The 72,089-nt window shown below is 34.5% G+C and overlaps 4 protein-coding genes and 2 pseudogenes across 5 annotated transcripts; 3 read left to right on the top strand and 3 right to left on the bottom strand.

The window, feature by feature from the left end:
* Positions 1-14,964: 14,964 nt before the first annotated feature.
* Positions 14,965-18,025, bottom strand: LOC143586811 (pectin acetylesterase 8-like). Its single transcript, XM_077068277.1, has 11 exons — positions 17,940-18,025; positions 17,684-17,813; positions 17,518-17,597; positions 17,346-17,432; positions 17,115-17,239; positions 16,973-17,033; positions 16,822-16,875; positions 16,670-16,747; positions 16,446-16,551; positions 16,062-16,210; positions 14,965-15,154 (listed from the first exon to the last, which is right to left on the bottom strand). The coding sequence occupies exons 1-11, from the start codon at positions 17,982-17,984 to the stop codon at positions 15,047-15,049; spliced, it is 1,023 nt and encodes a 340-aa protein (XP_076924392.1). The 5' UTR covers positions 17,985-18,025; the 3' UTR covers positions 14,965-15,046.
* Positions 18,026-30,021: 11,996 nt separating this feature from the next.
* LOC143586810 (growth-regulating factor 3-like) lies at positions 30,022-33,703 on the bottom strand (annotated as a pseudogene). The gene is made up of 4 exons (XR_013144759.1): positions 33,598-33,703; positions 33,269-33,457; positions 32,671-32,982; positions 30,022-30,712 (listed from the first exon to the last, which is right to left on the bottom strand). The product of XR_013144759.1 is annotated as a growth-regulating factor 3-like (transcript).
* Positions 33,704-42,204: 8,501 nt separating this feature from the next.
* LOC143586809 (uncharacterized) lies at positions 42,205-44,732 on the bottom strand. The gene has a single exon (XM_077068276.1). The coding sequence runs from the start codon at positions 44,730-44,732 to the stop codon at positions 42,294-42,296; it is 2,439 nt and encodes an 812-aa protein (XP_076924391.1). The 3' UTR covers positions 42,205-42,293.
* An 11,801-nt stretch (positions 44,733-56,533) lies between these two features.
* On the top strand, positions 56,534-57,447 carry LOC143586801 (AAA-ATPase ASD, mitochondrial pseudogene; annotated as a pseudogene).
* Positions 57,448-63,393: 5,946 nt separating this feature from the next.
* Positions 63,394-65,454, top strand: LOC143586807 (putative serine/threonine-protein kinase PBL15). The gene is made up of 5 exons (XM_077068274.1): positions 63,394-63,964; positions 64,042-64,177; positions 64,258-64,394; positions 64,622-64,745; positions 64,863-65,454. Exons 1-5 carry the CDS (start codon positions 63,467-63,469, stop codon positions 65,318-65,320), a joined length of 1,353 nt encoding a protein of 450 aa, XP_076924389.1. The 5' UTR covers positions 63,394-63,466; the 3' UTR covers positions 65,321-65,454.
* A 1,952-nt stretch (positions 65,455-67,406) lies between these two features.
* On the top strand, positions 67,407-69,848 carry LOC143586800 (uncharacterized). Its single transcript, XM_077068270.1, has one exon. The coding sequence runs from the start codon at positions 67,407-67,409 to the stop codon at positions 69,846-69,848; it is 2,442 nt and encodes an 813-aa protein (XP_076924385.1).
* Positions 69,849-72,089: the final 2,241 nt, after the last annotated feature.

Below are 72,089 nucleotides of genomic sequence, written 5' to 3'. Positions count from 1 at the left end.
TGGCATTCTTTTCTCTGAGCATAATGTTCTCAAACTCCAGTTGAGCATTTTCACAAATAGTGTCATAGAGGTTTGGACTGGATATAGGAGTTTCAACATATGGTTTTGGAGCTGGTTCAGAGAATGGTTCAGATTCTGCGGTTTCAGGGGATTGAACTTTGTATGGTTCTGAGGATGGAGGTGGTTCATGAGGAGTGGAGTCTTTCAGTGGTGAAGTAGGTGGTGTAGGAACATGAATATCATTAGTAACAGGTTCAGGAAACACATCTTCATCCATCGGCTCATTTATCTCCTCCTGTTCTTCGACTGGTGCAATAACCTCCTCATCTGCAGCTTGTTCAATCAAAGGCACATCAGCACAACCAACCAACATGTCAGTATCACCGTCATCACCATCATCATCTTCATTATCATCACCATCATCATCTTCCTCATCACTTTTGCCAAGGGTCCTTGGTACATCAATAGCACCTAGTGCAGGTACGAGTAACCATGGGAGTACATCCCAGTCATCATTCTCAATGAACTTACTCTGAGCATCTTTCATACGTTTGCATATATTTGGGTCTTGCAACCTCAAAATCTGCCTTCTCCTTTGAATGTCTGGTAAGGATCTGTTTAACAAAATCTGTAGAAAACGTGGATACATTATGAATCTTTGATGGATTGGCCTCTATGCATTTGAAATCAACCCTTGAAAGATGAGTCTTGAAATGTTGAAGGGTTGCTGGTAAAGAATGGCGACAGTGAGAGACCCAAGCTCTCGACTTAGCAACGTCCAAGTCCCTCGTCGTGGAGATAAGGACTGGATCACGTGATGAATCAGGAACCTGTAGAGTAAAGGAAAACTTCCCTTTTAAAACTGTCCCTTCTTAACTCCTCCCTGATAGCCCATAATCTCTTGAAAGACTCTTAGTAACCTTGGGACTGAGTAGGACGGCTGAGCCTCAAAATTGTCATTAAGGTCCAGTGCAGCTCTGATTGAGGCTTCTGTTATCTCAATGTCATGATTTAGAATGGACGCCTCAATTCTTTCCCCATTGACGTCGTTGACATATGTTGCAGACCCCCAAAAATTCGAAATATGATTTCTGTATATTGTGGGGTCGTTAGTTAAAGCCACCCTCAGATTGGAGTTTCTCAAAAAGTTTATCATTGGCTCCAACTCACGGTTGTCATCGTCTATCTCCAACCTTGCACACATATTATGCCGCTTTTCGAATTTGAAAGCCATCAGTTCTGTTCCGTAGTAATATACGTACCTGCAAAACAAGTAAACAGTTAGTCAATTTGTTCAATTGGAACCCTAATTTCAAAATCGGTGCAACGATTATCGAACAGCGATGTCTTACCGAAGTCGAAACAGAGCTAATGGCTATTATCGAAGTGAAATTAAGAAATAATAGACCAGCGAGCAAGAGGGAGAGAGCACGAGCAAGAGGGCTTTCGTTTAGGTTTAATTAGAGAAAAATGTGTGAGAAACTTTCTAAGTCCCCTTTTTATACCTAACGATTTGGTGGTACAGTACCTTGGTTTGTCGTCTAGCACACGACAGTTGTCATTTAATTTCAAATTCATATTTACCACCCTTGCTCGAGATACAGCCAAAATAAAAACTGGCTCCCCCTGTACACAAGTACATGATACAATCCTTGCTCGAGTATACTTAGAAATATATCATGCCAATTCCCTATGCTCAAGATGCTTACCTGTGGGAATCATGCTCAAAGATACATCACTCTAATTTCCTAAGACACTTGGCACAGACCTTGCTCGAAAAACTTAGATGTTTCCTATCATTCAGTTCTCGTGCTCGTAGACTTGAAATCATACTTACACATGCAATCATGCTCGAAGATACTTAGTAAAATAACAAAGTATATCTTCGTGCTCGTAGATCAAAGATTAACAAAAACATATCAAAAGCAAGCTCGAAGTACAGTCTAATTCCTAGATCATACTCCAAAATACTTAGAACAAACACAGATAACATTGGTTAAATCAATATCATTTGCCTAGAAGTTAAGACAAAGATCACACTCAAACTTTGCAATAATTAAGATTCCAAGTTAATGAAATCATTCCGTTTGCTCAAGCTTGGGTTTGAGGTGAACAAGAGATCAAAATCCAGTTCAAAAAGTTGTTTCAATTCATTGGAAAGATCTCAACATGGGATAAGATTGTCCAATAACTATCACACCACTTCATTTTCAGCCGTATAATGACTTAAGTCAGGCTGACATTAGGCTTTAGTTGCTTGAGTTAGAATGGTCACATTTTAGACTTTAGTTGTTCCTTATCTCTTCTCAAAGCTTATTTAGATACTAAATAGCTATATATATATATATTTGAAATTTTATAAACAGAAAATGAAGCAAATAAAAAAGCGTAAAAAAGAAAATGAAATATGCTTCACAATCATTAATGATAAATAAATAAATCATGACCTTAAGGGGCACTAACAGAACTACACGAGTGGGGCATTCAAATAAGTCCTAAACACTCTGAATGAAAGGCATGTAAGTCCGGATGGCTTGTAAGTCTAACGTTCAACCTTATGGTCTGATATCTATGTATCTTATTATAAATTAAACTGTTCGGACAAATAAAAAAAAATTTTGACCAACGCATCATGGGGTTGAAGTCAATTCGGGATGATTTGGAGAAAGCTAAATAAGCTTTGAGAAGAGATAAGGAACAACTAAAGTCTAAAATGTGACCATTCTTACTCAAGCAACTAATTGAACCTTAAGAATATCACAAAAATTCTTAAGGTTCAATTAGTTGCTTGAGTAAGAATGGTCACATTTTAGACTTTAGTTGTTCCTTCTCTCTTCTCAAAGCTTATTTAGCTTTCTCCAAATCACCCCGAATTGACTTCAACCCCCTGATGCGTTGGTCAAAAAATTTTTTTTATTTGTCCGAACAGTTTAATTTATAATAAGATACATAGATATCAGACCATAAGGTTGAACGTTGGACTCACAAGTCATCCGGACTTACATACCTTTCATTCAGAGTGTTTAGGACTTATTTGAATGCCCCACTCTTGTAGTTCTGTTAGTGCCCTTAAGGTCATGATTTATTTATTTATCATTAATGATTGTGAAGCATATTTCATTTTCTTTTTCACGCTTTTTCATTTGCTTCATTTTCTGTTTATAAACTTTCAAATATATATATATAGCTATTTAGTAGCTGCTCATTATTTGATAAATTGTTTTTGGTAGACCAAAACATCAACAGGCTCGTGTATGATTGGATAATTGCCTTTCTGCCTATCATTCGGAGAGATGTGTAAGGAAACATACCTTAGTTTTCAAATGAATCACCACATCAAACTTAGCATGATTATAGTATTTGTATCACATAGGTCACTGCACTCATGAGAAGAAGTCACACAAATTGTCAGTTTACTGAGCTTAAATCTTTTAAGCCTATAATCCATGAGTTAAGGAGATTAGACAATATACTATCATTTCCCATATTAGTTGGATTCAATCTCTACTTGAAAAACAATTTTCAGTCCTGATTAGGAACTTGGATAATGTTATCATCTCTCTTATATGATCACCAAAACCGTGTTGCTTAATCAAAAACTCTTTACCATTTTAAAATTCATTTGCCTTTGAAAATTCAATTTAAGAACAATGACTTTAAAGATGGTGTTGTCATTTAAGCATTGGAAACCAAGCACACACTTTCACAGTATCACAACACAAACTTTCAGATAGCATAAAAACATCAAATTATCAGTTAAGTCTGTCGAGCATGCCCAGAACTCCATCGAGCATGCTCGAAAATGTATCAAGCAACAAAGTAAATCAATTCAATGATTTTTCTCGAGAGACAATCAATTCAACTGGTAACAACATTCATGCTTGAGTTACTTGAGAAAAACTTCCAAGTATGGATTGTTTGTGCTCGAAGAGCATTAAACACCTATCTTCCACTGAAGCATGCTCGAAACACTTGCAAAAGTTTTCAAGACTGCATTCTATGCTCGAGCAGTTGAGCAATGACATCTGTGCTCGAGTGACTTAGAATAGTCTTACAGAAGCCTATGCTTGTGCTCGAAGAGCAATAAGCACATCATCAAGCACAGATTCATGCTCGAAGTACTTAGAATCATAAAAATTCATCATGCAAGCACAGATCAAAGTACTAACAGCTATAATTCTCAAGGTTAACAGAAATTCCACACAAGAACAGTCACAAACATGATTCATGCAATTTGAATAATCATTCAAGCATAGCAATGTTATCATGCAAACATTCAAAGTGAGTAACATAGATCATCAGTAAGCATCTCACTTAAGCACACATCCTAAATTAATCCTCATCAGCATTAATCATTCCTAGGCATTTTAACAGAAAGTGAAACCTGGTTTTATCTAATAGTTTGGTGAACAAATCAGCCAAATTATCAGATGTTTCTACCCTTTTCATTTCTATATGCCCTTTTTCCTGACAATCCCTAATGAAATGATGTCTAATTTCAATGTGCTTAGTCTTAGAATGTTGGACTGGATTCTTAACAATGAACATAGCAGCAGTATTATCAATTAAAATAGGTGTGAGTAAGAAATTCAGACCATAATCCAGCAGTTGGTTTTGAATCCACAGAACCTGTGCACAGCAAGCAGATGCAGCAATGTACTCCGCTTCAGCAGTAGAGATTGACACTGTGGTTTGTTTCTTGAATTGCCATGACACGAGTTTGTTCCCAAGAAACTGACATCCTCCTGAAGTTGATTTTAGACTCATGTTGCACCCATCATAGTCACTGTCAGTATAAGCCATCAAATCAAAGGAAGAGTTCTTTGGATACCAAATTCCCAAGTCTGGTTTTCCTTTCAAGTATCTGAATATTCTTTTTACTGCTAGCATATGAGACACCTTGGGGTTAGCTTGAAATCTTGCACAGACACACACAGCAAACATAATATCTGGCCTAGATGCTGTGAGATACATTAATGATCCTATCTTGGCCCTATATTCATGCTGGTCTACTGGCTCCCCCTTTTCATCAGGTACCATTTTCTCATGTGTGTCCATTGGTGTTGACACTGTCTTGAAGTCTTGGCACTTGAACTTGGTGAGAATCTCTTGAACATATTTTGATTGGTTGATGAAAATTCCATCTGGCTTCTGTTGCACTTGCAGTCCAAGGAAGAAATTCATTTCTCCCATTGAGCTCATTTGGTATTTGGACTTCATCACTTGCTCAAATTCCTTGCACATTTGTTCATTTGTTGAGCCAAAAATGATGTCATCCACATACACTTGCAGCAGTAGCAAATCTTTTCCTTTTCTTTTGTAAAACAAAGTCTTGTCAATGGCCCCTCTGCAGAAACCATGTTCTAACAGATGGTTAGACAGCTCATCATACCAGGCTCTTGGTGCCTGATGTAGTCCATAAAGTGCCTTGCTGAGCTTGTAGACTTTGTTTGGATGAATTGGATCTTCAAATCTAGGAGGTTGAGTGACATAAACTTCTTCATCTATCTTTCCATTCAGAAATGCAGATTTTACATCAAGCTGATAGACTTTAATGTTCATTGATGCTGCATATGCTAGAAAAATCCTGATAGCCTCTAGTCTTGCAACATGAGCAAATACCTCTTCAAAATCTACTCCTTCTTCTTGTAGACACCCTAGAGCCACCAATCTAGCTTTGTTCTTAATCACTATCCCCCTTTCATCCTTCTTGTTTCTAAAGACCCATTTTGTACCAATTGCATACTTGCCTCTGGGCTTGTCCACCAAGTCCCACACATGTAAGTCTCTGAACTGAGCCAATTCCTCCTGCATAGCTTCCACCCAGCTGTTGTCCTTTAAAGCTTGATTGATATTCTTTGGTTCAACTTGGGATAGAAAACAGGCATACAGACAGATATTTGCTCTTTCAGATGCACTTCTGGTAACTCTTTCATGTAGGTCTCCAATGATGTTCTCTACAGGGTGATTTCTTTCAACAGAGGTAGTTTGAACAACTGGTGGTACAAACACTTTTGCTTCTAGATTTGTCATATTCATCTCAGCAGATTCATCACCAGATCTGTCTTGATTTTCAGTAGAGTTTTGAACATCATTGAGTTTTGATGTAGATGCCTCATTTCCTCCTAGCTGCAATGAGTCAAACAGGGTCTGCAACTGAGACATTTCTTTAGTCTGAGAGGGTTGTGGACTTTGGATGGGCTCACTTTCAATAACACTTGGACCGTCATTTAAGATTTCAACTGCAGCCTCTTGTCCAACTCTCTCTACTTCATCATCTTCTTGGATGTTTCTACCAAAGTCAAAACCATTTGCTTCAGGAGCAACTGAGGTCCATAGTTTGTTCAGATCAACTTGTTTTGCTTTTTCTTTTTCTTCAAAGCTGGTTCTGTACATACTATCATCCATGTCTTCACTATAGATTTTAAATGATTTGATCATTTTCTCAAGATCAAATAGCCATTTTGGACCATCAGTATTGTTGAACTGGTTTTCATTGAAGATTATGTCAGATGATTCAATGACCACCATGTGCTCTTTCACATACACTCTATAAGCTTTTGAATGAGATGAATAGCCCACAAAGAGACATTCCAGTGATTTGGACTGGAATTTGTTCAAGTGGTCCTTTGTGTTCAATAGTGAGCATTTACATTCAAAAGGCTTCAAGAACTTCACATAAGGCTTTCTTTGGTAGAGAATTTCATATGGAGTCTTGTTTTGAGCCTTGTTAAGTAGAACCCTGTTCTGCACATAACATGCAGTATTTATTGCTTCTGCCCAGAAGGTAACAGGAAGGTTGGCATCAGCAATCATGGTTCTTGCAGCCTCAATTAAAGTTCTATTTCTCCTTTCTGCAACACCATTTTGTTCAGGGGTTCTAGGAGCACTGTACTGCTGGAAAATACCCTTAGAAGTGCATAATTCACTCATCGTGTCATTCTTGAATTCTGACTCATTGTCACTTCTAATTACCTTCACCTTCCTGTCAAGTTGATTTTCCATCTTGAGTACACAGGATTTGATCAGGTTTGGGGTTTCATCCTTGTTGCTCATGAAATATACCCAAGTGAATCTTGAAAAATCATCAGTTATCACTAGGCAGTATCTCTTCTTTCCAACACTTGGAACACTCACTGGACCAAACAAGTCCATGTGAAGTAATTCCAAGACCTCATCTATTGTGTTTATCAGTTTGCTCTTGTGTGAGGATTTGTGTTGTTTTCCTTTTAGGCAAGATGTGCATTTTTCTTCTAGCTTGAACTATCTTGTGGGAAGGCCAACAACATGTTCACCTTTCACTAGTTTGTTCATGTTCTTCAAATTTACATGACACATCTTCCTATGCCATAGCACAGTTTCATTCTCATTTGCCTTTGATACAAAGCATGAACCACCTCTTGAAGTTGCAGTATTCATTCTCAGTTCATAGAGGTAGCCGTTTCTTGGAGCCATCATCATAATCATTTTGGTTGGAATCACAAACTCTGGCTTCAAAATCAGGCAATGTTCATCATTGAAGGCAACCTTGTATCCCTTGTCACATACTTGAAAAATGCTCAGCAAATTGTACTGTAGTCCTTCAACATGTAGAACATTCTCAAAGGATACTTTGCCATTTGTGAGTGTTCCCTTTCCTACAATTTTTCCTCCATTTTCATCACTCTCAAATGCAACTGGTCCCTTATATTTCTTCACATAATTAATCAATGCAATCTTGTCACATGTCATGTGCCTTGAACATCCACTGTCCATAAACCATAGATCATTGCTACTCATGGACTGTTCCTGCACACACACAAAAGGAATCAGTTTGATTCTGAGTTACAAACACCATCAGTTTGTAATTCAAAGATAGTGGAGGATGCATCAGAAGTTGGGATTTGAGCAGGTGGAGGATCTTCATATACGACTTCACAATCCTCTTCAGTGTCGGACTCTGATCCAGAGTACACAGCAGACACTTTAATGCTACTATCAACTTCCTCAATCACCATTTCCTTCCCTTCTTCTACTTCCTTCTTTGTCTTCCACTTGAATCCTCTTGGTTCAAATCCTTGCTTTAACAGAAACTTCTCATCACCATTCAGAACACCTGGTCTTCTCTTAGATTTCTCTTTATTTGGTGACCTTCTGTTCTTTTCTGTTGTTGTCAGGATTTGATCATTTTCTTTGATCTTCAAAAGTGTTTTGAGCCTTTGTTCCAACATAGGCTGATGATTCTTATCTTCAGATGGGTTTCTATTTCCATTCAAGTATCTCTCATACATTTCTTTGTAGCTTTTCATGTCATAGCCACTAACCACATCTGGAATTTCAAAGATATCCTCAAGAATCCAGCAAGAGTCAGTGTGATGCCCATATGCATCACATTTCTTGCAGAATACTTTAGCAAAGCTTCCCAAATCTTCAAGAAGTTTCTTGTCCTTGATCTTGTCACTTGGTTTAGGGAAGTCAAATCCTAAAGATGTCTTTGGATTCAAAGTGTTGGAAAAATCCATCTTGATTGGCTTGCTGAGATCAATTGCTTGTGGATATTTTTCTTTGACAAAAACAATTTTCTTCAGCTTGGATGGCATTCTTGAAGAACTTCCCTCTTGTTCTTTTGAATATATTTTGTTCTTGGAGCATACTCCACATCACCAACATCAAATAATTCATGATTAGAAAAGACTGGGTAGATTGGTGGATGACTCTGATCATAAGAAGATTTAATTGGTTGTTCTGTTTTCTTCTTGATGACGGGCTGTGGTTCTGTTCTCTTCTTGATAACTGGCTGTGATCTAGCACATATATCAAATGGAACATGCTCTCTTTTCATTCTCTCGTGGTGCTTTCTTACCTGTGATGTCATAGGTGGCAGAAGAGGAATTTTGTCACTTTTCTTCTTATTTGTTCTTTTCTTCTTCTTCCCCTTTGATGACTTAGAGCTTCCACAGCTACAATTGCTTTCTTCACTGGAGTATTCACTCCACTTCTTTTTCACTCCTTGAAGCTGTTCATCAACCACAGTTTCTTGCTTATCAGTCTATTTCATCACAAATTCTCCATCCTGATCTACAATCACATCATCATACTGCTTGATAAATTCAGGCTTATCATCAAACACATTTTTGAACTGTTTGAGATAATCACTTATGCTCTCTTTATCAACTTTCAATGGGTAACTGTCACAGAATGGTGGTGGTACCTTCTTGTACTTCTCTTCCTCTGTCATTTTCTCAACATGACCAATAATGTTTCTTGTAGAGACAAGATTTTTCAAAAACTCCATATCAATCAACAACTCTGCATTCTTGAGTTTTTCTTCAGCAAACATTTTCTTTAGTCCTTCTATCTCAATTCTCATTCTGGATTGAGCTTGATATGATACCATACAATCATCCTCTAATCCCTTGATTTGACTTTCATATGTAGCCTCAGTAGCCTCATACACATTCAGAAAAACATCCTTCCTTCCACATTCAGTTTTCCATTTTCCAACCTCCTGATTTAATTCATCAATTGTAGCAAGAAGATCAGAAATAGAAGTATCAGAATGTACCTGAGTGTTAGAAGATTCAGCCTTATCATGAATTTTGGCCATGAATGCAACATTTGCCCTTTCCATCTCAGCTTCATGATTACTCCAGTCAAATTCTCCATCCTGAGCCACCCTTGTAACAGCTACATTCCCTTGATCCCTTTGCTGGTTCACACCATTTTGAGATGGTCTGTTTTGATTTGTGTGAACCTGCATCTAATTATTTCTCTGAGGTTGAAATGTTTGTTGCTGGGTTCTATTCTGATTTTGATAGGGATTTTGGTTGGCAATTTGATTCCTTTGCTGCTGAAAGTTTTGGTTCTGATTCTGATAGAACTGATTCTGGTTAATTTGATTGCCAGGCTGCCTTGGCATGTTGCATTCCCTTGCAAAGTGTCCCGGTTGTTGACAATTATAACAGATGGCTTTGGATTTGTCAAATCCAATCCTTTCATTGGGTCCATTGAAACTGGTTCTGCCAGTTCTGTTATAGAACCTTTTGCTTCTTACTGCCAACATTGCCGCTTGCCATTTGATGTCCATATCTTCTAAATCATCAGCATCTATCTGTTCTAAGTCTTCTTGCACGATGCTTGTGTTTATTAGATTCTTGGCCACAAAGGCATGGTAAGACTCGGTGAACATTGAGAATAATGCATGGTAATTTGTTCCTTGAGTTGGATTGTGTTGTGCGAAAGTAGACTGCCCATTTCCAGTAGATTGATTTTCATCTTCAATCAGCTGCACCTTGAATCTTGACTGACTGTTACAAGATGAGTTTGCTTCTGATGGTTCCTCAATGATAGGCTGTTGATTCTTGACCGAGAGATTGCCCATGGGTGCCACAAGAGTATTGTTCATTTGAAAGATTGGCTTGTCCTCTCGAATCATATGGTTTTCAATCATTTCATGTTCAGCAGCCTTGAGGAAGGCTATCATATCATCTAACTTGAAGTTAGGAAAGTTGGTCTTCTCTTTGATGAACTTGCTGGCAGTATACCATTCGCCAGATAAAGATGACAGAAGCTTCTTGTTAAGCTCAAAGTCGGAAATCTGCAAATTAATGGTCCTAATTTCATTTACAATGGTCATGAACCTTTGTAACACTGACTTCAACCTTTCTCCTTCTTTAAACTTAAATCTATCCAACTGCTGCTTCAGTCGGTCTTTCTTAATGTCTCTCAATTCAATGTTTCTTTCAAACATTTCAATCACTGCATCATACATATCCTTTGCGGTTTTATGATGATTTACAGTGGTTAAAATTTCCCATGAAAGCCCCAACTTCAGCATTGATAGAGCTTTATCATCCCTCTTTTTCATTCTCAAATCGATCGCAGCGTTGTTGTCTGGAGCTGCTGAAGGAACATAGTTCCCTTCAGTGATAGCCATCCAAAGTTCCGGGTCGTTATAGTTCACTACAGCTTCAAATAGCACCTTCCATTTTATAAAGTTTTCCTGTCCAAGCAACCTTGGAATCTTGTTGGTTGACACTTCCTGGTTTTCCATTTCACCAGATCTGAGTTTTTCAGCAGCAGATCACAGTGAATCTTCAAGCTTCTTCACAAACCCTCAGTCCCGTGGTCTTCAGTGAGCTTACTCAAGCTCTGATACCACTTGTCAAGACCGTCCGTCAGGTGAAACCTCAGCAAAGGTTTGACAAGAGCACACCGACTCGAATACTCAAAGACCGATTGAATATCCCGACGGAATCAGGATATCCAATGATTGAGAATGAAGGATTGTGAACAGATATCAAACACAAAACAATAAATGATAATCAGTAAAAGCTCTTTTAGAGACAAAGATTCACTATATTTAATGATACGTCAATAGAACAGTGAATGGAATGTCTAGGGTTTTGAGTGACGGCGGCGGCTCTTGTACGATGAACAAAATGGAATGTTTTCGTAATCAGTGCGTGCCTGCCTATTCCGTCTCGAAATCCATGCCCTAAAGGTACCCTAGGACGTCTATTTATAGACCCCGACATTCCTTCTAGAAGTCCTAGTTATTACATAATGAAAGAAAAATCAAATACAAGTGTTACAGTCCTCAAGCAAGGTACATACCTTGCTCGAGCAAACTTCCTATACTAGGTGTGCTCGGTGAATGTCCTCGAGCAGACTTTACTTGGAATATATTCTCTTTCGAAGAATACATATTCCCTTTGAGTAAACTTCATTCCTCTTGACTTGTTCAAACTTTGCTCGAATAAGTCCATCGAGCAAGCTCATTCTTCTTGATGTCTTCAGCTTTTCTTATTCAGCAATCTTTAGCATGCTCGGATGTAAATCTTGCTCGGTAACTGAACTGTGCTCGAAGTCTTTGCTTTGATTCACGTGACATCATCTTATTGCATCCATGCTCGTCCCCATGTGCTCGATCATCCTGTGCTCGTAACACTTGGCTAGAACTTATATGATCAAGCTGTTTGCTCGATTGGCAATCCATGCTCGATAGAAGAATACTCTTGCTCGTTGAAGTGTAGCTTGCTCGAAGCCTTCAACACTTAGAAGAATCAACCATTTAAGGTTCAGAACCTTGCTCGAAGCAGTAAAAACCATGCTCGATCGTCTGGGCTTGCTCGAATTCCATACTTAGCCGTTTTCTGAGGAGGTTGAGAAGATTCCAATCTTCCTTGTAGAAAATCCGACCCAATAGATAGGTTGAGAATTTTTGAAAGAAAATGTATGTTTTGAATGAGAAAATGTGTGAATAGGAAGATGGATTATGTGGGTTTAAATAGATTAATTAAATTAAATTTATTTTATTTTTTTTAAATTGAACGGTCATATGACCATTGAAGTTGAGGATGGCCCCCAAATTCCCCACGCCACCCCTTCATCAGGATCCCCCCCCCCCCCCCGAAATTGCCCCTCACGACCACCAGTGCCCCCCTCCCCTCCCCCCCCCCCCCCCATGTCGCCCCCATTAACGTCCACAGTGGGTGGTCAAATAAGGCATAAAAACATCAAAAAAAAATGCATAGTCAGCTGCCACGTAATAAAAATATTGTTTTTTTTAAAGCACTCAAAACCCACCCAATAAGGAATTATAAAAACATCCAAAAACATTATCACATTACCACCACATTTTACACTCAAAACCTCCCATTTGGCCCCACCACTTGCAAAGGGCTCACCTTCATCTCATTTTTCTTTTTTCTTACCCGAAAACACTTTCTAAAAATCAGTTTCAAAAATCATGTCCATAATAAGTTAAAATTAAATGACATGTAAAAACACTTAAAAACTACCCTCAAACACACCTTACTCTGAATACTCTAAATGCTGCTATTACCCTATTATAGTACACATAAACATGTGTCACTAATTCTTTCAATTCTACCCATGATCTTTAGAGCATCGCACATGTTTTTGTTTCAAACTATCAACTCAGCATGCCAAATCAGATTTTAAGCCAACCTATATAAACTTTAATTTCTACTCCTGTGGTTGTCATTCGTTCTTGTTTTAAACCGCCACCTCATCACATATTTTTCATTTTATTTAATCTATATCAATTTATATCTTTTTATACTTAGTTATTTTATATTTCGTATATATTAAATTAATTAAATAATTAAAAAACAAATAAAAATAATTACTAAAATAAAAACACACTTCAAAATTAAACTTAAAACATACAACATTTTTAAAAAAACACAACTAAAACACATACTTAAACCTAAAAAATAACCAAACTAGGTTATGACGTTTTCTTATCGTCTCACATATCTTCTCGTGTGTACAACACTTTTATAAAACACACATAAAATAATAGATAAACACATAAAAGTTAAAATAAAAGCGGGGTGTGAAGATAAATTGATAGTTTTAAATATAAAAGTTAAAAAGATGAAATTAAAAGTTGGTTGAAAGTAAAGAATGGTGAATTTTTCTAAAAATAAAAAATGATAATGGGTCTCATTGCCATGCTACAAACAGTTTGTAGCCCCAAATATTTCAATTCCAATTCCATTTCTATGCACCAATAGTTTTATCTTATTTTGAGGTTGTGTTAAAATTTCAAAACATTTTCATGCCACCATTATTGGAGATGTTCTTACAAATGTACAACCACCGCCCCCACAATCTTTGCAATATATGTGCCACGTAACCATATACCCATCCATCTTCACCAACATGGCCTGGCTTGGCAGTATAGGTGGCCCCTCTATTCTAGGGAATGAAGGTTCGATTCCTAAAAGTATTCACAACCAGTTCCTCCTCTCTATAATTACACTAGAAACATTATATTTCTTTCTAATGTTCAATTAAATAATACATTTTATATATTTATTATTACAGTTTTCTCTTTTTTCTACTTACAACCAAAACAACAAATATTAAAAACTAAATAGGGGCAAACAAAGTTTCCCTAAATTTATAGAAAATCACTATATTTTCTCTCTCAACAATATAATTTACACTCACAATCCCACCTTATAATTTGCAAGATCTCCTCACATAATTTGAGAAGATGTGTTAGGAATGCTCTAAAGGATGAATCTAAAAGGTGTAGATTATAAGTAGTTAAAAAACATAAAAATTTGTAAAATAATTTCTTTTTAAAGAGAAACACTAAACATGTATGACTAAAAAGTAAAGATCTAGAGAATTCCCTTTTTTTTCAACACTAAATAGATTCAGGTTGAATTGAAATCATGGATTTAGGCTGGTAAACTCTTTGCCAAATTTGTTCTAATATATTGACTTCTGAAATATTAGGTAGATATGCAAATATAAAAATAACTACAAACCATAATCATATTCTATCAGTAAGATATCATGTGATGCAACATGGAACACAAGTACTGATAATGACGTAGCATGAACTTTTTTTTAATTATAAAAAACTATAGCAGTATCATAATCAAATTAAAAAGAATAAAATATTTGCTTTTATGATATACTTTTTTTTTCTTAAAAATTATTTACAAAAATGGTGGAAGTTGGTTTAAAAGTCTACATCATCACATAGTTGCCAAATAGGATAAAGCTTATAATGTCATGTTTCTGCTAACTGAAACATTAGGCTATCAAAAGGTATTCAACTAATGAGATTTTACACCCTTCTTAATTATTATGAGGTGCCTTTGGTTTCAACTGTTTTGACATATTATAATATAAGCTTAGTTTTGACTATTATGCATGTATGAGTGTGAAGTTTGATCTGGAACTCAAGAAATGCTCTTCATTCGGGTTAAGCTCCCGGTAACCAAAACAACTAAGCAAGACAACCAAAAGAAATAAACGCGTTTCGACAGTGTAAATAGGTCTTCTAATCATTAATGTGAATTACATGATCAATAAAGAATACCTCAAACCACTTACCAAGCTTTGTATGCATTGTTGACATCTTGATGTTTAAACCTCAAAGTCAACTTTATGCTTTTAAAGAAACCATTTGTTTTCTATCACATTTTCCATATCCAAAAATGTTGCTGTATTTGTATGTGCGATTGCTGTTCCAAAGAATGTGTATGCGTAGATGGTCGTTTCTGATGGGACGCGATTATTATATAAAAATCCGATTATGACATGTTTTATCACATGGATAAGGGCAGTCTATCTCTTCAAATGCGCTCCTGTCATAAAACCAGTCTCCAACTGCTTCTGCAATCGTCTATAGTAACGTTTGTAGCATCAATTAGTTCCAATTTCCAAAAACATATTGATCAATGTTTTAACTTCAAGTGGTAAAACGGGCCAGTCATGCAAATTGGGTAACGGTTCAAAAAAGATTTTTTAGTCAGGTCAAAAAATTGAAATTGTTCTGGTACGGCTAGGGTTGTACACGAGCCAAGACAAGCCAGGTAGGGCTTGGGCTCGGCTCGTTTACAAGCGGATGGAGCCAACTTAGCTCGTTTATCTTAACCAGCTGAAATTTGAGCTCGATTTCAGCTTGTAAAAACTAAAAAGTTTGAGTCAGCTCATTAATTTTAAAAAAAATAATTCAATTATATATTTTTACACAAATTGTATATAAAAGCAAAAAGAATATTATTTTTAACATATATGTAAATATGTAATGCATAATTTATAAAATACAAAATTTATAATGCATATATATTAAAATTTGGTTTGTACTTTTGGTTATAATTTATAAATATTAAAACCTGGCTTTAATTTAAATGAGTCAACGAGGCAGCATAACAAGACTAACAAGCTTGGTTCGGTCTCGGCTTGTATAAAAACGAGCCTATTTCGAGCGAGCCTTATCGAGCAAGGCACGAGCCACGAATTTTCTAAACAGTCCTAGTATGGTTGACCCACAAACATTCTTTTTAACTGATAGGTTAAAATATGAGTCCAAAAACTATGTTATTATAATAATATTCTAATCTTTAAAACAAATGGTTTATCATATAAAAGCCTGTAAATATTAAATAAAATAATTTGGAGTGTTTCATTTGTTTGACTTGTTTACCTTTTAGCTAATTATTCTCGTTTGACCCATTCGCCCGTTAGCAATAAACAATAACTCAAACCGACTCGTTAATAAGAGAACAAACAGACCAGGCCCACTTTACCTTATTACTCAGCATTGGTGAATCACTCATAAACCATGTCTCTTGTATTTCAGTTTGACAATGGGCATAGCAAGAGTTGATAAACATCCCTCTTGGTGAAGAAGTGCCAAAAAATCCATCCAATGCGTGTAAGAACTCCAACCGGAATTCTGTAGATTAAAAGTCAAAACTTTTGTAAAGTCAACATGTCTGTATGGGTCAAGATACCCCGTTAAAGTTGAATTGACCCCAAACACCTTTTTTGTCTTATATTATTAGCATGAATATATTTGATATATTGTATCTATAGGGTAATATTTATCCTATAAATACAATATATCAGAAATATGCTTGCTAATATATATAACTACAATAAATATTATTTAGCTTAGGGAAATTGGTGACCTTGTATGATCTCGAGTTGATTTGATGAACACTGCTCGATATCAACTTTACAGTGGTGCCACTTACCATGCGGATCAACAACACCTGGAGCCAATGCATTCTTTAACTGTAGAAATGTATACAACAATTGTATCAAAAAATGTTAAAAAGTAACTCTAAGATAAACATAAAGAATAATATAATGCTTTAAGTATTTGCAAAATATTCTGAACTGGTTGCCTAACCTGCCATGAATCATAGGCCGCATTTATTATAAAAAGTGGTGTTTCTATTTCTTGGACCACATTTTCAGGGAAAAAACACTGCAAAAACCGAAAATGATTTAAAATTTACGAATATATTATGTTGAAAAATTTATGAGCACATTCTTTCTTACTAAACTATTTTTCATCTTGGAAATGCAAGAAGGCGGCAAACTTTTGGCTGATCCCTACCACAAGATGAAACGGAGTATAACCATTAAACTCAACAAGGGAAAATTTGTAAACTGATTAGTGCTTCTACTTCTAAAGGGTCTAAGAGAGTACATGTATATTGACCACATCATCATAAAAGGCCTCGAGGCGTCTTTGACCAAAAAGATCCTTCCTGTTTATGAATAATTATGTTATAATATGCTGAAAGTATACAAATTATTGCAAAGAAAAAGGGTTTATAATTTTATCTTACGAATTAATAAAATAACCAGCATCAGCAAGGCATTTTACTGTGGTGCTTGTAGGAAAAAATGATTTAAATTTATCACAGTGCAATATGGAAGCCAGTCCACCAGCTGAACATCCAGAGAGAATGGCCTATAATAAACTTCTACTAATTAAGTAGCTATCAAGCCAATAAAATAATAATCGGGTGGGTGCAATAAAAGAAGTAGCAAAGGGATTATGAATCATTGAATCATACATTTTCAGCATTATTCATTCCTTTTGCTAACAAGTCCTCAATAACAGCACTGAATATCCTCGCTCCTCTGAAGTGAAGATTATTTTTCTGAAATATCAGAACAAAATATAATTTTGTAAAGGTAATAAAGCCACTGCTTGTATTGATTTCTGAGCAGTATATTAGAACTTACTGGATTGACTTTGTCCACATCACCTGTAAAGGATGCACCGTCACAATATCTGACCTTGATCTTATTCCAATTATAGAAATCTGTCGATAAAATTAGTACAAAGAAACCATGAAAAATTTTGGTGTATGATATCTCACTGAATATGGAACAACTTGTTAGTTGTTACCAGGGTTGTATTGAGCCTGATTATGTAGAATCCCTGAGAAAGCAACTTGTTCCAACATTTGATTGGAGGAGCCTAAACGGGTCACACTACGGGCGAGGCAAGTGGACACGTTGTTGCACCATCCTCCTCCCTTATAAATATAATCATAAAAATTTACATATAAATTGAATCATTGCATCAAGAACCATTTGAATTGTCAAGAATCCTGATCAATGCAGTACAACTATCAGTGCATTATGGACAAAGAGAAACGAACCTCAATGTGAACCAACCAGTTGTTGATTCCTGCACCGGATCCCATGTCCCAATGATATGCAGGTGGACTCCCATCCAAACAAACTGCAGCAAATCAGTTAAAATAATATATACACTAAGTTGAGTTATTTTATTATTACCAAGACAAAAGGGGAGATTTGAGTTTTAGTTAGTTTACCAGCTCCTTTGTCCACTGCACTTTTAACATAAGTAATATTAACAAAGAAACCATCTGCTTTCATCACGTTAAGCGAGCCTATCAGTATTACACATAGCAATTGGCATGTCTTTTTGATCATCATCCTGCCTATTGATCAAAAACACAAGAATAAAACACTTTTTACTCTAATAAATAAATTGGACTAAACAAAATCCGTCTATAGACTATAGAGTACAGACTTTGGTTGTCAAACTCTAGTGAAAACTTTGTGGATCTATTTGAATGATTTTACTTGTGGTTGAAGATAACTAATATTCACAATAAAGTGCACACCAACAAACAAAAGACATAAATTAAAGCTTTAATAAAAATAACATGAGCATAAAAGTGAGTTGCTAGTAGCTACATTCATCATCTAGTATCTTCCTCTTCCTCTTCCCTAACCAACAAATTCAAGACACATGATCGATAAACACGCTATTATTGCAAGAGAAAACTGACTAAAAAAAGCTTCTTTACAATAATTCTCCCCGCACATATTTATATATCCAACCCTAACTTTCATACTAATTCTATTTCAATTACATAACTAAACCGACTTGACCGACTTGTCATCTTAGGGCCTTCCACATTCACCGACGGTCCAAAAGTTAGCAACATATATAAAACACTTTTTACTCTAGAAATACACTGTATAATACAGGATCTAATTATAGACTTTGGCTGTTAAGCTAGTGAAGCTTTTAGATCCAAATTTCATGATTTTACTTGTGGTTGAAGATAACTAATATGCATAACAAAGTGCACACCAACAGACAAAAAACATAAATTAAATTAAAAATGAAATCTGTAATATTAATATAACAATTAATACTAAGAGCATAAAAAGTGAGTTACTAGTAGCCACATTGAAGCATCATAGTGTATCTGGATCTTAATAACAACTCCTTTAACGATACAAAAACGACAACATAATGTATCTTCTAATTGTATCATAATCAGTGTTCTGATCTGTAAATCAGCACGTAAACGTCATCAAAAGCTATATATAAACTACAAATGAATCTCGATTAATTTAACCTGTTTTATTAAATTAATTATCTGACGAAATAAAGTGCATATAGAGTGAAATTTGACGGATTAAGATGAAGTTATAGCGTTAATGAGTTGGAATTGATAGCTGTAACGGATGGAAACGAATCGCGAATGACGATATATATCAACTGTATACGTATATACGTGAATTTACGGCACAATGTCAATGTGTTGGAGTTGATTGATACCTGTTAGATAGGGATTGAGGCTAATTGGAAATGAAGAATGAAAGCAGCAGCAGCAGCAGCAATGACAGAGGATGAAGGTATGAATGCTTTATCCTGTTACAACTCGTTATCTTTAGATAGAGTGTAATAATATAATAATATTATATTTACAGTTTATTCGGAAACAAACACGATTGGGTGCTGTGTTTTTTTAGAACGGCCCTCTTCAAATTTAGAAAATCCTGTTCTAGCCGGACTATGTTATTTTAATCGATTCATGCTAACTTTAGAGTTTGGTTTGAGCGTTCTCTCGGGGAACATACCGTCGACTATCACTTGACAGTTGTTGTGCCACCATAAGAGTAGAACTCTCTGGCATAACACACGGTGAGACGAAAACCTGGGTGGGGACTTAGGGTTCGAACTGACAACCTTCGTATAAGGCCTAGCTCAAATCATTCATTGTCAATATCCACCCAAAAGTGACACAAGTGGGATTCAAACTTGAGTCTCCACTAGAAAACCCAAACCTTCTACCACTAGGCCACAAATGAAGAATGATTGAGTTACTTGTTGGTATTTATACTTCTCCTAAATATAATAATTAGGCAAACTATTTATAGACTTTTACTTCAGAATTAAGAATCGATTATACGGTGATATCATATTACAAATTTCGGTTTTAGGCCTTCACAAAACCTGTGAGGCGTCATTGGAGGGTGGGGTGGGTGAGGAGGGGGACCAAAAAACCTTTAGGCGGGACAACTGACCCATATTTTTTATTTAAATTGTATACATAACGCATATGTGCGAAAGTGTGTTGAAATGCAGTTTTTTAAAAATGTCGCATGTAAGAATTTAGTGTAAACTAAAGTCCAAGTATATTTATTATAATGGATTATCGGTTGACTCATTTTCCCTGTATGAGAGAGAGAGAGAGAGAGAGAACGGCTTAGAGTTTAGTAAGGCTGACGCGGCAAAGTTGTATCGATTACAAACGTTGTATCCACCCCCAGGTATTGTAATAAATTCACTATTATAACGTCTGCATGTCAATCAATGATGAACACAAAGAGGGGATGGAGAAGCGGGAATACCGTCCCGCCCATGTAGATGAAGGTTAGGTGTTTAAAAACATTAATTTATTAAAGTATTAGAAACTGAATTTAAGTCAGTGTTACAACAGCTCGAAAAAATTGTTAAATTGAACTCAAAATTATAATTTGGATTTTGTTTGGATCAAATTTATGTCTAACTCGATTATCGAGCACCCCTAATATTGTTGATAAAGTAAATATTATATTAAAAAATAGTAAGACATAACTTCACGAATTGATAACAAGGGTCAGGTTATTTTAAAAATGGACAAAAATAAGAATGATGCAAAGGATTTGTAGCAAAAAAAAAAAAAAAAAACTCAAAAAATTAATTAAAAAATCGTAACTCGAAATTTAATTAAAAAATGAAAAAAATAAAAGATCATTGTGTTTTTTTATTTATCATTACGTTTTGTGTTTATTTTCATTATTGATTGTGTCTTTTTTTCCTTGACATTGTGTCTTTTTTTTCTTGATATTGCGTTTTATTACTCAACATTGTGTTCTATTTTGCGATCTATTGTGTCTTTTTTATTTATAATTGTGTCTTTTGTTTTTTTTTTTTTGTTTTCTTATTTATATTTTGAGATATGATTTTTTTATTGATTTTTTTTAAATATTTTTTGAGAGGATTTTATATGGATATAAATCTTTCTCATACTTCTTATGTTTGTCTCCTTTGGTATTTTAACTTTCTTCCTCGCTAATAATGGCTCTTTTTAAAGTCCTATTTATTCTCTACTCAAATGTTTCAACACATAAGAATAGAGTTGATATGATGTGGATTGTGGAGCTCAAACTCCACCATAAACTTCAATAGTTCAATGTGTGATAAATGCCTCAACAGTAATCATAATTAACTCCGGAGCATTATTAATTCCTTGCCTGCTAAAGTGCCAAGTAATCATAAACTCCTAAGGTAATCATGTAAAACTCCATGCCAAGCATGATCTCCTAACACCCTCAAGCCTTATGTTTTTGTAATCTAAAGAGATCAAGACATCAAGTTATGATAAATAAAAAGAGACATTTTGCATCTAACACAAATGTATTAAGATAGGTATATGTATGACGGTGAAAATGTATCGAGCCGTTTGTGAACTATTTTCAATGCTAGCTAGTTAATTAGTCAAATCAACCGAGCTTAATGAGCTTTGGAACTTGAGTCCAAATTGAAGCTCGTTTAACAAATAAAGCCCTAACTTCATAGATCGAGATCTACCAGGCTCAAATGCCTAAATGAATAAAATGGATTTGGTGACATAACCAGGATTCACCTCTATATTAGGTAGCATCCTAACTAAACACAAATAAAAGTTAGCTTGCATTGAAAACGAGTGGCCCTCTAGAGGAACAGAGTCATTTTGGCCTTGGCAGCAATGGCGCAGCTTTGTTGGGGCCAGGGGGTGCCCCGGCCCCTCCCGTTTTTCCAGTCGGTAGTGTATATTTTCTGATATTCGGCCGAAAATTTTTATAGATATTGAGCTCCCCCCCCCCCCCCCCCCCCGCGGTTTGTTTTTAACGTATTGAGCTCAGCCCCCAAAAATAATTTCTCCATAGAATAATAATACTAGTTCCCACTGATTTTATTTTATAAAAACCCAACATTTGATTTTATTTTATATAAAGTCTGTTTGTTATTAACTTATTATAATTTACTTTTTTTTTAAAAAATTCTAAACTTTAAGGGCTTGTATTGTAAATATGCTAAAGTTTTTAAATCAATAAAATATATCAAATAACAAGTGACGGTTTGAATTAGGGTTTTCCACATATCCCTTCGCGCCTATGCACACGTCTCGAGACTCCATCGGCAATCCAAACGTCCGTCAGAAGGTGAAACGGAAATAGCTGCAGCCTGCAGCGATCGTCCACAGCCGCCAGCGCCAGCCGAACTGCCACCTCTTCGGCTCTTCTCGCCACCAACGCCGACTGGAATACCGGAGCCCGACATTCGTAACCGGTAATACTTAATTTGGGTTGAAATTAGAGTTAAATTGGGTTAAAATAGGGTCGATTTTGTATAAACTCATAGTCAAATTGGGTTAAAATTACTAAATTAGGTTCGAATCATACTGTTGTTTTTTTATGAACTCAGAACTCGATTTGTATGAAACATTTGATTTAGAGTCCATAATCAATGAATTCAAAAATCTTAAAGCTTGTCGGGGCTGCTTTGTAATTCTTCAATCAGGTACTCATTCTCAGATCGTCTTAAATATTTTAGGTCTTTCGTTGTTGAAAAACTATGTATTCGTTTTTTTGTAAGAACGGTCTTTTGAATGAATAAAGAAAAATTAATTATTTAGATTTTATATTGTTTGACCCGACCTGAACCGCCGACTCGAAAATTTTTATATTGTTTGACTTTGACCGACTCAAACCGAACCACTGACCCAAAAATTTTTGGATCCATAACTTCGCCCCCCCCAATAATTTTGCTCAAGCTTCGCCACTGCTTGGCAGTTGGCGGGGCTGGTTTCCCTTTCAGAGGCGGAAGTATTAAGTCCCGATGTCGCCACCAAAAAAATAATTCATGGATCCACCACCGGTCCCTTGCGGTCTTCATCCCCAAGAAAGAAATTGGCTTTCTCCATGGATATGAAGTTGCGGGTTGCTCCAACAAGCGCCATATGCATGCATGAATGGTATTAACATTTCATAAATTAAATATTAAAATTTCAAATAATTAGTTATTTTGGAGTGGAAATATATTTCCTACCGGATATGCTAAAGTAGTGGTAACCTGTAAAATCAGGTTATATATATATTGTGAACCTTTATTAAAAAACCATTCAATTAGAGACTCCTACATTTATTCTTGCATGTTTTTCTCATTACGGATACTTATCAAACTATGAAGAATAAATGTTGAGCCTCTAAATATGGAGAATAGAAATTAAGTCCCTAACTTTAATCATGGTTTTGGAAAATAAAAATGAAATGCTTTCTTAAATTGTATCGATGAAATTGATACAAATGAAATGAGAATGCTCTTATACACATTACACGAAACTATATATATACCTGTCGAGTTACACATGGTAATTAACTTTGGTATATGTCACGTACCCGAAAACTATAATGGGAAATGATACATCTTTAAAAGTTTAATACGCCTTGTAAGACTTAAAAGCATACTTTTGCCTTCAAAATTTATTATGTTTTGTTTCCAGTTATCTTTTAATGCAAATATTACTTCGTTTATAACTTAAAAAACATGTTTTTGTAACACATATTAATTTTAATTATATATTTATTCTAATAAAAGAAAATAATATGGGACATGTGTCATTTAAAGATTCATTCCTACTGTAAATTTGCCGCTCAAGCTATTTTCTATTTTTAATGAAAAATGTTTATGTTAGTATAATCAAAACATATCAATTCATTCTATAATCAAATAATTAATTACCTAAGTTATATGACAATATAATCAAAATATTTATATCTTTAATGAAATCAGATCTACCTATTGTTTATTAAATCAACTAGCTTTAGAACCCGTGTGACTCACAGGAAACTCAAAAGAAATACTATTAAACCTTAGAAATTAAATGATTAAAATAAAAAAAAAAACCTATACTTAATTAAATTAAATAGTTTAATAAGTTCAAATTATATTCTAATGGAATATTCATACGAATACGCGGTGCATTCTCACGCTATTTTCTTCATAATCACGAAAAAAAATGCACCTAGTGATATAAGTTGTAATTATATTTTTTAATAGAATAGTGAATTCAAACAAAAGATGATAAGATGTTTCATTATAAATGGCATAAAAAAAACATCATATATAAAACTTACATTACTAAAACACGCTTTTTTATTACAGATTTGAAAGAGGTGGATGAGAACTCGATGCATCCATGGAGGTTGAATGAATACGTGAGAATAAAATTGCTATTTCATAATTTCTTCTTGTTTTATCTTCTTAAATCTATAAATATCGTTGATTAATTTTACCGCATTAATCTTTTACACTGAAAAGTGTGTATAAATTGATTTAATATAAAAAAGGTAGATATGATTTCATTAAAAATATAAATATTTTTATTATACTGACATAAATAGCCGCATATTTTTAATCTCTATAATTTAGGTAATTAGTTGCTTAATTAAATGATGGATAGCTATGTTTTGATTATACTGACATAAATATATTTTCATTAATAAAAGGAAAATAATTTGAGCAGAAAATTTTGGCTAAAAAAGAATCCCCAAGTGACATGTGTCCCAGTTATTTTACATTAGAATAGTTAGATAGATTTATATACACTTTTGAATGTAGGATATGAACGTGATAAAATTCAATGAATGATATTTATATTTCTAAGATGATAAAGACAAGAAAAAATGATGAATAAATAACAATTTTATTCTCACATATTCATCCAATCTCTATGGATCCATGGTGTTTTCACCAAACTCTTTCAAAATTGTAATACAAAAGCGTGTTTTATTCATGTTAATTTTATATATGATGTTCTTTTTTTATGCCATTCATAATGAAACATCATAACGTTTTTTGTTAGAATTCGTTAACCCACTGAAAATATAATTACAAATTATAAAATCACTAAATGCAATTTTTCGTGATTATGAAGAAATTATGTGAGTATTCACCACGTGTTAGAAAATATAATCTGAACTTATAAAACCATTTAATTTGATAAAAAATATAGTTCATTTTTTTCAATTTAATCAATTTAATTTGTATAGCTTAATTGTATTTATTTTAAGCATTTCGTGTATCCGACGGGTTGTAAAGCTAGTAATAATATTAGGGGAAAATCCCCAAAATAGCCCATCTAGAAAATGAGATTCCAACTTTGTCCCCTAAACTTAATATTTCCAAAAATAGCCATCTGTAACTCATCTTTGACCATGTATTAGAAAATCTTACGTTTCTTTGACGACATGTTAGCATAACACGTCGTCAAAGACGCGTTGGATTTCCAAACACATGGTTAAAGATACTAACACGTCGTCAAAGGCACGTCAGATTTACTAACACATGGTTAAAGATGAATTAGGCTTCCAAACACGTAGTCAAAGATATGTTAGCATCAAACGCGTAGTCGAAGATATGTTAGCTTTTTTGTTTGTTTGTTTTTAATATTATATTTTTATAACTAGTTTAACTTATATTTGTTTTTCATTTATAACTTTTAATATATAAAAGTTTTATATTATTTCGAATATACCGACGAGACATGCTTACTTTTACCTACTGACCGACATAAACTAACTCAAACTCGAGCCATGCCAAATCAATATCGAAATATTCAATAAAATTTGACCCCGCTCGGTTTTAAATAAAATTTATGTCGGTCCGTAGATAAAAGTAAACATTTCTCGTCGGTTTATTCGAAATAATATAAAATTTTATATATTAAAAGTTATAAAAGAAAAACAAAATAAGTAAAACTAGTTATAAAAATATAATATTAAAAAAACAAACAAAAAAGCTAACATATCTTCGACTATGCGTTTGATGCTAACATATTTTTGACTACGTGTTTGGAGGCCTAACATGTCGTCAAAGACGCGTTAAATTTTCTAATACATGGTCAAAGATGAGTTAGAGAGTGCCATTTTTGAAAATATTAAGTTTAGGAGACAAAGTTGAAATCTTATTTTCGAGATGGGCTATTTTGAGGATTTTCCCATAATATTAGACCATTTTCATTGCATAAAACGAAGTGCTTTCACATGGGAGGATGCATGTGGAAGGCTCTATCACATTTTTTAAAGAGGGCCTAACACATTTTCAAATTGTCCATTCAACTAGCCCATCACTTTATATTCCCACCCTTATTATATTAGCTCTTTTGAAGCATACGTTATTAACAAAGCTGTTGAGAGTTTTGTTTAGTAGAGCTGTAGAAGATCACTCAACAAACACGCTTGTAAATATTATCGAACCTTTTTAGACCATTCTAGTTTTTGCAATTTGAACAAACATATTAAATCAAGTTTGGCTGTGCAAATTGTAATATCAAATGAGCACAATCCAATTGATTTTAGCTTATGCAACTAGTTGTTCGCAATTTAAACGTGTATGCTAGTCACAGACACTCTTTTATCAATTTAAATCCTTAATTTACTGTATGTTACTCTGGGTTCTACTTGATTTGAGTAACTAGTGGTTTGATGCATGTTCGCTGAACTTTTCCTGCTATACGTTGTTTTACTCGACTTGTTTTGACCTACCGCTTTTGTCCCTCTCTCAAAAATTTTTGGACTTGTCACTGGTATCACTCTATGTCGTCTGAAGGCTCACCATGTCGTACCCGAATGTCTTTCCTCTCCCCCCCCCCCCCTCCCTCTCTCTCTCTCACTTCATTTATAATAAAATAAATATATTTTTTTTTAGGTTTTTAAATGAATTTCTTTTTTAATAAACAAATAAGGGGACCGAGTCAAGCTAATATTACAGTAAAGAGTTGCAAGCCCAAGAGATAGAAATTAGAACCGACAGACACAGATTCCTCCAGAACCCAAGTTGTCTTTGATAATCGTTCAATTTTTAATACACAAATTGTTGTTATCTAAAAAGTTGCAAACCCGAGAGGTAGTAAATATATGATAAATATAATTATTCATCAATATTACTTGCTTCCTTGGAAACAAAAGAAACTTTTTTTATATCGTTTGTAGGATCGTTCATGGTTACATATTGGATCGGACCTAACCAATATGAACAATATCAGGATTCAAGACTGGTTGCATAGAAAATCTTGAAACGTAGAACAAACCAATCATAACAAATCAAAACTGGCCTATACTAGTATATTTTAGTGGTTTGAAAGACGGGTATACATTAAACCCAAAAAAAAAAAAGGAGCCGAAACTAAAAAAATCGATGGTATGGTTTGGAAAAACCGACCTTACAGTTCGGTTTTGGTTTTGCATAGTCTCAAAATCATTATTTTGGGCCAATTAAATTTTCAGTCAAAAAATTTCAATTTCAAATGGTAAAAGTCGGAAACCAAAACCAAATCGAAAACCAAAACCGAACGGTTTAAAAAGTTAAAACCCCGATTTCGGTTTTTGGTGTGGGTTTAGCCCAAAACTATCCCAAACCGAACAAGGTACACCTCCAGGCTCCAGCTTGTCAGGCTTGGCCGAAACCGCATTTAGTTTTCCTTCAAATCATTGTGATTTCATAAACTATTTTGGACATTTTTCGTTGCTTCAATCCAATGATAAGTTTGTTGTAATGAAAACCTTTTTGTGACTACTAGTACTATTTTAGACGTGGTGGTAGTGACAAAGGATTACACAATATATGCAATATCGGGTGTCTAAAAACAAATATACGTTATTTTTCATAATAATATAATATTACCACTGTTAATTTGTAAGTTTTTATACCTAAGAACAAGTATTTGATAGTAAGTAAGTGAGATTATGTTGGTTAAAAGTGAAAAGCACAAAACGTGGGTTCAAGACTTACCTTTCATTTTCACTTTTGTGTTTTAAAGACAACATTTCTTAAGGCGTGGGCGAAGAATTGGGCCACGTTTATTATTATTTTTTCTATATAATGTTTATTTACAAAATTATCTAAGTTTTCTATTACTCTTATTAATATTAACAAAAGCAGTTTTAAGTTTTAGTTAGCTTAAATTAGTTAACTTTTTAGCAAAACTAAATATATCAGTTAAGTTTTAGTTAACCTAGGGGAAAGTAAACTTACAAACTAAAAAGGCGTACTAACTGTTCGAATCAAATAGTGTAATTATATATACTAGTATAATTATGTAAGTAATTACACTACGATGCAATTACACTGTGTTATAATTACACTACTTTATTCACACAGTTAGCACAATAATTTAATTTTTATTTAATCCCAAACCCAGTTAACCTAAACATATTACCGTCAATATGGCCCAAAAGTTTTTGATAAGAGAAGAGGTGAAGATGGTTGCCCCGTCAAAGATAGCTGGTTGATGATAATTTGATTGTAATCATGTGGAGAAGGGTGCTCATGAGAAAAGTTTTGTCTTGATGGGACGAAGAAGTCGACATAGCGAAAAACGGGTCCATGCAATAGAAGTCCGCAGTAGGGTGTTGAAAAAAGATAGATATGAAAGAGGAACTAGGCTGATGGTCTGATACCATGTAAAGGATTTAGGAAATTAAATACAGCAATAAGGGTAGATTGAGAATGTATTTATCTACCTATACTAATAAAAGAAAATAATACGAACACATGGCATTCTAATGTTAATCCTCACTATTAAATTCCCGTCTAAATCACTTTTTTTCTATTGATGGAAAAGAAAAAGAAATATATTGGTTCTAAATATAGTATTGATTATAAATTCAACATACCATATTAATTGATTAATCTCCATTGATTGAATTATTAATGCTATAAATTATGTTGTAAACATACTTAATATAAAAAGATATTAATATATATATATATATATATAATGACTTGTCATAAAGATATTTTCTTTAAAATTAAAATGTATATAAAAGAGTTTGTGTTTAAAGATTAGACTAACATTTAATTTTTGAGACATCTTCATATTAAAGAAAAACTATAATAATTTTGTTTACTTTTTACAAATATCCAATATTTAAAAGTCTTAAAAATCATAGACAAAATTTTTATTTTTTATATTTAGTATAACACTATTGTGCCAGTTGAACAACAATGCATTTATAAGGACATCATAAAAGCTGTTCAAAAAAGAAAATCTGGTGTCTTTTTTGGTTTATGGTTTATGGTATAGAGTGAAAAACATTTTTGTGAAAGGCTTTAACTATATCTTTCAGATCTAAAGGTTTCATTGTTTTAAATGTTGCTTCCAGTGATATTGCTTCATTATTGTATACTGATGGTAGAACATTGGATGATATAAAGCGACTATATTGGTAATACATTTTTTAAAATTAATATTGTATTTGTATTAAATTATTCATTGTAATTTATACATTAACTTATACCGTGTAATACACGGGTTTCTAAAGCTAGTAATTAATAAACTAAAAAGATAAAAAAATATCCTACAAAAGAGAACAACAAATATATAAATTATATACATGAATAATATGCATATATATATATATATCTATCTAATTGGTAATATACAAGCTAGACTTGTATATTTAGTTCAAATTACAAAATTTTTCCCCTCTTAACTCCAAATGAAAGTACAACTTTCGTCTGCAAACACTAGCTAGCTTTGACGGATATCATTTTATATACTTATACTTGTCTTAGACAATCTAGTTCCATACAACAGCAACACTTTTCAATTCTCTCAGACCACGAATTGATTGTATAGTAGGCATTAGCCCATAGTTACATCATCACAAGCCGGTGCCAAACACCGTTTATGTGGGAGAGGGAAAGGGGCAACTTTTTACAACGAATCAATATGCTTGTTTTACATTAGAAAAAAAAAAGATTAAAAGATAATTGTATTTTGGTGAAAACCATATTTGATAGTGTTTTCTTATAGTTAAAGTCCCTTCATTATACATAGTCTTATAGTATAAGACTATGTATACCGTTAAAGTCCCTGCAAACATATACTCTTAACTTAGTGTGAGATTGTATAAAACAATGAAGCAACTAATTAAATTATTTCACAAACACATGAGCATGCATTAATGTATGAACATGCACATACACAAACAAAACACACATAAATAAATACAGACACCTACCTAGCTTATCAAACAATGTTGTAAGGTTTGTTAGAACCATGATCATTCATGTGTACCACAATCTCACAAACAAACACCAAATACAATCAGATTAAAACAAACAAATTAAAAAAAAAAAAACCAAAACCCTCGTCCATGACAAACCAAAGCGAGTACAACAATCAAGTGCTAACATAACTAGTCTCAGAAGCCGTAGTAGACGATCCACGCTGCAACTGATTTAAAACACTCGTCGGTGACGACAAATTTGACACCGAAGATGACCTCAATGCTTCAGCAAGGGGCCCGCCCATTGAACCCGCATGGTGGGTGCCCCACATCATACCCCAATTTAAAGGACCGCGTTCACGGTCAACGTTGACTTCATCACGATGACCAACATCATTGTTGCCAGTTGACAGTTTCAAAGAGAAATCAGAAGGTGTGCCTCCTGGCACTGAAATGGAGAGGCTGGTGGCTAGCACTTCTTGTTCTTCAACTGTTCTTGGCCAATCATTAAAGAATGGTCGCAGAATTCGACCGGTTGATGGTTTCGTGTCGTTTTCAGATATTTCACCTAGTGAGGATCCATATGTACCCTTGTCAATACTGGAAGATTCTGGGATCCTGCAATGTAAGGTATAATGTTCTTTAATAATCTTTCCTGAACTAAAAATACATTTATATGAACTTTACATATATTAGCTACATATGTGTAAGTCATGTAACCCAAGTATACATGTATTTGTATAGGGACACTTCAATATAAAAGCATATGAATAAATTAGCTTGATAGTTTTTACATATATTTGTTGCCCATGAGCATTCCCAGCCAGTCTCCTATCACCATCTCTATAATTACACTGAAAACACTATAATTCTCTCTCATATTCAATTAAATAACACATTTATCATTACAGTTTTCTCTTAGACAAACAAAATTCTCCCAAAACTATAAAAAAGCACTATATTTTCTCTGTTCATCCTATAATTTTCACTCACTAACCCCACCATATAATTTGTAAAATCCACAATAAGTTAAGATCGCTCTTATGTTAAAAAGAAATGATGTTATACAAATGTACTTTCCATATGTGTGTATGCATATATATATATAGGGTAATGTTAAAATGAAAACCCACCTGAGTTGTGAAAACCCTATGTAACATCGTTTTTTTTTTGTTACATGTAATATATATTGTAACATTTAATACAAAACATCGAAACATAAAAAAAATGTTATGTTATTTTTTAATATTTTTTTACTAATTTTTATATATGTTTTCAGGAGAGAGGAAAAGCTATATTTATATTTACATTTTTTATTCACTTTAATTATGAACCACAAAATTTAAACATTAATTAAAAACATATAATCAAGAATTATAGGTTTTATTTTATACTTAACATATATACATATATATATAGTGTGTGTGTAGGATGACATTGAGTAGATGTGAAGTAAACAGATGGGAAATTAGTAGTTGGTTGCAGGATGAGGGTACAGTGAAGAGATGAGTGGCTGGGGTGAGTTTAGCACCAGATTGACCCAAACAATTCAAACATGGGACCCTATATCTTTGTCTTTACCTGCCAGTGGGTTCCACCAATCTAAGACATGTTTTTTATATCAATTTCCACAAAATATATGTCCTTTTTAACTTTATTCTAATTTACAACCTTTTAATATTTTTGTTTTTATTAATATAATTTTATGTATTAATATTTATCAATTATCGTACTTGATAAATAATAACAAAAAAACATTCATAGCCATGTTGGTTTTTAAGGGCTTTTCCCTGGAACTAAAATTGTAGAAATTTTGTAGAAAATTCATGTGATTATCTTTTATACATCATATATAACTATTAATGTGAGTACTAGAGCTTTTACGATTCTATCAAACATGCACTATTAAACTATAGGTAAGCTACAAAATTAAGGTATTCGGTTAATACATGAATTGGCTGCCCCCTACCGGTATAGCATTGGGCGGACCTACTTTTATAACATGCTTGTTATGTTATTAATGTAACATATTATTTGATACCTGTTAGCATGTGATATTTATTAATTCAAACACGCATACTGACACTGATTTTCTAGAAAAATCATATAGGTAAATTTTTCATAGATCCTCAACTAAAAGACAAAGACATAAACTTCATAGCCTGAAACCAAATTTTTTATAAATCCATTCAAGAAATTTCAAAATGCAAAATGTGTGTTCCAAAAAGCCAACAAAATCTAATATTAAAAGGCAATGGCATCTCACACCACAAGTAAACAAGTAAAATGCCAAATTGATGAAGGGTAATATCGTAAACTAGTACGTAAAAATATATTCTTTGCCAGAAGGATGACAAAGAAAGGATAACTTTCACTGTAACTTAGGGTTCCCCTTTTATTATACCAAGAACATTATGTTTCCTACACTTGAAGTATAGTACAACTATTTATGTATATTTTAGAACAAAAATAATTTTAGAACCAAAAAATAAATAAAGGACTCATCAGTCTAGGGTATAGGGTAGCCTTACCTTTGATTCAAATGGAGTTGATCAATAAAAGCAGAAACACCACTCGCACCAGCCACAGCCGTATTCGGCTTAACACCACCCCTTAAAGAAGAGACGGTGTTACTCGAGACTGTGGCTGATGAGGGTGTGGGAATTTCCACAGGCTTTCTTGAACGGTTGCGTCCGCGATGGATGTGCCGCTCACAATACTTGTGACCGGTTACCACATCGCGCGAACACCGCCATTTTTTACCGTCTGTTCTCTTACACCTCCCGGGCTCCGGATCCATTCCTCCTCTTCCCCAATACCCTCCACTTGTTTGGTACACTAGTACATACACATTTATACACAAAACATATATATAATATAAGATATTATGATTTAAAATAGATAATAAAAGTAAGGGGTTGTTTGGTAGCCTGTTAGAGTATTAGTTATTTTATTAAAATGCTACATTTGAATCAGTCAAATGCTATGAAGCCTGTTAATTAATGAATAATTTTTAGAAACACGATGATCAACTTATACAAAGGCTACACATATTATAGGTCAGGCTTCTTAATGACTCAGCACAAGGCTACCAAACAAGTATGAGTATATATGAGTGACTTACAAGGTGGGAAATTGGAAGATGGGAAACAAGGGTGGTTAAGGTTGTTATTTGTGTTGAGTAGAAGGTGTAGAAGCTGTGGAGGGATGGGGGAGCCAGTGAGCATGTGTCTGAATATTAATGCTTGGAGTTCAAGCTCCTGCCATTGTCCTATGCTGAAGTAACCACTCATCACTCCCTCCATCATATCTTCTTCAACAATACATACAAAACAAATAAAAAGTAAGTCTTTTAACAAACTTCAAAGCAAAACCATCAAACATTTATAAATGCAATATAATATTTTATATATATATATATAGAGAGAGAGAGAGAGAGATGTGTATATATACTTTTGGTTGAGGAAGATGTGGTTTCAGAGGAGAAAAGAGGTAGAGCAAGTGATGGAGACTGTCTAGAAGGAGAAGAAGAAGAATGGTGGTGATGATGGAAGTCCATTGAAGGGAGACAGACAGAAGAGATATTTGTTCAAAGTGGAGACAGTGAGATATATAGCAAGATGTGATTTTGGACTATGTGTTATGTTTATATAATAAAAAGGTTATTTTTATATAACAAAAACACCAGTCGAGTCTGTGGCAATGTTGTCTGGGAAGATGTGCGAGTTTTGGAAGTCTCCCACTAGATGGAAGCCTAGGGCACTTGAATAATAATAAAGATGTTAAGACATGACAGTTGAGAGATTAAATACTCTTACTTTTTTATTCACTTTTTTGAATAATAATGAAGTTTTATGTTAAGAGTATTCTATTTGTATACGTACAAATGTACAAGGTATTTAGGAAGGTTAAAAAGTTTTTATTTTCAGTTAAGTATATTTCAATTTCAAAACTAAAACTTGGAATGGCTTTTGTTAGGTGGCAAATTAAATGTTTTGCTTTGGTTAAGTTACCAAGACTATGAAATATACAAGAATTTATGCTTTTACATTGATGAGTGAATAAAAGTCACCGCATAGTTATAAGATAAGCATGGAAAGACTCAATAAATATTAGATTAACAAATTTAAGATTTTAAGAAACTTGATATTACACAAACCAAAACAATAAAGATGATAATAATAGTTAAGAGAAGTAGGTAACATAAAAATCATTTGCTCAATAGATATTAGCAACTTTTTTTAAGTATGAAATTTATTTTTACTATTAATACTGAACAAAATGATTCAATTATAATAGAGAGGTTGGTAAGCGAGCAAAAAAGTTGTGACATCACCCCCTTTTGAATGGTAACCGATCTTAATGAAGACAAAGTTATAGTAATTCGATGTCGATAAGTTATTATGCACGACCTGCTTAACTTTTTTCAGAAACATAACAGCTGCGGAGGCAAGAGAATTAAATAATCAAAATGAAGAGAAGTAGGCACGTAGCAAACTAAAAGACTGCACAAACACCATGTCTCGTAGGAAGTGTAAATCAATCTTTAGTTTTTTTGCACATTAGTGAGAAACTAGATTGGCTCAACATCATAGAGTGATTGGACTAGCTGACTAGGTAGGGTGATGTTAATCTCTTGAAGTTATGAAGTATAAACATAATCGAACGAAGCACCACATTATGTTGGCAAGGAGCACATTATTCGTTGGTAGATGAATTATATTCTTTCTTGGAGCTCCGGTTAATAAGATTGAGCCTAAGAAAAACATGTTATGCGATGGTAAATGTGCGATCATCTTAAATTCATTGCATCAATAATTTTAAAATCCGACTTACTTATCATTTATAACATACACCGAAAATTTTAAAACAATATATAATTTCATTACAATTTCTAAAACTTTCGAATTAATGAATTTCTACAACTTAGGATATCCTAAAACTTTCTTCTTGAGTAAGGTAGTCCAAAGATGCCGTGCTTACTTGCTACTAAAACTTTCTTCTCTAGTAAGGTAGTCTAAAGAAGCGTCCGGGATGTTTTGGGGTGGGAAGGCGTTTCCTACAAAGCGCCTGATGGGAGAAGAGATGCATGTGGGGGAAGAAGATGACCACTGATGGGTTAGGTTGATTTCTTTTATTTTTAATAAAAATATAATAATAATAATAATAATTATTATAACAATAATAATAATAAAGTAATGATTAGAAGTGGGCTTCATCCACTACACCCCATTTGTCAAAAAATAAAAATAAAATAAAAACGTTTATCTAGCATCCCAGTTTCATAAAAAAATATCGGTTTTGCTAAATTATACATATATGTATAATACTTATAAACACGTATATACATATATACATATATATATATATATGTTATTTTTATACACATATGTACAATTAAGATACATGATAATGTATATATGTGTATATTATGTGACTGAAGATTAAATGATAACATACATATATGTATAATTTAGCAAAACCGATATTTTTATTATGAAACCGAGATGCTGCTAAGTAAGTGTTTTGGTTTTTTTTTTACTTAAATTTTTGTTTTTTTTTTGTTTGTTTAATAGTGTTTTTTTTTTTGAATAAGTTTTTTTGTGGTCCAAAATAGCCATCAAAGTTCTCAATAGGGGTGTTCTTCAGGTTATTTATTCAGGTTTCGGGTTGTTTGGGTCGGTTTGTTCGGGTTTGAGATCAAAACAAATTGACCCAAGAACCGACCCAAATAAGTTCGGTTTTTGGGTTGAACGGGTCGGGTTAATTCGGGTCGGGTTCGGATTTAACAAATTAAAAAAATATGTCCACCTTTGACAATATCATAAATTAAAAAAGAATATTCCAAGCCGTTATAAAACCATAATATACAAACATATTCAACAATAACATATATTATTTAGCAAAACATGAAATTTATCATACAAGCATGCATTAGACCGGGATGAAGGAGTGTTGTAGTATGTAAATCAATACTTGTGTAGATTGAAGGAAAACATGCTCGATACATATTTGTTTAAATACTATACTATTTAAGTTTTTGAACTGAATATACATTCTTAACATACTTTATGGTCATTAATGCATTGGGATATGATAAATCCAATATTATCGGAGTCTTGAGAACAATCGAACAAGAATACATAAGGTCAATGTGTTACTTCAACGCTAAACTACCCTATAAAAGTTAGGGATACATGCATCGATCGATGTATTATACTTCGGGTTATTCGGGTCAACCCGAATTTGGGTATTTCAACCCAAATACTGACCCGAATATTTTATCTCGGATTCGGGTTAGGAGTTTAATCGGTTCGGGTTATTCGGGTCTCGGGTCACTTAGATTCGGGTTCGTTATTCGGGTACGGTTAAAAAACACACCCCTAGTTCTCAATTTCAGAAGGTTCTCTTTGAATTCTCACCCAATATATGTGTGTGTGCGCACGCGTACTTATGAACTCTAAAATTATTTAAGATCTTTAAGAAACTCGTAATAACTAACTTTTTTTATAAAACAATTTGTATGTTAATATTATTTTAGTGCATTTTTATCACTTTTTATATCTATATTTGTGATTACATTTATGAAAATATAATTTTTCACACATATTTATGTTTTTCTATACGTATGTAAATTTTTTATTACATAAATTTTACACATGTGTAAATTGTTTATGATTTATATATGTGGGGTTTGGATCAAATACAAAAACGTGCTAATTGTGAGAATCAAGTATAGTAATTATATATATGCAAGTAATGTAATTATGTAATTACATCGTAGAGTAATTACATAATTATTCTACGATGTAATTACATAATTACACTACTTGTACATATAATTACTTTACTTGATTCTCACAATTAGTGAAAAAGCACAGATCCAAACTGGATAGTCCAGATTTATGTCTCCACAAGTACAATACACTAAATGCCCGATGAGATCAGACTCCAGCTAATTTCCTGCAAAACAAACACCGTGAGTCTCTTCACGGGAAGGACAAGATGGGGGGTCTTCCCGGGCACCCACATTGTTTCTTCTTGTGGCCGCCTCTCTACTTAATACAGGTGATCATGATACATGTTGACTGCTGTATGTGCATAGATGATTATGTTTGATGGGACACGATTTAATGACACTATAGTGTAAGGTTTTATATACAAATAATTACATTGTGTGTTTTCAAACTAAAAACCGGTTTTTTACTCATACCGGATTTGACTAAAAAATGGTACAACCGGTTGAACCGGGTTATACCGAGTGGTTCAACCGGTTAAATAGTTTACCTTATAATTTTTTATAAATGCAATTTCAACCCCAAAAATAACCCAAAAGTAAATAATTCCATAACAAAAAATAATTCAAAAGTTAATCCATATTAAAAAAATAATATAAAAGCACTCAATATTAAAAATTAGTCCTAAAGTTTACACGTTTGAATGTTAATTGTTGGGTTAAAAGTAATTTTGATAAAATATCGGCTGCAAATATAAAAAATTTCTCGGATTTAAAACCAGTTTGCTGGTAAAAACCGGTATTTTAGAAAAAAACTGCCGGTATGATGTTCTAGTAAACCGGCCAAAAATACCGTACTCAAAATATCGGCCTGCTGTGCGAAATCCGGTTTAGCTGATTCAACTAGCCGGTTTGAACCGGTTTTAAGTTTTTAAAACACTGAACTACAGTTCCAAACTTCCAATCTTATTATGGTAAGTTTTGTGGAACAGATTAGTTCCGAAGATTAAAGGTGATAAATGAGTCAATTAAATGTGGATAACAATTTTGATAAAACGACAAAATATCAAATAGGTGTGTCTGAACAAAACATCATTATTTGCAAATAATTATTATTGCTATTTTTTAGCTTTTAAGGCTCAATAATTTGTTTTTAGTATAATTGAGTTTGTTATTTAAAATGAGTTATGATGCAGCTTGTTGCATGCCGCTATATTGCAATTTTTTTCATTTTGAGTAATGAAGTAGTTAATACCATACTAAACTAACGAAAAAAAGATTATTATTGTAATATAACACTTACTCCGGTAACAATTATTTATTTATTTATTTATTTTTGGAAATGTTTGCCATTGTGGAATGGTCAAACTATTTGAAGTGGGATTTTTTTGGAATGGCTACCTCTGTGTTTGACCCACTTTGACATCATGAAAGCTTATTCTAACACTATCAAACTCTTACACCATCCGCAGTGGGTGTCTTGACTCCTGAGAGACGATTTAGGGGGCAACATTAGGGAGGAACACGGGAGGGGCGATTTTTTTTGGGGAAGGGGGGGGGGGGGGATGAACTATGAAGGCCAATGTGGGGGCCATCCAACCTCTCCCTCTCTCTCTCACATACACACATATATATGTATATATATAATGGGACAACAAATGGGCAACAAACCACATCAAGGCATTATGAAGAGAGGCTTCGAAGTCCCGTTTCCTACGTGAAGATGACATGAAGGGTTATGTTGTCCCTCCATAGCAAAGAGCCTTACAGTTGCAAATGTGAATAAACCTACCATAAATAAACAAGTTGAATGAGCTTACCATAAGCATTTTTATGTAGTTGAATGAAGTAACTATAAATATTCATGTCTAGCTTAATAACAAATAAAATTTATGCTGCCTCTCTACAAATCAATGTTCAATTAATATGAAATATAATAATATTAAAGAAATAAATAGAAAACCACAAAAAGACAAGGAAACTAAACTTGAAAGAAAAAAAAATCAACATAAAACCTTTGTTTTCTCTAAAAAAATCTTTTTGAAAATTATCTCTCTTATAAAAAGCGAAACAAAAAAGATACTTAAATAACACTTTCAAGAAAAGAATTTCACAAAACAGAAAAAACAAAAAATAAACTCTGTTAATAAAAAAAATGAATTATTGTAAAAAAGAAAAAAGAACACACTAATTGAATAGATGGTTAACAAAATGAAAAAAAAATGGTGCATAGACTTAAGAAACTGGAGCAAGTACACTAGAGGTGCATGACAAAACCGGGTTAAATTATTTAAAATAATATTTAAATAAATTAAAGCGTTAAAATTCCGTTAAAGTTTAAATATAACATTTTAATATAAAACACCATAAAATGCCAACAGAATATATTAAATAAAGCTTAATCCTAAAACGAATTAATTTAACTTTATCCCGATAGTTAGATTTTGTTTTTATTTTATTTATAGTTCGAGAAGTTTGGTTGCTTTGGTTTCGTTATTATGCTTTCGGTTTGTATTTCAAGTTATCTTCGATTTCGAGGTGAGTTTCTCACACCCTCATTTTAACGCTTTTACTTTTGGGGGTAGCATATATATCCTATTAAATGCAAAGCGATTTTATACTCAGCTATTAAACTGCAATTCATATCGTGGACTTGTATGTTATATGTGCTTACTTGATTATGTGCTCAGCAAGTGGTTGCCTCAATAAGTATGATCATACGCCCCCCTTTGCACGCATGACCATTTTGTTATGAGTGGAAAAGGGACCCCCAATCCGAGTACGTTGGTTGTTACTGACTGGAAAGGACATTGCATGCGAATTAGTTTAATTTTCACAAGCTTCACGGAACTGCATGGTTTTTACGTATTTATACAAAACTTGTGTGAACTCACCAACTATTAAGTTAGTTGACCGTATTTTATATATATGTTACAGGTACAAACATTAGAGGATGATACTTGGAGAAGACACTAGACTTAGGTTATTTAAACAAATGGATAAAATGTTTAGTTGTATTTATATTTTCTTGTATTTCTTGTTTAAAAACTTGTGTATATGATGTTTAAACCAATTAATGATAATATTATGACTTAATAGTGTCGCATGTATTTTGAACAATCTGTACGTCACACTCGGGCGTTTCTGCTTTAGCCGGGGTGTTACAATCAAGTATGGTAATTATATATATACAAGTAGAGTAATTATGTAATTACATCGTAGAGTAATTACATAATTATCCTACGATGTAATTACATAATTACTCTACTTGTATATATATAATTACTCTACTTGATTGTCACAATTAGTGAAGAAGCACAGATCCAAACTGGATAGTCCAGATTTATGTCTCCACAAGTACGATACACTAAATGCCCGATGAGATCCGACTCCAGCTAACTTGCTGCAAAACAAACACCGTGAGTCTCTTCACGGGAAGGACAAGATGGGGGGTCTTCCGGTAACCACCCTCCGGCGTGAGAATAAGTACTGTACTGTGAATGAAGAGGTACGAAGTACCAGTAATTGCTCTGATTAAGTGAGTGTGAATGAATACCTCATGAAGATGATTCGAGTATTTATAGCCGGGGATGGGAGGAAGGTGATTGATGTAGTTGTCACTGTCAAGATATTCCATATCTACCTGAATGGTCGCGTGCCGTTCGTCTATAGGATATGACCGTTTGTCCCCATTACCAGGTTATCCAACTGTCATCCTTTTATTGTTTGACGTCGCTGTCAGGGAATGTTGGAATAATCTTCTAGAAGCGGTTTGTTACAACTGCTCTTTCAAATCACGTGTGAGGTCCTTTATGTGGCCCACGGGTTCCTTCCGCGGATGCTCGTAATCCGCGAGTTATATTGGAGATCCGCGAGGTAAATTCCTTGGTTCGTGGGTAGTTTTGCTACCCTACATCTATAATTAGCATGTTAATTTCATTTGTACGCTAGCATTCTTCTATATATGTATAATCAAAAATTTATTTTAAAAATATGATAAAACTACACTCAAATAATGTTAATATATTCAAAGAATTAATAAAAATGTTTGGTTGTTAAGAGTTCTCAAATTTATTAACTTTTTACTCCAATAATCTTAACAATGAAGCCTAATGTCTCAAACCAGATTTCAAGTACAAATTTATCAAATTTCCCTACAACTGCTTTGCAGTGATCTTTAATAAACATGAAGATAAATGGTCTTTCAGGAGTAAACAAAATTTACATGAAGTCTGAAAGGTATCTGTTTCCTCAACCAAAAGAATGAATGATAAAACTGAATCTATTAACTACATGAAGAAAGATTAATCAATATTATGCACAATTTAAGTTTCATCAAGGCCAGGTAAAACCGTAAAGTAATTATAATAATACCGGAACATCTGTTGGCCAGTTTGCGATGATGATGATTCAAGGTCAGCTCAATACTTGAATTTCAACACGTGCCTTAAGACTACCTGGTTGAACCAGTGAACAATTATATTCTTCATGATCAATGATGTATAATGAAAGTGGAAACATACAAATATGCCAAATATGCGTGTGTGCGGGTGGGTGGGTGGATTCTTACTTGGAAAAGGAATAATCTTTACATCAATCAGCCAGCAATAGCATCACTCTCCATGTATATATCATGTATCTTGAATTCTTGATATATCTCACCAAAGCCTAATCCTGAATATTTATAAAGAAGAAACAAAAGCATATATATTAAGACACAAAATATCAAAGTTTCTTATATGTAAGACCTCGGTCTATAACCAGAAGCTGCACATTTCTCATATGTTTTAGCTGTAAAACCTACTTATCAAGCAAACCTTTCATAATTTCTTAATGCTATACATATAAACCTCCCACGACCCTGTTTTGATCAACTTTGACCCGAAATTATATGAGGCGGACCTTTTACATTAGGCACGCCTCAGGTGACTTTTTTAAAACCAAATATAGGACTCGAAACACATTCGAAATAGCTCGCAAGCTTGTGTGATATTACATTTTTACCCTTTGCGTGTGTGTGCATGTGCAATTTCTTATTCTCTGCATATCGACATGGATATTGCATAAAGGTATTGAAGATGACTTACCGAGACAAAGAAACATGGCCAAAGCTGTACTTGTAGGACATTTATCATCACCAAAACATGTCATGTGTCTTATTTCCTGTGAACGTACAACAACTTGTTACCCTGTTTATAACAACAAATGCGCAACATATAAACCCAAACGTAAACCAATTTCACATATTGTTAAAATCTTTTATATTCTTGTTCCAGAAGTACCTTGCAATTAGCATGAAACAATCAAAAAGTGTGTATATATTTTCATCCACTTATGAACCAACTTACAAACTCAATATCAGTCTCAAAACCTCATCTACAAAAAATCAAAAACCTACCCTTGAAAAAATTCATCATTCTCGACTCTTCACATCCAATTTTTCGCCCCACCGATGAACTAAACTAGTGTATGTTACTTCATCTAACTCCACGCCTCTTTGACACATTTCATCAAACAGTTGGAGTGCATCCTCAATCTTCCCTTCTTTTGCAAAACCGTTAGCAAGCGCGTTATACGTAACAATATCGGGAGCAACCCCCTTTCTTTCCATCTCACCAAGAATCTTAGCAGCTACTTCCGTTTGCCCAATTTTGCAATACCCGTCAATTATAACCGTATACGTGATTATATTAGGGTTAATACCGTATTTATCCATTTCTTGCAATGTACTTACCACTTTATCCATCTCACCCGTCTTACAATAACCCTTGATTAACGCAGTATAACACACGACATTTGGTGTTAAACCATCTTCTCTCATTTGATCCATAACAATCTTTGCATCTTCAACACGCCCGTTGTTTGCATACGCGTGAATCAAAGAAGAAAACGTTTCACCGGTCGGTTGAACGCCTTTACTCTTCATTTCATCAAACAGTTTAACCGATTCTGCCACATCACCGATTGTGGAATAACCTCTAATTAGTGTGTTGTAGATAAACGAGTTGACTTCCGTTTTCCCGTTGACCAGCTCGTTAAACAAATCTTTACCCTTTTGAACTTCATCATTCTTACAAAACCCTTCGATTAAAACTCCGTAAGTATGCAAATCAGGAGTTAAACCTTGAGATTTTAACTTATCCAAAAGCATTACCGCTTCATCCATCTTACCCTTTTTGCATAATCCGTTAATAAGTGAAGTGTAAGTCGAAATATCGGGTGAAATCCCGTGTTTGACCATTTCTTCACTTAACTTCAAACCTTCCTCAAATCTTGCATCTTTACAGTGACATGATATTAACGTGTTGTAAGTGATTCTATCCAAAGAAAACCCTTTATTTATCATTTCTTTAAGAATCTTTATCGTGTCCTCAATATTCCCAGACTCGCATAGACCGTGAATTAACGCGTTTGACGTCACAATATTGGGGCAAAATCGCTTTTCTAGCAGTTTAAACCAAAGATTAACCGCTTCCAAATGCTTACCGTGCTTACAAAGCCCGGTCACAATCGTTGTTAACAAACTATCGTTCGGTCTTAAATCTCTTAACAACATTTCATTAATGTAATGAATCACTAAGTCCATTCTTGAACACTTACATAACCAGTGGATAACGGTTGTAAACGAACCTGCGTTTATGGTTAAACCAAGTGATATCATTTCTTCTAAAAGCTTTTCAGCCCGACCCATTTGATCGGTGTTGCAGAAACCCTTGATGAGCGTGTTAAATGTGACAGAATTTGGAACCAATCCTTTTGATGACATGTCATCTCTAACATTGAAGGCTTTCTGCATATCGCCCGTTTTACAGTACCCGTTTATTAGTGTGTTGCAAACAACCTCATTTGGGTCAAACCCATTGGCTGTCATCTCGGTCAACACACTACCCGCTTCATCAAACTTTTCCATCTTCAAACAACCGTTAATAAGCACACTGTACGTAACAATACTCAGTTTTACACCTTTCTTGATCATTTTATCTTTAAAGGCGAAAGCTTTTTCCAAATCTTGAATCTTGCAAAGACCATGAATAACATTATTATACGTCACAACATTCGGCAACACGCCAACTTCCTCCATTTCTGATAATGTAGCCATCGCATCTTTAACCTTCCCGTCTTTACAAAACGCGTTAATCGCAGTCGTAAACATATAAACATCCGGTCGAACACCCTTACTCAAAAAGCTAAAAACCTGTTGACTTTCTCGAAACCGCTTCGACTTCACAAGCGAACTCATAACAAAATTACAAGTGCTCAAAGACGGAAACACGTCCTTTTCGGTTATCAACCGGACCACATCAACCGCAAGATCAAGACCGAACCCTTTAAATTGCGTACAATAAACATGAATCAACATATCCAGCGACCGTACACCCAAACCCGAATCGGACATCAAACAAAACTCCAACAAGCCATTGGCAATCTCTACATGTTTATTATCTAAATCTTGACCTAAAGCCGGAACCTTGTTATCAACTAACTGAATCAACAGCAACCTAGCGGGTGCTTCTAGCTTTGAAGCGACGAGTAAATGAATCAAAGAACAATAAGATTTGATGGTGAATTTGAATCCACAAGATTTGGAAGCATAATAAAAGAAACTTAACGCAGTTCTGGGCTTAACAGAGTACCTAATATCTGAAAACAGAGTATCAAATGCCTGTGGGGATAAATGTGTGACAATATGTTTACATTTAGATGAATCTAGAGATGGGTTTGAGAGAACAGAAGTTACCGACTTGATTAAATCTTGTTGTATTGGAGATGGGTTTGAACGGGTGGATGCTGATCGAAAATGGGTTGTTTTGAACGGTGAGAATTTGGGGGTTTTGAGGGTTTTAAAATCCATTGATGAAAGGAGGTTAATTTGGGGGTGAATGGAGGATTGGTGCCATGAGGTTTGTGGGTTTGAAAGAGGACACGAGATCTTAGATGGGTGTGTCTGGTTTTGGTGATTGGTGGTGTGTTTGGGTTGAAAACCGCAAAACCCTGGTGTGGGGTTTGGGCGGAGGAAGCCAATGGGAACTAGGAAATAAAAGATGTAGAAATTATTCTTAATTGGATTGGAGTGTTTTTGTTGATTGGGAATTGTTGTTTTGTGAATTTAAGATTGTGATTTCCATGAAATGAAACTTGTTTTATAAATTCTTTGGAAAAACAAACGAGCTTAGTGGTATTAAGGTGTTAGATTTTTACTAAACATAACAAAAAGTCCGTGACCTAGAAGCTACTGGAGCACCGGGACTAATTGCCGCAACATTACACAAAACCACCAAACTTAGACAAACCTACGTGTTCAACCAAAACAAAGCATCCTCCTTAATCATTTCAGCCACTCTAAAGCAAGAAGATCTAAGATCACCAAGGATATCCTTAGATCTTCGTGTCATATCACCTGTTAGGTTAGTGGAGGCTTGAGCTTGGTTTGGGCCTGGTTTACTTGAAGATTGATTAATTGGGTTTAATAAAGATAGAAGACATGGGAGGTCTTGGGGCGGCCCTATATCTCTTTGTTAGGACCCATTTATGTTTTCTTGTTCCCTAAGCCTAGAAATTCTAGACTAGTCTCTATATATTGTAATTCCTCACTATTCCTCACGAGTGAGGTAATGGCAATAATAAAATACACTACTTGCACACCGTAGATGTAGGTCATTCTAGACCGAATCACGTAAATCTCATGTGTACATCTTCATTTATTTCTATCTTGCAGTATTGTTCATGTGTTGTGTGTGTCTCTCCTTAGAATGATGAGTGTTCAAGTCACACGTTAAATTTTGTGAATTTTGAAGTCACTCTTAAAGAAAGTTTTTATTCTTTCGATAATGGCATAATAATGTCACGTAACATTTAATATTTTTGAAATAAATGTGCATGATTGTATGCATGTTGTAGTTTCTTGTTACAAACTCTTTATTACGTATATAAATACGTCGTGTTCGGCTTTACCTTATTCCAGCACGAACTATATATGCTCTAGATTCTTTATTACTTTTGATTCGTTTACGCCTCATGTACACAAGCACACACACAAGTCCAAGGCTTATTCCTAAAACAAAAATTTTCAATTACTTTCAATCGATTTGATTTCGGTTTTTCGATATTTTTCTTCATAAAGACGGTTCTATGTGGCGGGTATGTAGTAACTGTAAGGGAGACGTGCTTGTTTTCCGAACTTTTGACATCAAGGTTATTGAAACCTAAGGATAAGCAATACGTATAAATCCAATCAGACGCGTACCCGGTTGCTTTCCTGGAGAGTTCGGAAAGGGCATGAAACTTATTAAGTCAAAGCATACCACACCAAACGCCATACGATTCACAACTTTATGCTTTCAAACATGACCATGTTCTCTTTGTGAAAAGAATATGGTTACACTCCTAAGGATGTCACACAAGTCATGGTGGTTCATGCGACGTGTGACTCGACCCTCAATGTTTTACAATGTGTTTTAACTAAAAGTCTGACAAGTCGTGGTGATACACGAATAACCAGCTTTTGGTTCGATTTGATTACGCATTTTGATTTATGTGTTTTAACTAAAAGTCTATCAAGTCGTGGTAATATACGAATACCCAACTTTCGGTTTGATTTGATTACACATTTTTTTTATTGGAACATACAAGTTATGATGATTCATACAACGTGTGATTCCGAAGACTCAATTGTTTATATTGCGGTTTTAAAAGTCATTGGGTTATGTGAATAGTCGAGTTTTAGTTCGTTTTTCTGTGTTTATATATTCATAGAAATTTCTAAAATTTGTGATATTACACGAATTGTTAAGTTTCAACTCGTTTTCTTTATTTATAAATTCTATTATTATAAATTAAAAAAAAATTCGAAAGGTCATGGTGATACATGAATCGTCGAGTTTCAATTCGTTTTCTTTATTTATATATTCAATTACTGTTTTGGGTTTTTAATTGAAAATACAAAAAGTTATGGTGATACATGAATAGTCGATTTTCAATTTGTTTTCTTTATATAATTCGTTTATTATCACGGTTTTAATTGGAATTTTGAAAAGTTATGAACACTCGATTTTCAATTCGATTTCACTACATATATTAAGTTTACGTTAAATTCATATTTTATTTCAAAAGTTGACATATTTTTCATATGCTTATTAAAAGATTAATTAGATTAATATTTAAATGCGAAAACTCATTTCAAATGTTGCTTCATGCGATTTTTTTTATGATTTATAAAAATTGATTTCGATTTTTAAGAATCTTTTATGTAAAGTTTCTTTTGATTTTGATATAAATTTCATATTTACGTTCCGTGTCACGTAAATTCTTCACGCTTCGTAGCATGTCTTTTAGCTTTCCTCAACGTGCCCTCGAAACTCAACCCACAAAACGACAACCTAGAGCATCTAGTAAACGACCGCCGTGATCCCGACCATGATTTCCACTAACCACAACAATACATTCAAACCTCAAAGCTATGTCTAACTCAAACCTAACCCAACAAAAATATTTACACGGGAACCCACCCTATTGTGTACGTGTGATTCCACCACTCCGTTACCGCGATGTCGAAATGCTTCAAATTATGACAATTTCGGTCACCTCATCAACCCTTGCCACGTAACTATGCATACTCAACGCCACCTACCTGTTCCCATGACCGGTTACCCAAACATTTATCCCAACCATATGCTGCTATCATTATAGTGACCCGAGCACCCCACAATACTTAGACAAACCTAACACGTTACCGCTATGCAATAACTTACCCTGCGTTCCTTGTCGTCTTAAAAGTTTATTGATTTCCAACGTCAATACCTAGTCTTTTCAAACTCATCTACCATGACTAAATTTTAAATAAATAAATTTTTCATTCATACTTCTTCACACTTATCTCTTTTTATAAACATCTTTCACTTGAAATTTTAAATCTCGATTATTTTAAAATAGTTAATTAATAAATATATAAATCTTCAATAAATATTATGTTATAAGAAATATATTGAAGATGATTTTCTTCGAACGAACTTTATGACAATTCAAATGATTCATTTTTATTACTATTATTAATATTATCATTACTATTATTATTACTATTATTATTATTATCAATATCTTTATTAATATTATTATTATTATTACCATTAATATTAGTATTATTATTACCATTAATATTGTTATTATTATTATTATTCCAATAACACCCTTAAAATAAAATAAAATAAAATATTTTGCTTTAAACAGTCCTAAGCCGCGAGGCTATTATATTATCATCAACAAGTTATTTTATCTAGCGACATCTATTTTTTTTTAAAACGTCGACCAACAAAAAAAAAATCTTTTACACTAATTTTTTTCCTAAGTTTTCTAAGCTTTAGCACTAACTAAGGATATATTTTATCGTGCTAAGTTATTATTATAGATTTCCTTAAGTTATAAAAGCATCGCGTTTTTACAACCGATTTTCACAAACTCGAACGAATCTCAAACGATCATTTTTTTTCTTTGCCAACGGCAACGAGTATCAGGTTAAGAAATCATACTACCGCCCCTATAATAACCTTTGTACCGCAACATCCATCTTCGAGAAGACAAGTATCGCAAGCCATCTTTCATTTTCCTTTCTTTCTTCTTCATACATATACATTGTTATATGTATTATGTTTGGATATTATCGAAATAATTTTACGTATCGATTTCTTTCGAAGGTTGTTTACGAAGTTAATATCATCTTTGGTTATTCGTTAATTAGTGAACTATTTTCAAGCATAGTGCATTTTGAATCGGTTTACTTTGTTATTTTAAACTCGTAGTCTCTAACCGATCTCCCATAAACGTAATTGTTTAGTGGAAGTTTAGACTATGAGCATGTTTATATACATGCTGAGTTTATTATCGTTACACGAATCTTTTTGAGTATGATATTAGTTTTATTCCCGCTCAATGTTTTATTTGAATTATTTCGTCATTCTTGATTTCAATATATCGTAATGTTTTATTTCAATCTTAAATTTTCAATTATTTATTCTTGACTCAGTGTTTTATCAATTTGAGACCAAAGTTGTACTTTGATCTCGAAGTTACATTATTTATTCTTAATTCCAACGTTGGCTTTATTCACATTGATATTTTATTTATTGCAAACTTTGAATTGTTTAAGGAGTCATTATTAGCTCGAAGAACTTACACCATTCTGATATTTTGAAATTTAAAGTTTTGTTTATTTATCTTATTCACGAACCCAATGCCTTACCGATTTTCGTGTTTGTATTTATGCCACATTTATTTACTCTGTTATTCTCGACTCCAATGTTTCGTTTAATTGCAAAGATGTTAATGACCTTGATGTTTTCATTCATTATTATTTTAAGTTACGATTACTTCGTTTAAACTCCAATAACATCGTTCACCTCGTTTAAATTTCAAATGATTTCATACAGACGTAATGCTTTCGCGTATCCTTGACTTCAAGGACTTGTTTATAGATTTTTGCTATTTTTCAATCCTTATAGTTTATTATTTAAAAGCTTTCATATAAAAATTTATTTAATCCTAACCCACACAATGGGATGAATTATGTGGACCATCTGACGATAAAGGTAATTATGGGTCGACACGTAATTATCCAAATCCTCGCATGGAAGACATAATAAGTACGTTGTGTGCAATAACTCGAAACCTGGAAGGATTTTAAAAGACGGGACAAATGCAATATGATAAGGGCATGGTGGATATACCGCTGGTACATCCTATATATAACTGTCCGTGCTATATTCCCATTTGTGGCGTCTTTCGGGTCACTCAAAGATCGACGTTATTGTTTTTATTTAATTGTGTACTTATACAATTGTTAAAACCTTTTTACAACTCCTTGTATAAGTTGTTTTCTTTTAAAATTTTATTTTTATTTTAATTTCGGGACGAAATTTCCAAAAATTGTGAATCCTGTAACATTCGTTACTTTTCAAACCCGACCCATTTTAAAATTTTCGGTTTCGCTTATATATATAGGGGAGATTTCAATTAAGAATCCCTTTGAGTTTTAAGAACTCGAAAGAACTTAGTGTAACGATTTTTTTTTTCGATTTTTTTTTGCACATGCGTAATATATGTAAGTTACATACACGTAAAAAAATTACACAATTTTTTACGCACCGAATCGACTTTTTACGCATGTGTAACGGACGTAAAAGTTAGTGTAACCACTTACATATTTATTCTCTCTCCTACTTTGACTGTTTTGCTAGATTTAATCTCAACCACATATTCCAACTCATTTAATTAAATGCGTGGCCTAGAATTGAAGTTCTTAAGTTCTTAAAACTCAACATGGTTATCAAAATATCCCTCCCCTATATATATATATATATATATATATATATATATATTAAAATAAAAATCTACACAAGTTACTAACATGTTAACAAGTCTTTAATCTGTTAGGACACGAATTTAAACATGTCTTAAACAGGTCAACTTGTTTAAGACACGAAACCTGTTAAGCTCAAACCCAAACCTGTTAAACCCCGTGTCGTGTCGTGTTAACAGGTTCGTGTCATGAATTGACAGGCCTATGTGAACGAGAGGAGAGCTCCTCCTGAGAAGTCTCCACCCGGGCAACCAAAAACAAATCCGTAAGCTCCTCGTAGGCAAAGCAGACAATATTGGTGGTGCGAGGGGTCGGATGTTGCAAATGGTATCTCAACAACTCATGTGCCTTTCGGGATGGTGAGGCAAACCTCATCAAAGATGGTGAGTCCCCGGATTTGTCTCGAGGTACACCTTAGGCGAATCCCATATCCTGGAATAGATATTCGGGCAAACCTCAGCAATGATGATGAGTCCACCGGGGGGGGGGGGTTGGTAACACCCTAGGCGAATCCCACATCGGCCGTGGACATGAGAGATTTTTGTTTCATAAGTAAATGTCCCGCCACTTAAATTACCAACGCGTTTTGGGTTTAATACTAGTGGACGGGAGGAGAGCTCCGCAGTTAAGCGTACCCGGGTGGGAGTAGTAGCAGGATGGGTGACCTCCTGGAAAGTCTCAAGAACTTAACAGTAACATCCGGCCCATCGCACAATCAATATTGTCCGCTATGCCCACGAGAAGCTTACGAATTTGTTTTTGGTTGCCTAGATGAAACCGAGAGTGACTAGTGAACCGTTAATCAAATAAATCATCAAGATGAGGAAACCTCGTAGAAAGCTTCCATGAATTTCTTCCCACGTTGAGGATGGTTTCGTCTCCAACACCCATTATTTCTGCAGCCATGGAGGATAAAAAGATCCTTCCAAGCGCATCTGCATCCCACCGATTTCATATTCCGGCAACCCTAAATGGAGCAGCTGAGTCATTAATTTTAGCAGTTGCCTTCTCCCTAATTGCTTGAGAAATTGGCTTAAAGTGCTGAAATTGAGCAACAAGGTCACATATGGAGAGGATTTTATCCTTCCGTAAGCCGTCATATATATCAAACCCCTCCCCCCTCTTCTACATCATATTCGCTAATTGTTTGTAATTTGTGATGGACATATGCTAATTTTATTATTATTATTATTATTATTATTATTATTATTATTATTATTATTTTATGCGGATTTTAGGAACATGAACAAATAGGTATGGGTACTCAAGACACATCACCTTCAGCCTTGCTTTTCTTTGATAAACATATATTTATATTCAATGTTGATGTACTTTCATGAACTAAGTTAAGCATTCTGACTTTCGATTTTAGAGTTTCTTTATATGATTTGTTCAGGGTCTACAACAGAGTCAGTTTGCTTGGTATTTTAGTATCTGAATCACTTTTGAAGTAAGTTTTGATCAATATTTTTGTATATTCAATTGGTTACCTTCTTTAGTTTAGAACAAAAACAAAAAATTGGTATGCATTTCTGAATGTTTCTATCATCTTTCAGTTGTTTTTGAATGTTGAAGGCATCAAGGACATAGATCTTCTTTTTTACTGAGGAATACATCCGAGGTTTAGCGGTGATGGTTGGCCTGCTGATTTTGGTTCTTCAGGTATGTTTTAGTTTAAATGTTTTGTGTAGTTAACTAAACCTTGGCCCAATTGATATTTGACCAAGAGTGTATAGGTAGGATATGAGTGTAGTTATGGTTAGGTTTTGTTTATAACTTGGAAAATTATTCTTAAAATTTGAAGGCATGTTTGGTTGGTCATAAAAATTATAATATTTTTTTTGAATAAATTATATGATAATATTTTTTTAACTGTTATTTTATGAAAATTTCTAAAATTTTCTTCGTATGTAAATTACAAATATCATATCTCAGAGTTTAAAAGTTTATATAATCAGATCATTTTGGCTTTCTAAAGTCAAATGTAATATGTTTTCCACCAACCTTAATGACAATTTATTCTCAAATGTAACTTGATTACCAGGTTTTACACATGTATCCAACTTTTCTTGAAAATAATATTTGTTTTTCTAACAAAGGGATAAAAGCAGTTCGGATTGTTTTCAATATGATCTGATATGCCCTTTCTCCAAAAGAAAAGTTGCAGTTCATTGAAATAAGAAGTAAAAAAATATAATTAAAAAAAAAACAAATATCCTTGAACGAATTGTTTGAAGAACCACAGAACTAGATATATGTCCAAACTGCAGGGTTTTTTCATTTTATGTTTTCACACGTTTAAAGTAAAATGGCGGTCTAAATGATGGAGATGCCCATGAAGTGAAAAGTTAATCTTACAAGTTATATTCACCATCAAATTTACATTTTTTAGAATCTTCCCATGGCGTGGAAACCTGATATGTCCATTTTTTGAGTTAGTTATTTTATATATCTACTTTGTGTTATGATTGCATTATGGGTATGGGTCCATTGGATGTATTTAAGGGTATAAATTTCCATCGTTTGTTATCCTACATCAGTAGGTATCGGTTTATGACATTATGACCATTGTGTTGTTTTTGTATAATTGCAGGATGATCGAATATGACTATGACTATGCGGTCCAAGTACGTTTGATGGAGGAATTTCAAGTGTGGCTAACTCCTTATGTTTGGAGTGGGCTAAAATATAAGATTAAATGCTGGACTTTTCAATACTCTCGAGAACATTTGGCATGGAGCGGATATTTGGAATCTATATTTGATGTGTTTTTCTTATTAGAGATTATTTATCTAGACAGATACTTTTCATTGTCTTGTGTTTCTTTTAATGAATTTGGTCACCATTTTACCACTAAGTGAAACAAGTTGTACTTTTATTTTACAATAAGTAATATTTCTATTTAGAATTTATAGAAAATTAGTTTTGCTATTATGACATTAAACTGCCCGTCCACCGAACGTGTATAAAACTAGTTACGAGGGTTTAGGAAAGGAGTAACTAACATCAAATGAAATTATGATATATATTAGCTACATTAGTTTTGGTAAAGATGTTATTTTGACGAGTGTTATTAAGTAGTCATATAAACTAAGTCATATATTTGATGGACTTTGATGTAGCCAGTATTATTATTTGTTAGAAGTACATATATTGTCGTTCAAAAAATAAAAAGAAAAAAAACAAGATAAAAGTTTAAGGAAAGTATTTTAATGACTTTAACTATCTTACGTATAGGATTAAAGTGTATCTAAAACATAAAATTAATATAATATGTTTGGGGTTGACTATAGAGAAAAATCTTAACATACTTGTTAAGGTACCAAAAATGAAATCAAATGTCATTTTTATATGGGCGTTGAACATCATACAAAAGGAAACATTGCAACTGATAATTGGTAATTGCCATTGATTATTGGTTCTCATTGATTATCATTTTCTATGCAACTTTTCATCAATCAGACAAATACGAAGCAACTTCTAACTCGATTCTCACAAGGGGTTATGCCTTTCAAAACCCACAAAAGGTGTTGCCCCTTGGAACGTCCTTGGTACTGGGGGCTTCATCCCCTTAAACCATTGGGTTAGAAGTGCTCTAGGAATGAGCATAACCTTATACAAATATGCACTCCACATATCCAAACTTGTAATAATGTTTATCCTCATTTCTCTTTAATCTTGAGCGAATATAACTAAACTGAAGTGCCATTTATGACACTAATCACCTACATGTAAGACTAGAAGTCAGACTAGTAGTGTCGCCATGCCCGATGTGTGGGTGAAATAATGTATTTTGAATGTTCAATATTGTGTGTTTTAGTTAATTATATTTATCGAATACGATTACTTTGATTGGTTATATGATTGTAGGTGCTCGAAGCTTAAAGGAACTAATTTGGAGCATTCAAGACGATAAAGAATAAGTTATGGATAATAGGAAGCAACCGGGGTGTGCCAAATGTCGAACGAGCGTTAAGAAAATGGAAAACAAAGATTTGGGTGTCACCTCCATCGTAACTTACAGTGGCTCCATCATAGCTTATGGTGGAGACTGGGCAAAGAACACCGTAATGTGCACCATAAAGCAGTGGGCTTCTGCCTTAGAGGCACGGTCTATTGTGTATAGCTTACGGTGACCCTATCGTAGCTTACGGTGCATGAAGTTGGTTTTTGGCTATTTTATTCTGTATTTAAGCATGTTCTAACCCTAAGTCGAGACATCTTCATGCCCTATCAGTTGTGGATGATTTTAAAGTTAGGATTCATCATCTTAACACCTTCTAATCACTAATTTATTCATGGTTTTTCCCTTCCAACTAATCATCGAGCTACTCAAGATGCAAAGGCAAGGCTAAACCCTTCATGACTACTTTAAGTGTAGGGTTTTGTATGAACCGTTAATTTTATGGCTTCTGTTTGTATGTGTGGCTTAAGTTTTCATAAGCTTTTGTTTGATTAAATATTTAAGTTTACTGAGTTAATTAAAACATTTGTTTTTTCTAGGATTCTCTTTTATTATCAATCAATTGGTTTGTGTTCATCAACATTTAGAATTAAGTTCTTATAGTCATTGAACTGTTTACCTTTGATCATTGATTTATCTGGAGTTTTATACTAACGAACTGGTAATTAGGTTGACTAAATTCAGCTGTACCAACTCGTCAGATTAGGTTTTGTGCATCATCACAATCAAACTATTATGTCTAGTAATTATTTATCAGTTTAAACTGACGAATCATGTCTATGTGATTATCCATTTGATAGGAGTTACAATTGTTCAGTTTATTGCATTACCTGAATCTGAAGTGTGGTCACCCTTTCTTATATTGATTTTACAAGTTACATTGAAGTGTATCATGAAATTAATTTCATAATCAAATTTTTTGAAATTGCTTGATATCGTTTGTCCGCTTTAGCAGAATTAATTAGTAAACCATGAAGGTGAACTGCACTTTCCATGTTTACTGAGTCCATGCTTATGTTGTTCTTCGTTAGGGAGTTTATGTATGATTAAATGAAATAGATCTAAGAGATTTTTCAAATAGGATTGGCAATTTAGACAAGTACATGAATACAAGACATGAACCTTCACGACCTTAACATGGATCGTGTATGACCTTAACATATTTCGTGTAATAAACAGGTATACAAGAATCGACCTGTTAATTTTCATGTCTAAACAGGTAAAATACTCGTTTACCTGTTAAATACCCGTTAGTATCTGATTAGATTTTTTTATAACTAAAAATACAATAATATAATATGTATTGTACCCTAACTGCTTAACTCTAATTCTTTTACACCCATACCATACTATCGTCCGTCCATCGACAACTGCAGTGACGCACCCACTGCTACATCTCCGGTATCCCTCCTCTCAGCCCATATCTCAGTCCTTTCTCCTCGCAGCCCCATATCTTCGGTCTCCTTGCTCGAACACTCTGCAGTAGTTCTACGGCCTTACCATCAATTGGTCTCCCCCATCAGACGCCGTCGCCTACAACCAGTTATCTCTTAAGGTTCTAAATCGAGCCTTCTTCTGATTCGTGTATATCTCTTATCGTGTATACCTGGTATTAACTTGTTCGTGTTTGGGAAACAATACACGATAAATTTTCGTGCCTTGTACAGACATACATGTTTCTTGTTTGTGTCTTATCGTGTACGGGTATACATGATACGTCAGCCCTATTTTCAAACTGTAAGATTTGTAAATACCTTTTTGTTGATTTATTTAATTATTTAAGTTAATAAAAAAGAACTTATAACTTAATTATTGAACTTAATAATAAGTTCATAACAGTACTTTAAGATTTGGATTGAATTAAGTTTTTTTATTAAGTTAAACCGACAATAATACTATGACCTTAGTAATCAACCTTTCACATTGTAGTTGGAAGTCAAGAGTTCAATAGAAATGATCTTTTGTCATTTGCTTGAGAAACAAGGCAATATATATAATCGATGTACGTAACTGCCATGATATCATATTATCATGACTCACTCATGGGTCTGTTCCTGGGAAGCTTCATGTCGGATGGACCTTTCATATTAATTTATAGACACAAATAATAGTCGGCTGCCTCTTTTGTCATTATATATGTCAAAATTATCGTTCACACGACACCATGACTGGAACCATGTGTCACAAGCTTACACGATACAAAGCCTTGACACATGATAAATGCCACTTGACTTGGTACTATAAATTAAGATGTTGCACTTGCACTTCAACTCATCTATTCTTCAATATTACAAACAACTTTGTAACAAAAACATTGTGTGAGTTGTGAGCAATTAAGAAGAAGATGATAATAGGGGAAATGACTCAGTTAGGCTCAATGATTGGCGTAGTTATGTTCGTCTGGGCCATATTTCGGCAAGTTTTTCCGGACGAGCTCTACAGGGATGTTCGAAAATATGGTAATAAGATCGTTAGTTATGTGTACCCTTATGTGGAGATCACATTTCCTGAGTACGAAGAAGACGGTTGGTTCAAACGAAGTGAAGCGTTTCTTTCCATCGAACGGTACCTTAGTGGCAACTCCTCCAAAAATGCTAAGAAGCTTAAAGCAAAGGTGGTCAAGGATTCCGAATCCGTTATCCTGAGCATGGATGACAATGAAGAGGTCATAGACGAGTTCAACGGCATCAAAATCTGGTGGACATCGAGTAAAAAAATCCCCCAACAGCGAGCTCTCATTTCGTATCGTCGTGAAGAAGAGAATCGGTTCTACAAGCTCATTTGTAGAAGAGAACATTGTGATATCATCACTAATGTTTACTTGAAACATGTGCTCGATGAGGGGAAGGCTATCACGGTAAGGCAAGGCAACGCAAGCTCTATACTAACAAGAAGAGCGAGAATTGGCATGGTTACAAGAAGACGGTGTGGAGTCATATCATATTCGAGCACCCCTCTACCTTTGATACTATTGCAATGGATCCCAAGAAGAAGAAGGAGATTTTGAACGATTTAATGACATTTAGAAAGTCGAAAGACTACTACAAGAAGGTGGGCAAGTCGTGGAAGCGAGGATATCTTCTTTATGGTCCACCAGGAACCGGAAAGTCTAGCATGATTGCGGCCATGGCTAACCTTCTTGAGGATGATCTTGAATTAGCATCCGTGAAAGATGTTAAACCTAACAGTGGAGCCGATGTAAACCTGATATACTCAAGAACTGATCTTGATCAGTTTGCAGACCAAGAAAACTAAGATTGCTTCTTTGTGAATTGTTGCTTTTTGAATATTACTGTTCATACAGTAAGTAGAGGACAAATAATATATTCACCTTGGTTGGACTGCACAATTATATTGCAAACAGAATTGCAAACAGAATGGATCTTTCTTTGACAAACAAAGACTTCGATGATTTTATTAAGAAAAAGACTAACTTTAAAAACTTAATAAGCCTATGTGAACCAAGGGTTTATATATCACCATTAATTCGTATCCTACTCGTATTCAAATACACAATTTGAGCCAAACACAAATAGGAATTAGGATAAGACTAACTTAATTAAAATAAGACTAACTTATTAATAAATAATAAACGAATTATTATTTAAAATCTCCTCCAAGCCACCCCATGAGATTTACCGAACCGCCCTTAAATATCGTCTCGTTTAACACTCCCTCTCGATATTTGCTTCCTTCATTCCCAAGCGAGTACAAAACTTCACAAGCTTCTCTTTTGGCAAACTCTTCGTGAACATATCAGCAGCTTGCTCCAACGTGTTAACATATTTAAAATCAATTTCTCCATTCAACACCTTCTCACGAATAAAGTGATAATGAACTTCTATATGTTTTGTACGCGCATGAAACGTGGGATTCTTAGCCAACAATATCGAAGACACATTATCCCCATACAAGATTACCTTCTCGTTTTTACCTTGATTTAACTCGTTTATAAAACGAACCAGCCACACGCACTCTTGCGCGACCATAGTCACAGCCCGATACTCCGCCTATACATGGTTACTTCTTCCAACTCTTTTCCTTCTTTGGCTCGAAGAGACCCGTTTGGTTCCATGGGTACTCGTATCGGTTTGCAACTTTTCATACCGAATTTCACCAAAAGATTAACGGCATACCGATTTTGGTGAAGTATAAACCCATCATTCTCGTACTCGAGCTCTAGACCCAAAAAGTGCTTTAATTTTCCCAAGTCTTTCATGAAAAAACGAGTGCACAGATTCGTTTTTAACTGCTCCACCACGTAGACTAAATCGCCGGTTATAATTAAATCGTCTACATAAACGAGAACAACAGCGGTTTTGTCACCTTCAGCTCGGACGAACACACTGGTATCGGCTATTGTAGGAACAAATCCGTTAAGTTCTAAAAACTCACCGATCTTACCGAACCAGGCCCGGGGTGACTGTTTTAAGCCATAAATTGCTTTCTTTAACTGACAAACATAATTAGGAAATTTTTGACTTACAAAACCTCTCGGCTGATCCATGTATATTACCCGATCCAAATCGCCATATAAAAATGCATTACTCACATCCATTTGCCATAAATCCCAACCTTTGCACGCAGCGATAGCTAAAATTACTCGAACCGAAACGAGCTTAGCTACGGGACTAAACGTATCTTCATAATCGATCCCGTACTCCTGTGAAAAACCCCGTGCCACTAATCGAGCTTTATATCTTTCTATCGACCCGTCGGCCCGCCTTTTAATTTTAAAAACCCACTTACACGAAATCGGATTTACATCACTCGGCTTCGGAACAAGATGCCAGGTCTCGTTACTGGCTAAAGCATCTAACTCTTTCTCCATTGCTTCCATCCACTTAGGATCTTGTATAGCTTGTTCTACCGTCTCGGGTTCGGTTTCTTGACTAACAAGTAAGGCGACATTTGCATACTTTGGGTTATGTTTTCTCGCCCGTTCGGACCTTCGAACAGCCTGCACACTGTCTTCAACGGTTGCTGAATCGTTTGGATTGTCGGACTGAGACCCGGACTGACCGGTCGACAACCCGGTGCGCCATGAGCTGATCCGTGGACTGCTGTGTAAACCCGCACTTTCTGTTTGATTCTCAACAGATTGAACAGTGGGTTCAACCTCCTCTTCATTGTTGAACTCAACAGCAACATACTTGTCCACTTCTTGTCTTAAGTCTTGAGTTTCGGGTAACACTTCTTTACTCGGTGACCACCATGATGAGTTTTCATCAAATATTACGTCTCGAGATACGTAAATTCGCCCGGTACTCGGCTCACAACATGGCCACCCTTTCTTTTCGTTATCGTAACCAACAAAAATACATCTCGTTGCCTTTTTCTCTAACTTGTGTCTGAGATGCCCCGGGATGAACACGTAGCACACGCATCCAAAGACTCGAAAATAGCTAACATTCGGTCGGATTTTGAACATCTTCTCGTATGGTAACTCGTAGCCCATTCCTTGTTGTGGCAATCGATTACTTATAAACGCAGCGGTACTCATTGCCTCCGCCCAAAATCTCCCCGGTACATTCTTGTTGTGCATCATGCTTCCGATCATGTCGGTTAGGGTCCGGTTCTTTCTCTCCGAAACCCCGTTTTGCTCAGGAGTATTAGAACACGTTAGTTGGCGTTTTATTCTATTTTCTTTAAGAAACAAAGAAAATTCACGGGATGTATACTCGCCACCGTTATCGGAACGAAGGCACTCGATGCTTCGTTTTAAGTCTCGTTCAGCTTCCAACTTAAATTCTTTAATGTTCAAACGCCTCGGCTTTCTTCTTCATGAAATATACCCACAAATATTTTGAATAGTCGTTAATAAATGATATCATAAAAATCATACCTTTGACCGCTGGTTGCTTTACCGGACCGCACACATCGGTATGAACGAGTTCAAGAGGGGCTTTAGCTCGATAACTAGAGTTCTCAAACGGTTGCTTATGAGCCTTTCCAAACTGACAACCGCCACACACTACATCCGTTTTTACTTCAAGTTCGGGTATTCCCGCCACCAGCTTCTTTTTCACGATTAATTGAAGTTTATCATACCCGACGTGGCTTAAACGTTGGTGCCACAAATCTACGTTTAAATTCCTTTTCACCTTATTCACATACGAAGTCCCGGCAGACAATACATAAACCGAGTCTTTCTTTCTCCCTTGAATCACCAGTATGGATTTAGTTTCGAACTTATCGAAAATACTCACCTCGTTCGGCCCGAATAGAACATATCGTCCGGTGTCGGTGATTTGAGGAACCGATAACAGGTTCTTTTTCATGTCGGGAACATGAAACACGTTTTTAAGAACCAAACCACCTTCCTCAAAATCTGATGAGATATCAACCTCACCCATATGAGCTATGCCGTGTCGCGAGTCATTGGCTATAACTACCACCTGATTACACTCGTACTTAACCGGGTTCTTTAACAGCTCCTTTTGACCCGTTAGGTGATTCGAACAACCCGAGTCTACAATCCAATCATTTAACAAATTTAAAGAGGGTTTTACCGTAGCCGTTAACGCGTGAACCTCTTCAATTCCGACATAATGGGCCTCGGCATCCCAAGGCTCTTCAGTTCGATTTTGCGTTGTCGCGACGTTTCCTTCTTCAGTTGCACTCGCTGTACAATACTTTGCGATGTGTCCTCACATGACCTAAAACGTAAAACACAATGGTGAATACATATAACACAGTGACCTGAAACGTAAAACACAATGGTGAATGCATATTACACAATGACATGAACTAATACACAATGACTAAAACACAATGATAAGTAGTAAGACAAATGATGAGCACAAAGACACAATAACAAACAAAAAGACATAATGACGTAATATTTGTTTTAATTGCTATCTTTAATATGAGTATCAATTGATAACACAATGACCAAAATCTATAACACAATGCATAGAAAACCCCAATTAAAAATCATAATGACCAACCAATAACACAATATAAAAAACCACTAACTTTTTTTTATTTTTATATAACAATATGGTACTCGTATTAAAATAAAATAAAACTCTTGTTATTATGGTGATTTTTTTTAAATAATGTTGCATGAAAAAATTATAGACGTTTTAAAATGGTGGGGGAATTGACATGTGCCTTGCATGTGGAAAGAGAAAGTTAACAAAAGTGAGTTATTACCTTTATGGCCTTTTCATTAATTTATTTTCTTAAATTAATCTCCATCATTCAAACCTAAGATCAATGAATTAGATTCCTTCTCACCCTTCTCATTTTTATTGTCCTTTGTATTTTAATTTTACCCTAGAAATTTGAAGTAGTTTTTTTGAGGTAATTTTAAGATTAGGTCATGGGAATCACAAGTAGTTATTTTAAGAGAAAATTACTGTTTGCGTCCCCGTGGTTTTAAGGCGGAAGCATAATGAGTCTCTGAAATTTTTTTTGAACTGGTTGAGTCCCTATGGTTTCTGAAATGAACAATTTGACTTTTTTTTGAACTGGTTGAGTCCCTAAACAAGAAATTTTGAATTTTAGACTTTTTTTTATTCGTTTACACACAAAAAAGTTATTATTTTTAACCCTCCCCCCTATTTTTTTTTAATTCATTGTTATGTTTTTATTACTAATTATATTTTGTATTTCTTTATTTTATTTTAATTTTAATATGACTTCTAGATATTTTTTGTTTCGTGATTTCCAAATATATCATCACAAAGTGTTTTTTTACCTACGTTTCAATTTTCAAAAACAAATATTATACCGGTTAATTGTGTTGCCAACAAAACTATTTCATGGTTTTTTCCATCAAAACTAAAAAGTAAATAACCTGAAGATTAAAGCTTGGTTAATAAATATATTAAGAAGATGGTAATTGATATCCATTCTTATTAAAATATCCTTCACTTCAAATACACTTGATAATTTTCAACTTTATTGAAGATTAAATATATAATTGTATATATTTATGCGTGACAATCATTATCATTTATATTATAATAGATCAAAATAATTATTTATACCTTATCATATATTAGTTGGGTAATTGTTGGGTGTACATAAAGAGAGTTAAATATTAACATCATAACCTAACTACACATACATAACAATTTTTGTGTGCCTCCTCTTTTCTAAACCGGGTTCCTCTTAAGAACCCTAACACCATCCTTAACTATACATACTAAAGGGGAACTCAATCAAGATGACAAACATGTCGACTACGTTATACTCTGATGCGGTTACTACTCTCCCTGCTGTAACGGATACGCATATAATTACAGGTTTATTATATTTTCATGTTTTTTTCCATTACTAACAACATTTATGTCTTTATGTATAAAAATGTATATACTGTTTTGTTTTCTGAAATAAAAAAATTGTTATGTTTAGAAGATATTTAGTGATTAATTTTATTGTCATTAAAAAAAAGGAAACGAGATTCAAGATTGAAGGTTGGAAGTGGAGTAGGAATGAATCAAGATTCCCAAATCCATTGTAGCATTATGATCCAATCCATTCAAACAACTCCTACATACCTTTTCCCAATATTATATTCTGATTGGCCCATATATGTTTTATTCAAAAACATAATTCATCTGTTTCTTGAAATTTATGAATAAATTACTTGGTTATATATGTTGGTAACCAAAACCATTTTCAAGTGTATATTCATATTTATCAAACAAAAGTCACATATCAAAGGCTAGTTGAATTTAAACTATAACTTTTCAACTTGGGTTATAATATTAATTTTATATTTGGTTTAACTATAACGGTCGAATTAAAAGAATGATACGAGAATGCATAGCAATACAATAGATAATTAATAGGTCGAAGCCTCAAGGTCTTCTAATTCCTCATATATGCTAAGTATAAGTTTTGAATCACCCTAGTACATCAAAATAATCCAAAATATACAAAATATAACATCTAGCCATAAAAAGCATCATCATATCATCCTCAACAAATTCCAACTATTTTAGCAAACTTAGATCTTGAGAGATCATATTTTGGGGGCATTTCTTGAGGTAGGATCCACCCCAAACATGAACCAATAGCAGTTTATCATCTCCACTATGTCACATAAATTGAATAGTGTCATATATACACACAATATACATGGTCACCTAATGTCAAAATCAAGTACATTTAAAGGTTTGTAACAAAACACCCAAATTTGGCATAGTGGTTGGGGAGTTGGTACACAATAAGAAAATAGTAACCAAAAGATCCCCATGACCAATACTTATACTCCTTCAATCCACTCCCATTCAATATGTGACCATCTTTATCACTAATCATGAAAGACTCTTCAAAATTATCTTCATCACTAATCATGAAAGACTCAACAAAATCATCTTCATCACTAATCATGAAAGACTCACCAAAAGCATCCAAATCTTGGCAGCCATTTATCACAAATTGTTGTTCGGTTGAAGATCATACGGTCTTTGACAACTTTAGTAGGTGTAGGACTTCAAGGTCGGATTTTTCTAAGAGTGTCGGTCAATCGCCTTCTTTTAGGCACATATCTTTCTCGGACATTAGCCGGTCTTCGTCTATACGTATACACGAAGACATAGCCCAAACTTTTGGTCCTGACTTGTTTGACTTCAAACTCAGCGAGTTACGAGCCGTTACTCAGAACTTCTCAACTGATTTCTTGCTTGGGGAAGGTGGGTTCGGTACGGTTCATAAGGGTTACATTGATGAGAACATGAGGTCCGGATTGAAGGCTCAAGCCGTTGCGGTTAAGCTTCTTGACATTGAAGGCTTGCAAGGACATCGTGAATGGCTTGTAAGTTTGTATAAATATAAAATATATGTGCATGACATGACACTATGTAATATAATTGTTGTCGGTAATTATTGAAGGCTGAAGTGATATTTCTGGGGCAACTTAGGCATGCCAACTTGGTGAAATTGATTGGATATTGTTGTGAAGATGAAGAAAGGTTGCTAGTGTATGAGTTCATGACTCGTGGAAGCTTGGAAAATCATTTGTTTAAAAGTAAGTTTATATTTTATTTGTTAAAGTGCTACATAATAATAAATAATGTTGTAAGTTTAAAGCATCCGGTTGTTATACAGGGATGTCGGTTTGCCTTCCATGGGGAAACCGAATTAAGATAGCGATAGGTGCGGCCAAAGGACTTGCGTTTTTGCATGGTGCTGACAAGCCAGTCATTTATCGCGATTTCAAGACCTCTAATATTTTACTTGACTCGGTATGTTTATATTCTTTATAAATGTTCGTTACAATACAAAAACTTAGCTTTAGTTGTTGAGTATTTTGTCATAGTTTTCTCTCACCTTTATTGTAGGGTAATACCGTATAAGATAGTATTGCACACTTAGAATGTATAATCTTATATTATATGATTCGTTATATATACTATATACTATATAGTTGATTGGTTAATTTATTTAAATTATATCTTTTTTATACTTGTAGGATTTCAATGCAAAATTATCAGACTTTGGGTTGGCAACAATGGGTCCGGAGGGATCAAACACTCACGTGACCACTAGAGTTATGGGTACCTATGGTTACGCAGCCCCTGAATATGTCAACACCGGTATTTATCTCAATATATACAAACACACACACAATATATATAAACATATAGAGAGTTGTTCACAACTAAGGTATTATGTTTGGGTTTTGCTAATGATTGTACTACGTATTATTGTAGGTCATTTGACCATAAGGAGTGACATTTATAGTTTTGGAGTGGTTTTGCTGGAATTACTAACCGGCAAAAGGGCAATGGACAAATCTAGGCCCAAGAACGAACATTATCTCGTGGACTGGGTAAAACCGTACTTGACTAGTAGCCGAAGATTACGTTGCATCATTGACCCGAAATTGGCGGGTCAATACTCGGTTAGGGGATCCAAGGAGATGGCCCTTTTAGCCCTAAATTGTGTGAGTTTGAACCCTAAAGACAGGCCAAAGATGACGGAGATAATCGAGACCCTTGAAGGGATTCAAAATTTGAAGGACATGGCCATCAGTTGTGGGCAATGGCCCGTAGGTTCACAGAAAAACACAAGAGGTGCAGTTTTCACTCCAAGCGGGACAAGACAAATGAACGGAGGTCACATATATTGGAAGCAAACTCCTGTTAACACGTTGAAGTTGAAAGGATAAAACATAAATTAATAAGTAATAACTATATATATGCTCCTACTTATTTGCAAAAGCCTATATATAATATGCATTTAAATTTTGACAAATGTGTGATTGTATAAATATTGTACACTCCCATTTCTTTTGTTTCATGTCTTTTTTCTCTTGTTTGTTTAGTTAACATCATGTTATTTGCAACTTGTCTTTTGAGTAATGGTTTTTTAGTTAATGCATTAGGTGGATAAAACATAGCCACATCTTGCTAACTTTAGAGCATGCCTAAATGGGGCGTTATATCGGCACTAGTGTGCCAACTTGAAAGAGAGATGGTGGTTTTAACCACTATGATAGATATCACTTTTGATTGTATATCGTATATGATCTTTTTCCTTGTGAGTGTGGCGGGGCGAACCCATCATGTAAGGGTAACAATAATTAACTAGAAGGTTTAGGGTTAAATACTTGAAGATACATCTTGCTCAAGAACACCTAACAATATGCTAGGAAGGGATGTTAGAAAGAAATCGAGCATAACCATATACCGTGCATATATATGTCACATGGCATCACTAAGAATCTAGAGCATATATAGTTCATGCTGGAATAAGGTAAAGCCGGTAAAGCCGGGAACGACGTATTTATATACGTAATAGAGAGTTTGTAACAAGAAACTATAACATGTATATAATCATGCACATTTATTTCAAAAATATTAAATGCTACATGACATTATTATGCCATTATCGAAACAATAAAAACTTTCTTTAAGAGTGACTTCAAAATTCACAAAATTTTGTTTATCGTGTGACTTGAACACTCACCATTCTAAGGAGAGACACACATAACACATGAACAATACTGCAAGATAAAAATAAATGAAGATGTGCACGTGAGATTTACGTGATTCGGTCTAGACTGGTCTACATCTACGGGCTGCAACCAGGGTATTTTATTATTGCTATTGCCTCACTCTTGAGGAATTACAATATATAGAGACTAGTCTAGAAATTCTAGGCTTAGGGAACAAGAAAACATAATGAGTCCTAATAAAGAGATATAGGGCCGTCCAAGACCTCTCATGTCTTCTATCTTTATTAAACCCAATTAGTCAATCTTCAAATAAACCAGGCCCAAACCAAGCCCAAGCCTCCACAAACCTAACTGGTGATATGAAATTTCTAGACATGAAGATCTAAGGATATCCTTGGTGATCTTAGATCTTCTTGCTTTCTTGCTTTAGAGTGGTTGAAATGATCAAGGAGGATGCTTTGTTTTGGTTGAACACATAGGTCGGTCTACGTTTGGTGGTTTTGTGTAATGTTGCAATAGTTAGTCCCGGTGTCTGGTAGCTTTAGGTCTCGGACTGTTTGTATGTTTAATAAAAATCCATCAGCTTAATACCACTAACGCTGTGTTCCCAAGTTTAAATTAATGAAAGAAGAGAAAACACGGGAAATTAAGATAGAAAAGAAAGAAATGAAAAGAAACTGATATCGTGTTCCCGAGTTTAATGAAAAGAAGAGAAAAGAATATTAATCATTTTATGTGTTCCCGACTTCCCGAGTAGAGAGGAATATAAAAGAAACTTACAGTTTTACCAATTTTGTGGGTTCATCTCTTCTGTCCTCTCCATATCTTTTCAATTTGGAAAGAAATATAAATACACTAAAAACCTCTTCTCCTCATTTCTCTTCTTTTCATTAAAAAAACTCCAAAAGACCAATTTTGTTTATTTCTTTTCAAATTTTTTCTCTCCTCTCGTTAAATTAAACTTTGGAACACAGCTTAAGCTCGTATGTTTTTCCAAAGAATTTATAAAACAAGTTTCATTTCATGGAAATCCTAATCTTAAATTCACAAAACAACAATCCTCAATCAACAAAAACACTCCAATCCAATTAAGAATAATTTCTACATCTTTTATTTCCTAGTTCCCATTGGCTTCCTCCGCCCAAACCCCACACCAGGGTTTTGCGGTTTTCAACCCAAACACACCACCAATCACCAAAACCAGACACACCCATCTAAGATCTCGTGTCCTCTTTCAAACCCACAAACCTCATGGCACCAATCCTCCATTCACCCCCAAATTAACCTCCTTTCATCAATGGATTTTAAAACCCTCAAAACCCCCAAATTCTCACCGTTCAAAACAACCCATTTTCGATCAGCATCCACCCGTTCAAACCCATCTCCAATACAACAAGATTTAATCAAGTCGGTAACTTCTGTTCTCTCAAACCCATCTCTAGATTCATCTAAATGTAAACATATTGTCACACATTTATCCCCACAGGCATTTGATACTCTGTTTTCAGATATTAGGTACTCTGTTAAGCCCAGAACTGCGTTAAGTTTCTTTTATTATGCTTCCAAATCTTGTGGATTCAAATTCACCATCAAATCTTATTGTTCTTTGATTCATTTACTCGTCGCTTCAAAGCTAGAAGCACCCGCTAGGTTGCTGTTGATTCAGTTAGTTGATAACAAGGTTCCGGCTTTAGGTCAAGATTTAGATAATAAACATGTAGAGATTGCCAATGGCTTGTTGGAGTTTTGTTTGATGTCGGATTCGGGTTTGGGTGTACGGTCGCTGGATATGTTGATTCATGTTTATTGTACGCAATTTAAAGGGTTCGGTCTTGATCTTGCGGTTGATGTGGTCCGGTTGATAACCGAAAAGGACGTGTTTCCGTCTTTGAGCACTTGTAATTTTGTTATGAGTTCGCTTGTGAAGTCGAAGCGGTTTCGAGAAAGTCAACAGGTTTTTAGCTTTTTGAGTAAGGGTGTTCGACCGGATGTTTATATGTTTACGACTGCGATTAACGCGTTTTGTAAAGACGGGAAGGTTAAAGATGCGATGGCTACATTATCAGAAATGGAGGAAGTTGGCGTGTTGCCGAATGTTGTGACGTATAATAATGTTATTCATGGTCTTTGCAAGATTCAAGATTTGGAAAAAGCTTTCGCCTTTAAAGATAAAATGATCAAGAAAGGTGTAAAACTGAGTATTGTTACGTACAGTGTGCTTATTAACGGTTGTTTGAAGATGGAAAAGTTTGATGAAGCGGGTAGTGTGTTGACCGAGATGACAGCCAATGGGTTTGACCCAAATGAGGTTGTTTGCAACACATTAATAAACGGGTACTGTAAAACGGGCGATATGCAGAAAGCCTTCAATGTTAGAGATGACATGTCATCAAAAGGATTGGTTCCAAATTCTGTCACATTTAACACGCTCATCAAGGGTTTCTGCAACACCGATCAAATGGGTCGGGCTGAAAAGCTTTTAGAAGAAATGATATCACTTGGTTTAACCATAAACGCAGGTTCGTTTACAACCGTTATCCACTGGTTATGTAAGTGTTCAAGAATGGACTTAGTGATTCATTACATTAATGAAATGTTGTTAAGAGATTTAAGACCGAACGATAGTTTGTTAACAACGATTGTGACCGGGCTTTGTAAGCACGGTAAGCATTTGGAAGCGGTTAATCTTTGGTTTAAACTGCTAGAAAAGCGATTTTGCCCCAATATTGTGACGTCAAACGCGTTAATTCACGGTCTATGCGAGTCTGGGAATATTGAGGACACGATAAAGATTCTTAAAGAAATGATAAATAAAGGGTTTTCTTTGGATAGAATCACTTACAACACGTTAATATCATGTCACTGTAAAGATGCAAGATTTGAGGAAGGTTTGAAGTTAAGTGAAGAAATGGTCAAACACGGGATTTCACCCGATATTTCGACTTACACTTCACTTATTAACGGATTATGCAAAAAGGGTAAGATGGATGAAGCGGTAATGCTTTTGGATAAGTTAAAATCTCAAGGTTTAACTCCTGATTTGCATACTTACGGAGTTTTAATCGAAGGGTTTTGTAAGAATGATGAAGTTCAAAAGGGTAAAGATTTGTTTAACGAGCTGGTCAACGGGAAAACGGAAGTCAACTCGTTTATCTACAACACACTAATTAGAGGTTATTCCACAATCGGTGATGTGGCAGAATCGGTTAAACTGTTTGATGAAATGAAGAGTAAAGGCGTTCAACCGACCGGTGAAACGTTTTCTTCTTTGATTCACGCGTATGCAAACAACGGGCGTGTTGAAGATGCAAAGATTGTTATGGATCAAATGAGAGAAGATGGTTTAACACCAAATGTCGTGTGTTATACTGCGTTAATCAAGGGTTATTGTAAGACGGGTGAGATGGATAAAGTGGTAAGTACATTGCAAGAAATGGATAAATACGGTATTAACCCTAATATAATCACGTATACGGTTATAATTGACGGGTATTGCAAAATTGGGCAAACGGAAGTAGCTGCTAAGATTCTTGGTGAGATGGAAAGAAAGGGGGTTGCTCCCGATATTGTTACGTATAACGCGCTTGCTAACGGTTTTGCAAAAGAAGGGAAGATTGAGGATGCACTCCAACTGTTTGATGAAATGTGTCAAAGAGGCGTGGAGTTAGATGAAGTAACATACACTAGTTTAGTTCATCGGTGGGGCGAAAAATTGGATGTGAAGAGTCGAGAATCATGAATTTTTTCAAGGGTAGGTTTTTGATTTTTTGTAGATGAGGTTTTGAGACTGATATTGAGTTTGTAAGTTGGTTCATAAGTGGATGAAAATATATACACACTTTTTGATTGTTTCATGCTAATTGCAAGGTACTTCTGGAACAAGAATATAAAAGATTTTAACAATATGTGAAATTGGTTTACGTTTGGGTTTATATGTTGCGCATTTGTTGTTATAAACAGGGTAACAAGTTGTTGTACGTTCACAGGAAATAAGACACATGACATGTTTTGGTGATGATAAATGTCCTACAAGTACAGCTTTGGCCATGTTTCTTTGTCTCGGTAAGTCATCTTCAATACCTTTATGCAATATCCATGTCGATATGCAGAGAATAAGAAATTGCACATGCACACACACGCAAAGGGTAAAAATGTAATATCACACAAGCTTGCGAGCTATTTCGAATGTGTTTCGAGTCCTATATTTGGTTTTAAAAAAGTCACCTGAGGCGTGCCTAATGCAAAAGGTCCGCCTCATATAATTTCGGGTCAAAGTTGATCAAAACAGGGTCGTGGGAGGTTTATATGTATAGCATTAAGAAATTATGAAAGGTTTGCTTGATAAGTAGGTTTTACAGCTAAAACATATGAGAAATGTGCAGCTTCTGGTTATAGACCGAGGTCTTACATATAAGAAACTTTGATATTTTGTGTCTTAATATATATGCTTTTGTTTCTTCTTTATAAATATTCAGGATTAGGCTTTGGTGAGATATATCAAGAATTCAAGATACATGATATATACATGGAGAGTGATGCTATTGCTGGCTGATTGATGTAAAGATTATTCCTTTTCCAAGTAAGAATCCACCCACCCACCCGCACACACGCATATTTGGCATATTTGTATGTTTCCACTTTCATTATACATCATTGATCATGAAGAATATAATTGTTCACTGGTTCAACCAGGTAGTCTTAAGGCACGTGTTGAAATTCAAGTATTGAGCTGACCTTGAATCATCATCATCGCAAACTGGCCAACAGATGTTCTGGTATTATTATAATTTCTTTACGGTTTTACCTGGCCTTGATGAAACTTAAATTGTGCATAATATTGATTAATCTTTCTTCATGTAGTTAATAGATTCAGTTTTATCATTCATTCTTTTGGTTGAGGAAACAGATACCTTTCAGACTTCATGTAAATTTTGTTTACTCCTGAAAGACCATTTATCTTCATGTTTATTAAAGATCACTGCAAAGCAGTTGTAGGGAAATTTGATAAATTTGTACTTGAAATCTGGTTTGAGACATTAGGCTTCACTGTTAAAGACATGTGTTTATTTGAACCTATGTGGGTGTGTTTCTGATTAAAACCCTACCGGATCTGAACCCAAAATGTCTGGAAAATCAAAACTGAAGACTGGACCAGTATGTGGCCGTGTGGATTTAACCTCGACTGGACAATACCTATATTCACCACTAAAATTAAGACCGAGAACTGAACTGAGTATGCTTAATCGGTCCGGTCTTGGGTCAGGAATTCGAGTTACTCGGTCCAACTCCTAGTCAAAAAGGTTAATTATAACAAAATATATTCAGTTTTACATATTTTGTTGTATATATTGGACTTTTAAAGTTTTGTACCAAGTTTTCTTGACCTCTTTTTAATGCATCAAGTGACATGTTTAGATTAAAGATTAGATTAAAGATATGACATTGGTTTTTATTTGAATTTATCCAACTAGTGTTCTCTCTCTTTTTTTTTTCCAGAAGGAAATACCTAAACTGTCTAAATGTACTAGCTCCCTCAACCCGGCTTCTAGCATTAATATACCAACCCTATTTCACTTCTACAAGTCGGGTCGGGTTCCAACAGTTTTAACATTTAACATATTAACATGGTTAAAAGCGGGTTCGGGTAACAACCCGGTTTTGTCATGCACCTCTAGTGTACTTGCTCCAGTTTCTTAAGTCTATGCACCATTTTTTTTTCATTTTGTTAACAATCTATTCAATTAGTGTGTTCTTTTTTCTTTTTTACAATAATTCATTTTTTTTATTAACAGAGTTTATTTTTTGTTTTTTCTGTTTTGTGAAATTCTTTTCTTGAAAGTGTTATTTAAGTATCTTTTTTGTTTCGCTTTTTATAAGAGAGATAATTTTCAAAAAGATTTTTTTAGAGAAAACAAAGGTTTTATGTTGATTTTTTTTTCTTTCAGGTTTAGTTTCCTTGTCTTTTTGTGGTTTTCTATTT

Source organism: Bidens hawaiensis, unplaced genomic scaffold (assembly GCF_021521415.1).
Source record: "Bidens hawaiensis isolate Kalapana, Puna unplaced genomic scaffold, B.hawaiensis_p1.1 tig00034993_1, whole genome shotgun sequence".
Classification (NCBI taxonomy): domain Eukaryota; kingdom Viridiplantae; phylum Streptophyta; class Magnoliopsida; order Asterales; family Asteraceae; genus Bidens; species Bidens hawaiensis.
The sequence above is the reverse complement of the archived record's forward strand: the minus strand, read 5'-3'. Positions and strand labels throughout refer to the sequence as shown.

Bases quoted from the DNA above. Each gene is read 5' to 3' on its own strand.
- LOC143586811 (XM_077068277.1), bottom strand. From the start codon at position 17,984: ATGGGATCCGGTGCAGGAATCAACAACTGGTTGGTTCACATTGAG. The intron at 17,433-17,517 runs GTAAGTTCTAAT...CTGATATTTCAG, and splicing joins ATGTGGACAAAGTCAATCCA to AAAAATAATCTTCACTTCAG. The intron at 16,211-16,445 runs GTCACCAATTTC...TTTAATCTACAG, and splicing joins TCAACTCGAGATCATACAAG to AATTCCGGTTGGAGTTCTTA.
- LOC143586809 (XM_077068276.1), bottom strand. From the start codon at position 44,732: ATGGATTTTAAAACCCTCAAAACCCCCAAATTCTCACCGTTCAAAACA.
- LOC143586807 (XM_077068274.1), top strand. From the start codon at position 63,467: ATGAAAGACTCTTCAAAATTATCTTCATCACTAATCATGAAAGACTCA. The intron at 64,178-64,257 runs GTAAGTTTATAT...GTTGTTATACAG, and splicing joins GGAAAATCATTTGTTTAAAA to GGATGTCGGTTTGCCTTCCA. The intron at 64,395-64,621 runs GTATGTTTATAT...TTATACTTGTAG, and splicing joins CTAATATTTTACTTGACTCG to GATTTCAATGCAAAATTATC.
- LOC143586800 (XM_077068270.1), top strand. From the start codon at position 67,407: ATGGATTTTAAAACCCTCAAAACCCCCAAATTCTCACCGTTCAAAACA.